Source organism: Xenopus laevis, chromosome 9_10L, assembly GCF_017654675.1.
Source record: "Xenopus laevis strain J_2021 chromosome 9_10L, Xenopus_laevis_v10.1, whole genome shotgun sequence".
Lineage (NCBI taxonomy): Eukaryota > Metazoa > Chordata > Amphibia > Anura > Pipidae > Xenopus > Xenopus laevis.
This window is the reverse complement of record NC_054387.1, coordinates 57,267,954-57,326,976: the sequence shown is the minus strand read 5'-3', so window position 1 is coordinate 57,326,976 and position 59,023 is coordinate 57,267,954. Positions and strand designations below refer to the sequence as shown.

The 59,023-nt window shown below is 42.0% G+C and overlaps 1 protein-coding gene across 4 annotated transcripts; it reads left to right on the top strand.

The window, feature by feature from the left end:
* Positions 1-21,478: 21,478 nt before the first annotated feature.
* Positions 21,479-55,528, top strand: slc15a2.L (solute carrier family 15 member 2 L homeolog). 4 transcript variants are annotated; one of them, XM_018234094.2, is made up of 27 exons: positions 21,479-21,774; positions 26,189-26,241; positions 27,110-27,166; positions 28,264-28,385; positions 28,851-28,959; positions 35,588-35,652; positions 39,348-39,435; positions 42,578-42,719; positions 43,194-43,286; positions 44,053-44,152; positions 45,128-45,218; positions 45,419-45,496; positions 48,469-48,551; positions 48,637-48,723; positions 49,523-49,612; positions 49,776-49,820; positions 50,285-50,317; positions 50,795-50,883; positions 50,972-51,053; positions 51,489-51,623; positions 51,786-51,947; positions 52,415-52,461; positions 53,664-53,768; positions 53,978-54,071; positions 54,173-54,319; positions 54,653-54,757; positions 54,882-55,528. In XM_018234094.2, exons 5-27 carry the CDS (start codon positions 28,920-28,922, stop codon positions 55,065-55,067), a joined length of 2,187 nt encoding a protein of 728 aa, XP_018089583.1. In that variant the 5' UTR covers positions 21,479-21,774; positions 26,189-26,241; positions 27,110-27,166; positions 28,264-28,385; positions 28,851-28,919; the 3' UTR covers positions 55,068-55,528.
* Positions 55,529-59,023: the final 3,495 nt, after the last annotated feature.

Below are 59,023 nucleotides of genomic sequence, written 5' to 3'. Positions count from 1 at the left end.
TGAGTCTTTAGAGGGAGACTATAACATTCTGGATGCAGTAGTTAGAGGTGAGTGACGCAGTGATTTGTCACTGATACATCTTATCTAAATCCAGGCCATTTATTCTGCCAGAGGCCCCACTAGGGGGCAGCAGGAGCCTAAATTTGAATCCCATAGGGAGCTGCCCAGTAACTGTGTCTAATGAGAACATGAGTTTGTGCTGTTAGAAATAATGGTTTCTGTGGGTAAAGAATTAATTACATGGAAAGGTTCATGGGTTACAACGATACAGTGTTACACATGTAAATAACCACTTCCACATATACAAACTACTTCCACTTGGGGTTATACAGATACAAACTAATTCCACTCAGGGTTATACAGATACAAACAAATTCCACTCAGGGTTATACGGATACAAACTAATTCCACTCTGGGTTATACAGATACAAACTAATTCCACTCAGGGTTATACAGATACAAACAAATTCCACTCAGGGTTATACAGATAAAATATAACCACTTCCCCAAGCCGTACAAGGAAATTATTCCATAATATCACACAGTGAGCAATATATTTATATAATACACAAAAGCCATGATTATCCTGTAAATTATATCCTTATAAACGGTGAGTTCTGATGTCATCAGTTATAAACGGTGAGTTCTGATGTCATTTCTGTCACAGAACTCACTGAGGCCTTCGGCCTCGTGTTTTTATATGGTCATAAAACCTCTCGGTAACTTATAATATCCTTATATTTTACAAGAGGTGGTACTTTATTCACTATATAATACACAAGAGCCATGAATATCCTGTAAATTATATCCTTATAAATGGTGCTTAGTGATGTCATTGGTTATAATCAGAACTTAGTGATGTCATTTCTGTCATACAACTCACTGAAACTTGTGTATTATAATAAATAAAGTTCCCCCTGTTGGAAAATATGAGGATATTAGAAGTCACCTTGGAGTTCCATGACCTGTATAAAAACACTCAGCCTTTGTCCTCGTGTTTTTAAATGGTCATGGGACTCCTTGTGAACTTATAATATCCTTATATTTTACAAGAGGAGGTAATTTATTCACTATATTTATTACCCTATTATTTATTCTATTCTGGCACTGACTGCCCAACAGCAGGAAAAGGAACCTTAAAGTTCCCTCCCCTGAATCTAATACAAAATTACGTTTTGTTTCAACTGGAAGGAAAATGCAGCTGTGGTTAAACTGGGGTAAATGCCTCTCCTAAGGTCCATATCCAGCTGGTATAATGCTCAGGTTGGTTATTGTAGAATTTATAGCAATGTTTCAAACAGTCTCAGGCTGTGGCCCATTTATTCAGGTCAGAACTGCAGGAGATTTGTTCTGTCAGATCCATAATCACAAATTGCAACTTGTCATGATGAATATTGTGGCACTTTGTCATTATCCCCTCGCAGAGCCACCTACATATCATAAGGGACAATGTCGCTCTCTGCACTGTATTCCTGTTCTCTTCTGAGCCCCCGATCTCTGTGAACTGAACTAATCTCCCAAGTGCCTTCTAATTCCTCGTTATGTACAGCCCATTATCCTGTGTCATTTAGGGGAGTCGGCGCGTGGGGGTAGAACTGTAACCAGCCGCTTGGAAAGGTGACTCTGAAATGTTCTTGGCTATTACAGGGGATTTATTTTACACAGCCCTATAATAAAACATTAAGTCTCACGACTCAAGCTAAAGGAACACCATGACCCAATAAACGCTGATATTTGTTGATAAAAACCTAGTGTTCTATTGGCAAGGAAGTGGAATGATACAGAAAATATTCTTTTTTTTTTAAAGTTGCAAGAGCAACTTTGTTTGCTTTCATGTGTCTTGTCATGGGACGTTTTCCTTCTTGTACCAGCACAACAGTTCAGTCTCACTTTATGTGAGACAAATTGTAATAGTAAAACAGAAATCTCTAGACAATCACAGAAATATCCAGTGATTAAAAAATAACAGTAAATTATTGGGATGCAAAGGTCCGTTTTACTCTGTGTACTGCTTGGCTCAGTAATGGCTATAAGCATAAATTGTACTGTATATTGTTTTTTTTATATAAAAAACCCCACAGGATTTATTGTTTGCAGCGCTGAAACAAGGTGAGGTCTGAAATGAGAAGCAGCTATGTGTTTATATAAGGAAGGAAGCATAATATTCAGATAAAGCTTTGTAACCCTATGGGCCTATTTCAGGTTTCATTAAAGTTTTGTTAATTTTTAACAGCTCAAAATATAAAAAGGATATACAAAATAATAAGGTTAAGTACAAAGAGTATATATCAGATAGTTACAATGTACATTACAAAATGATGTACACATGCTTTATTATAGCAAATCTGAAAGCATACAAAAAATAAAAAAATAGAGAGAGAGAGCACTAAGATAAAAAAGGTAATAAAAGAGTGGTCTTTATTTGCATATTAAGATATAGTGATTATATTTCTTCTGAACCCCTTCCTTGTCAGTAGTACACAGAGGCCCAAACAGCCCCCTACCAGCCCAAACAGCCTCCTACCAGCCCACTATATGGTAACTTTCTATGGAACCATACAGCATCCCCTCAGAACCCACAGATTGCCAGTCCGGGCCTGCTCCAAATGCATTAAAGTCAATTAGCATTTTTTCTTATAGCGGCTTTTTTGTCCCAGCGACATTTTTGTCTCCATGACTTTTTTGCTCATCGATAATTGCCAGATTATGGTGTGCTCTTCTGGTGGTTGCTAGGGCTGTTAGACTAGTGAGTTGGTACTGATAAGTCAGGACTAGAAGAAGTGGAATTTATAATATGACGTAAGTGAAATGCTCCTTTTACCCCTTTATAAAATTGCATTTATGGAACAGTCGTTTCCTAATGCAATTGCTTTAATTCGATTTCTGCAACAGAATCTTATCAAACACAAGTTAAGTAGGTCCCTTGTGTTACACATCATATAACTACCATGTTATTTATCACTTTACAGGGCCCAATAGAGGGAGCTTCTACTGAATTACTGTCCCAATAAACAGGGGGAAGCAGGACAGTGACCTGGATATCAGTAAACATCACAGGCAGAGTCTCTCCCCTTAACTATTTGACTGATGGCACACAGGGCACTTTAGCAAAAAAGCATTTTAAATCGCCCCCTCCTGACTTTAATGGGAAATATCCAACGTCCATTCCTTCAGTGCGTCAGTGCCAGATAGGGCCACTGTCAGGTGTATCCTGTCTAGCGACTGCTTTTCCCTATACTGTGCAGTGTAATGCACAAGTCTGCTATTAGGACTGGTAAAAAAAAGAACAGGCAGTTGCAGGTCATTTTAATGCACTTTAATGACATCTTAATGTCACAATGTGAACCAATTGCGGTTTCAGGTCATTGACGTGGTGGAACCAAAATGTAGAGGGGATGATAGACTTTATGATAGAGGGGATGTAGAGGGGATGATAGAGGGGATTTTTCTACATATTTATGTAGAGGGGATGATAGACTTCTTTAGAACTATTATTTAAAGAAGCTTCCTGGATCAGGAAACAGGAAACCTTAGCCCCTTTAGGTTTAAACAAAGAATATGACCTGAAACCAATTTTTAGATAAAACAATTACAATTTTAATAGTCTTTTACATACTGTTTCCATTTTGTATCTTTTACAGATTTGCTACACTTGAATTGTATTGACTTTTTTCACTATTGGAAACATTATTGGACACTTCTAAAAAGTTATTATGTTACCTATCACATGACGTGCATTAACCACTAGATGGAGAGGAGGGGATTTAAAAAGGGTGATGTAAACTGTCAGTTAAGCTTGACAAAGGGTCAGGTGTGACCCGAAAAGTTGCTGTAATGCCCTAAAGCAGGGGTCTTCAACCTTTTTAACCTGTGAGCCACGTTCAAGTGTAAAATAATGTTGGAGAACAACATAAGCATGCAAAAAGTTCCTGGGGCTTTCAAATAATGGCTGTAATTGGGCATTGGTAGCTTCTATGTTGACTTGCAGCCAACAGGAAGCTCAGATTGGCAGTACACATGTTTTTATACAACTAATTCTTGCATTTAAGTCAAGAATTCAAAAATAAGCACCTGCTTGGAGGCCACTGGGAGCAACATCCAAGGGGGTTGGAGGGCAACATGTTGCTCATGAGCCACTGGTTAGGGACCACTGCCCTCAAGGATTCCAATAAAGGCATTTTTATTTTATAAAGGAGTGGTGCTGTTTCATCTTGTTACCGGAAAGTCTATACCTGTGGAAAAGTGGCCACTGGGAAAACTTGCACTAGAAGTAAGAAAAAGCCAGGAGGCAGTGCTGACTACCCTGTACACTTCAGTGTAATGCAGATTAAACAAAGACACAGGGCGGGTCATTTATAAACACTGGACAAATGTGCACCTGGACAGCAACCCATGGTGACCAGTCAGATGTTGCCTTTCATTGTTTTACCTGTAGCTGGCTGAAAAAACTAATCACTGATTGGTTACTATGAATTATGGCCTAGATGCACATTTTTCCATTATTTAGAAATGAACCCCAGTCCTTTTAATTGGCATCATTATATGCAGATGGATTCCTTGCATTACAGAAAAGGGCACTAATTAGGCAGTATGTCCTGTCAGGGGGTGCTGAGACCTATTTCATTTAAATAATGGGGACTATTTCACCTCCTTTGCTACAAAAGACTGGTCTGACCCAAGCCCTGTTGCTGTTAAACAGCAGTCGGGCATGGCGTCGCTCGGGGATCCTGACTTTCTTTATTGGTGTGAGCGGAATGCAGACTTTTAGAGATGAAGGTAATTATCTCTGACACTGGTACTGATCCGTGACCAGACTCCAGAATAGCAGCTAGAGAGATATTTCCATTCCTGCTGCCCTGAGAGGAAAGGAACAGGTGTTTGGCAGTCAGAGATGTGCCCGTCTGTCCCTGGGCACCCAGCAATCGTTTAACACGTGAAAGGAGTAGACTAAACCACTGGAAGGGAATATTCACTAGTTGAGGGCCAGGGAGAATAACAATTGGCTCAGGATATCTCTATACGACAGGCTGGGAGATGCAGCTTAAAATAGTGCCCTTTATCTGCTTTGTAGCTACATTAAAGGGTAAGTGCACTTGAAATCAAAGGGCCGGTTCACCTTTAAGTTAACTTTTAGTATGCTATAGAATGGCTAATTCTAAGCAACTTTTCAATTGGTCTTCATTATTTATAGTTTTAAAATTATTTACCTTCTTCTTTTAACTCTTCCCATCTTTCAAATCGGGGTCACTGACCCCATCTAAAAACAAATACTCTGTAAGGCTACACATTTACTGTTATTGCTACTTTTTATTACTCATCTTTATATTCAGGCCCTCTCCTTTTCATATTCCAGTCTCTTATTCAATGCATGGTTGCTAGGGTAATTTGGACCCTAGCAACCCGATTGAACTGGAAAGCTGCTGATTAAAAGCTTAATTAAAAACCACATATAATAAAAAATTAAGAATACAGAGGTCAGTTCTGATCTTTACTGTCAGCTATTGCTTCTGGAAGTTCAGCTCACTCCTCGTGTTGGACGCCAGTAGATGTAACGCTAGATACGCGTTTGGTATCTAAAAATACTTCCTCAATTGCCCCTGAGGAAGTATTTTTAGATACGAAAGGTGTTGGGCTAAGTTCAGTCCGTTCTTATTAATAAAAATCTAACTTTATTCATTGAACCATTGTACTTTGGACTTAATTCCCAAAATTGCCTAAAAAGAGTATAGAATATCGCTACACCTACCGTCGTCCAACACGAGGAGTGAGCTGAACTTCTGGAAGCAATAGCTGACAGTAAAGATCAGAACCAACAACCGTGACTGAGCCCCCCTCCTTGGACAAAGAACCTGGATCGGAGGTTTTTCTACCAGCCTGACCAGTTCAATCCCAAAGGCGGAATTCATCACTAAGCCGTAACCAGCCTGCTTCAAGGCGTACTTGAACAGAACCTTCTGGTAACCTTAACCAATCACCCGCCGACAATTCTGCACTATTCATATTTCTCCCGTTAGGTACACCACTACGGAGGCACATCAGATCAGGAGGAGATCGCAACCACTGTTTGCAGTGTGAAAAAACTCGACTAATACCCATGAGTAGTTCTGATGCGCATATTACCCTTATAACAAGGATAATACACTATTGGGATCTTTCTTTATTTTAGGCATTTGGCAGTAGACCTAAGTACCAATGCACCGACCTCTGTATTCTTATTTGTCTATACGTGGGTATGTGGATCCACAAGTTTTTCCGGTGCAGCTCAATACCCAGTTACCTAACAGCGTGGCTCTACAACTTCCCCTTTTAATAGTAATAAAAACCCAATTCCAAATTGACTCAGAATATCACTCTCTACATCATTCTAAAAGTTAACTCAAAGGTGAACTACCCCTTTAATATTTCTATTTGCCCCACTATGAACCATCCACTAGGCAAGGGACCACAAATAATTCAGTAATAAAATATGGCATCTCTGTACTGTCCTGAGCTGCTCTATTTTAAATGGTCAGACAGGGGTGGGGCGTACTCCCAATACAAGTTTGTATTGCATCCATCTCTATGACAGGGAACATGGGGAAAAAATCAGTCAAGGAGCAGGAAGTTCAGAGACTCTGATGTAAGAAGAAGGATGAGAATGAATTTACATACCATGGGAAAGAGAGCAATCCAGAAGCAGGAAGTACAGAGAATTAGGGGCAGATTTATCAAAGGTCGTAGCGAAAATTCAAAGTTCGAGCTAATTTTTGTGTACTTCGACTAGGGAATAGTCCAAATTTGATTCTAATTTGAAAAAAAATTTGAAAATTTGAAATTTATCATGTACTGTACTGTTTAAAAATTCAACATTCGACCATTCGCCTTCTAAAACCTGCTGAATTGCTGTTTTAGCCTATGGGGAACCTCCTAGAACCTATTTGGAGTCAATTGGTGGACTTTGTAAGATCTAATTTTTTGGGGGGGGAAACTTTAAATCGAACGATTCAAATCCGCTATTACTTTGATTCGTACGATTCAAATTTGATCGAAAACTGACCTATTCGATCTAAAAGCTGCCGTATTCGGCCGAAAAAAACCTTCAATTTAATTTCGGTTGGTCTTTTTGAATTCGAATTTCGAAGTTTTTCAAATTCGAAATTCCACCCTTGATAAATGTGGCCCTTAGAGTTCTGTACATTGGTAAGAATTGGGGAGATCACTTACCCAAGTGGAGGTTTCTGCCATGGGAAAAAAAAAATCTTAGGAGCAGAAATATAGAGAATCAGAGAGCTGGTAAGTACTGCAGGGAGATTAATTGTAGCTACCAAAGAAGGTTAGAGGCTTGTGACTGACCATGAGAAGAGGAACAACACAGGGCAGAAAATGTAGTAACTCAAAGCTCTGTACTGGGGAAAGTATTGGGATGAGATTGGATTCATGTTCCATGGTGGTGTTTCCTGTGTGACCATGAAAAAGAGAGCGGCCCAGAAGTAGGAAGTAATAAAATTAGAGCTCTCTATGAGGCAAATTTACTGGGCGAAGTGACTAACGTTAGCAAAAATTTGCCAGCGTGATGTCATTTCGTTACTTTGCCAATTTACTAACCTGCGCAGGCATAACTTCGCTAATGAAGGAGTTAGGCTCTAGCGGTAATTTGCTCCCTTACGCCTGGCGAAGTTTCGCTCTGGCCTTCACCACCTCATACCATGCGAAGTGCAATAGAGTAGATAGGACTTCCTCAAAAAACAGTTGAAAATGCTGGCGACTTTTCATTTTTCAGGGTGATAGGCTGCAAAAGATTGTACATTTTTTCTGGGGTACCCGGCTTCCCCCCTACATTTCCTAACATATTGCACATAAACTATACACTGGGCTCATGTGTAGGGCAATATAACAACTCTAGTTTATTTTATTTTATTAAGGTTTCCCGGGCTTGTGCAGCGTAATGTATTGGCTGCAACATATACGTCCATTCAACTTTAACTTCCCGCCGTATGCAAATTAGCCAACGCTAGCACAACTTTGCTTGCCGTAGTAACACCAGCACTACTTGGCCAGCGTTCAGCGCCCTGGACGAAACTTCGTTTTTTAGTGAATTAGCGAAGTGTTGTGATGTGAACGAAGCCATCGCTGATGAATTTTCAGAGGTTAGTAAATTTGCCCCTATATTGGTAAGTAGTGTTGAAGGCCAGGTGCAAGATGTACAGAAAATTAGAACTCTGCACTAGGGTAAATCCTGGGGCTAATGCAAATCTACCCAGGTTTAATCCAAACTGAACCCATTTGCAGGCAGCACCTTAGTTCTAACAAGTTGTGCTGGTGACATTATGACACACAGGCAGGTGTTTATATTATCTCATTGTATGACATAACAGCTAGAAGCAATGGGAGGAGATTTTTGCTGATTGATACTTCAGAGACATTTAAAGCTCTGGGCAGGAGGCGGATCCTTCCACTTGTTTGGAATGGGTGCTGGCACTGAAGTAACCGCAGTAGGTTGTTATTGGCACAATAGTAACATGGGAAATGCATCAGCACAGATAATAGTTCATGTGAATAAAAGAGTTCAAGGTTATTATCTGTGTTCCCTGATAATGAGCTTACACTGCAACCTTTACTGCACCTCAATTATGATAAGTGAAACACAGTCGTAAACAAATAAAGGACGTGGATCTCAGTGCCACGCCGCACGCAGGCAGAAGGGACCCATCACTGATGCTCTTGTGCGTCTCTCCTGCACGGTTCCTCAGGAGGAGGTGCTGGGAGGTGATTCTTGGAATTTTATTGCTCCTGCTTGTTTTGTTACTCAGGCAAGTGGCAGCAATAAACTTTTAATGTACATTAATATTTTGCAGAGTAGTTTTTTAGTGTCAGCATCACTACAGCTTTTATCTGTTGTGTAATAGAGGGGTCAGAGCACCTTGCATAGTACATGGCTGCCTTTCCATCTAGCTGCTTTCCTGGATTAAACCACTGAGATTTCTGGACAGACATAATGACAGTTGCACATAACTATAACCCCGGTGAGGATGAGAAATTAATGGATATTCAGAAGTTGCTTAGAAGAGTAAAGGACAAGCACCATAAAAGACTCCCCTATTATTACAGTATTTCTGTCCCTGTGTCCAGGTGTCCATTATATTAACCATTTCAGAAACATTCATGAAAAGCTTTTGCAGTGACACAGTTATTTCGTTTGGCCTCCGCTGGGGAATCATAAAGCCCAGTCAGTTGGATCTTGGACACTGTAACATCTGATTATGGACAGTTAGAATTTTATGAGATTCTGTTATCTGTGCAATAAAGACAACGAGGCCTTAGACAAGATAAGAAGGGACTGAGGGACCGTAAATCCCAGGAATGCAATGTCAGTGTAATGTGTGTAAGTATGCAAGGAACCTGTCAAGGTTGGGCAAAAATACCAAATGAGCACCTTGCAGTGCTAAACCATTCCAAATTCAGAAGGGAATCTCATGCCTAATGTGTGCACCCACTGTGTCACCCCAAGACCAAACATGAAATATTTTAATTCTTATTTATGGCATTATGGGGCAAATTATCATGCACATTTTTTAATTAAGCACATGGGGCCAACTTTGCACCCAGGACCACTGGTCAAATTGCACAGATGTGGCCGGTTTCCATCTTGTTAGAACATTTCAATGCAAGATACTGGAAAATGGCTGCTGAGGGGTGGGGCTTGAGAACAACCTAACAGAAAAGCCACAAGAGGAACTGGTGTTTTTTTTTGGACTTTGATTAGGAGTCTATAGTGAGAGGAGGTTGTGGAGAGCGCAAATAGATGGGCTACAGGTTCAAATTTTGTTCTTGGGTAACCCATAACTCTATCAATATCCCAGTCCCAATATATTTATTCAGGGTTGTGGATCTGGGAGCCCAGTTGGTTGCAGTTTGGGTATATGGCAGGGCACATTTGGCTGCAACTTGGGTATATGGCAGGGAACAGTTGGCTGCAGGTTGGGTATATGGCAGGGAACACTTTGCTGCACATTGGATATATGGCAGGGCATAGTTTGCAGCTGGCTGGTTATATGGCTGGGCACAGTTGGCTGCAAATTGAAAATATGTCAGGGCACAGTTAGGTGCAGGTTGGGTATATGTCAGGGCACAGGTGGCTGTGGGTTGGGTATATAGCAGGGTACAGGTGGCTGTGGGTTGGGTATATAGCAGGGTACAGCTGGATGCAAATTGGATATATGGCAGGGTATAGTTTACTGCAGGTTGGGTGTGTAGCAGGGCACATTTGGTTGTGGGTTGGGTACATTGCAAGGCACAGTTGGCTTCAGGTTTGGTGTATGACAGAGCCCGGTTGGCTGCAGTTAGGTATATGGGAGGGCACAGTTGGCTGTACATTGGATATATGGCAGGGCACATTGGTATGTGGCAGGCAAAGTTGGCTGCAGTTGGGTTTATGATAGGGCACAGTTGGCTGCAGGTTAGGTATATGGCAGGGCGCAGTTGGCTGCACATTGGGTATATGGCAGGGCACATTTTCTAGTTCTGAGAGGAAAATGTATATGTTGGAATGTTTTTTTTTTATATTTATTTTACAGAGGAATCCATATTTGATCATTTTAACCCTAACTGTACTGCTAGTTCTCTGTGACCTGTGATGGCTGCTACCAGTGTCGGACTGGCCCACGGGGATACCAGGAAAACTCCCAGTGGGCCCAGGTGTCAGTGGGCCCTCCTGCTTCTAAACATTTGGCCTATTTCATGGCCATTCCCTATTCTATGAGAATAAAGAGGCTAAATAGATGGAATAATAGATTATAGCATGTAAAGAAAAGAGAATAGAAGAATAGAGGTTGAGTAAGGAAAGGAAGAAAATAATACTTAGAGTGGGCCCCTGGTTTAAAGGTTTTTGGGTGGGCCCCTTGTCTAAGGGTTTTTGGTGGGCCCCTGGTGTCCGAGTCCGACACTGGCTGTTACCATTGACTGTATTACTTGTTCCTAAAAAACATTTTGGCTCTCTTAGAGAAAGTGTTTAAGATAAACATGTAGAATGTAAATCTCTATTTTTGTAACATGAAAATGGGGTCAAGATTTCCAAACATACTCATTACCTACAATTATCTTGCAACTTCCCTGTGCCTGATGGAGCAGTAATGTTTCTTATGGAACCTAATCTTGTGACAACCTCAGCAGTTTCTTATCAATGATGCCTTTCTCCTGTGGAGGGGCAAAAATTCTCACTACGAAATATGTAACTAGCATGTGCTGTCTCTGCACTCCTAGTTCTGACTCTTGAAACAATCCAGCCACCTTATTCCAGACCTGAAAGAGAACTGAGTTTAGCTACACTGTTTTTCTAGAAAATCCTTCCCCCGCTGTTTATGGCTGTATTTTCTGTTGGGAATAAAATGGATGCATCCACGCTCGATAGGAACCAGTAGTTTATATAACAATCGCAATGTGAGTGGGTTTTCCTGCAGAATGGATTTGCTGTACTTCTCTGTATTTGTTTCTGTTTAATGGCTTGCGCAGCGTAATGGGCTCATCCTTCATGGCAAATCGCTGTGCACGCCGCCGCCGTGACATTCGCCTGAGATTTATTTTATTATTTTCACTATAATCATTTGGAATATTCTAACAGATAAGGGATAGCTGGCTGGGATTTATGCGGCTCTGGGTATTGGGTTTGGGCAGCAGAGTTATTGACCGTTTAGGGAGAGGCCAGGGGGGCAGAGCCTGTAAATCTGAGACAAGAACAATACTGAACATCATTCCTTCTGCCCCAGGAGGAAATATTACCCTGCAGAACAAACAGAGCCGGACTGGGCAGTCACAAGGATTTAGGACTTTAATAGAGCAGGCAGTTAATACATTGCTGATAGGAAGTTACAAACAGCACCAGCACCTGCACTCCTGATCTGTGCCATTAGCCTTAAGCTCTTGTGCAAATAATTCCCTGTGCCAGGACCCTGAGCTGGGTCTAAAAGAACTGTGAGTCCATGGCAATAAAGGAGGCCCACTGGCGTAGCAACTGGGGGTACACAGGTACAACTGCACAAAGGCCTGCCCCCCCCATAGATACACATGCTCACAACATGGAGGCCGATACATAGGAGTATGTTTATGGGACATGTCCATACGTGGTGAGCACCCAGACTCATAAACTGGTAGTTATGTTCAGTGGGCTGGAAAAGGAATAGATGCCCCCCAAAAAAAAACACTATGGGCCCTGCAGATTAGTAGATGTTCCTAGAGTAGGGCAAGATAGAAGCAATAGAACAAGATGGAGTCAGTAGGGCAAGATGGAGAAATTAGGACAAGGACATTAGGGTAAGATGAATACAGCTGTAGAAGTCACAGGTCTGGGAGTCAAAATAATCCTTGGCATTTCAAATACACCGATGCCCAACCAGCCCCTCACCAGCCCATTCCACAGTGACTGTCTATGGAATCTTACAGCAGCCCCTCTGGCATTTGTCAGATTGGCAGTCCAGACCTGTAATAGGAAAGTAAGGGGTAAATGGAGTCAGTAGGGCAAGATGGAGACAGTAGGACAAGATGAAGTCAGTAGGGTAATATGTAGAGTTGGAGACAGTAAGGCAAGACATAAATATTAGGACAAGATGGAAACAATAGGGAAAGATGAAGACAGAAGTAGAAGATGGAAAAATTATGGAAGATTTAGGACAAAATTTTGATTGTATGGCAACCTGGACACAAAATGACAACAGTAGAATAAGTTAGTATCAGATGGAGACAGTAAGGGCTCTTAGAGACAGCTATGCCCAAAAGTACGTATTGTATATGCACCAGTAGACGTATAAAAGAAAGGGAACATTTGAGTCAAATTAGAAATCCACAAACAGCGGAAAAAAGCATGTGATCAGACATTTTACACAATGCAATGGAGGTGACATTTCCTGCTTCTCAGTTCAAGGGATGGCAATAGCGAGTTTAGGTGTTAGAGGAGGTAACCTAGTGAGCCTTTTAGCAAAGACTGAAGTAGTTTGGATCTTTCATTTGCCAAATGGTCCCAAGTTGGGACCATTTTTTTTGCTCAATGATTAATTCATGGTGTCCAGGGAATTGGGACTACAGTATCTGGGATATAATACAGAGAAGAACTATAACAAGCTTGTCGAACATAGATCCAATGAGCCACAACAAATAGGCTGCGCCCCAGTGAAAGTCCAATGGTTTCATTCCTTTACAGCTTTGCTACAGTCCAAGGTCAACAAATAACAATCTGGCATTCGGGGTAAGAAATATTATTTAATTTTTATGATCTTATTTGGAATAATTGACAGCTCTGAACGTCAGTAGGTAAGCTCTGGCATTCAGGGGCCACTCAGCAAGAATCTCATTGTATAATATGCTGTAACCAATCCATAACCCTTTCTCATGTCTCTGGGTTGCAGAGATGTAAAACTACAACAAGTGACACAGAGACAGGGAGAATCCCGTGACTGATAGTAGACAATATTAATTGCTGCACTTATTGAATCAATAATATAGGCAGAGACACCCCTTTTCTTCTGATTCACATGTTGCTTCTGGATTGTCACTTGGGGACCGATTACAGACAAATGGAGAAATAATGAAATAAGGCAGGGCCAGTACTTACAGGCTTTGAGTATCTCTTCTTCTCTCACTGCCCCAGTAAATTAATCATTTTATGTACAATGTATAGACTGATTTTGTTTTGCCCAAACTCAGTGTTTGCGGCTCATTGTCAGTTGCATACATACCTAAATGCCACTGTCTCAGTCAGTCTGGCCATAACCTTTGCCTTTCCCTTCCCCCCCCAGAAGGCCAGGCCTAGAAACTAACTGGAAAAGCCCAGGTGAGGAAACAACTGATGGGAACTCATCCTAACACTTCTGCTCCATGGGGGAAATTTACTAAAGGGCGAAGTGACTAACGATGGTGAAAATTTGCCAGCTTGACGTAATTTGGGAACTTCGCATATTTACTAACGGCAATGGCGTAACTTTGCTAGTGAAGGAGATAGACTCTAGCGCTACTTCGCACGTTAACACCAGGCGAAGTTGCGCTATCGTGATCGAACGTAACTGCGCTTATTCACCAAGATTGAGATTTGACTGAATGTTACCTCTTGCGCCAGACTTAACTTCGTCCAGCTCAGACCAAGCGAAGTGCAATAGAGTAGATAGGACTTGGTCAAAAATAGTTTAAATTTTTTCTAAGTCCCAAAAAACGCTGCCGTCTTTTACTTTTTACAGGGTGATAGGCTGCAAAAGATCATAATTTTTGTGGGGGTACCTGGCTTCCCCCCTACATTTCCTAACATATGGCACCTAAACTATACTGTGGGCACATGTGTAGGGCAATGACAGGCACAATGTCATCCTGTGTGCATACATGAAGTTGATTGCAGCACAAACGTGCAAATATATGAACTCATCTCTGAAATCCAATAGGTGCGGATCTGCTCCCATTGGGCGTTCCTCTGCTTGCATTTCTTGTGTGATATTAGCTTTATAACACTGTTATATGGGCAGTGGTGAATGACTAGTAGTGAAATTATAATGGTGTAACTGCACCAGGAATATCACCACTGATTTTCTCATAACCTGTACAGAGGGATACCATAAAACTATGGCAGCATAGGTATTCCTCTCAACTAAGCACAATTCAGCAGGAACAGTCCTCAAGTTTGCTCAGGTATTGCCTTGACTGTTGGTGGAAAGCTGAGAGTTGATAATTGTTGGTGACTGCAGAGGATTGCAGGTTGGGCATCCCTGATGGATATATATACCCAATGGTCACCTCAAATGCTAAAGAAGAAGCAGTTTAAATATCCTTTCTGCCCTACTCCAAAACCAGCCTTGGACAGCTGATCATAATTATCTGTAGTTACTGTCTAGATATTTAGAAGTTGCCAGCAGGCCCGGCTCTATGAACTCGCTGCTCTTGGGTCAGCTGGAGAGTTTGAACCTTGCTATGGGCCATGGAGCTTAACTTCATATCTGCATCCAGCTCCTGGGTCAGAGAGTCTGGGATTTACAGCTTTAAAACCAAAACTCCCTGAACATCACAGTCTTGAGGTTGTTTCCCCTTGATCTAGTCCTGAACCCAAAGATCCTGACGTTAATCTGCATTATTGCTCACTCTCTATTCTATCTCTATGACTTTCTTCTAACCTAATTGAACCTTATTGAACTCATTGATCTCTTTATCTGCACTCATTCCTATCCTATGTGTATTTATCATGGCAATATAACACTATATATATCTATAACTCGAGTAATGATAGCCACCCTCCTCCTCTGATTTATACTCTGCTATTGCCATGATAAGTACCTGGGAAGAGCCAGGGCAAATAAATAAACAGGATGCATTGTGGTAAAGGTTTAAAGATGACAAACATTGACATCTACTGTGGGTGCAGGTCTAGATAATTGGGAAGCTCAAGGTTATCAGAAAAAAAGGCTAAGCAGCTGCTTCCCATATACTTGAATAGGAAACACAATTAATTTATTTATTAAAAGAGATCAAAGTGCAAACATTTTTTTTACCTACAATGAAACATTCTAGAGGCATAAAGATTTATGCTTGTGCACAATATGTGCTAATTGCACTGGGGGGGAGGAGCTTGGGTAGGTTAGAGCAACACTCAGGCAGGCCCTGGGACTAACCAATCACTATAGGCAAAGGGGTGGTGGGGGTGGGTTGGAAACATTACCCTCTGTGATCATTTATTTGTCCCTAGGAGGCTAGGAGCCTGTAAAAGTTTGGTGAGCCTGGTGATTGCTTCAGGGAATGGTATGGCACTTACTAATTCAAGTGCTGCAACATTAAGTGCACACAGGCATCATGCTGTGATCTGTGTATTTGCCCTCCTGCCAATGATCTTCACTAGAAAGGTTTTTGTCTGACCAGGGGAAAGAGAGCAGCCCAGGAGCAGGAAGTGCAGAACATTATGAGCTCTGTACCAGGTTAATTACTAGGGGAGATTAGATTAATTTACCCAGTATTAGATTCCTTTCTGATCATGGGAAAGAGAACAGCCAAAGAGTGTAAAGTTGCAAACAAGCAGAGACTGACATGGTATTATTACAGCATCATTCTGCAGATATAGCCTTGCAATCAATTCACTTAGCTTAGTGGACAAGGGCCAGCCCTTCTGAGCCGGTGAGTGACTTGAGACACAGAGATAAATAAAACTCTGCAGGAGGCAATTTGCAAGTTATGTCACACAGAGAGAAGCATCGGCTCATTCTGCTGGTACAAATAATCAACATTTTAGAAAGTGTGGGCAGCGTCTTTTATATACAGAGAAACACTCTAATCTCCTATAAATATATAATTCACTGCACATTTATTTCTTTACAGAGAAGCAGTAGGATCTAGGGCCATAGGATTACTTACTTGTCAACTGCTACAGAGCTTCCTCCCCAAAATAAAATGAGTCATCCGTAGACATCAGAGAAAATGTGCCCTCCAGTGGCCAAGTGGTGTGAGAATAGCAAGTCTAGCATTGATCAAGCAGAGCAATAACTGTATCAGGGAGAGACATGAGACTATCCAGGAAAATATTTTTTTCATCTGTCCATGGGATAAAGTAGTTCCCTACATGCCCTCCGTTCTCCACACATAACAAAAGAACATACAACTTTGCAACTTCAAAGAAAAGCAAATTTCTTGCAGTAGCACTGAGGTGATGGTACTAATCCACAACTTTCAAATTTGAGTGCAACAATTTCCCCAGAATAGTTGGTACAAACTGTCTAAAGAGCAAAGATAAGGACAAGAACTAGCGATGAACAATTTTTTTCGCCAGGCATGGATTTGCAGCAAAAATTAGCCGCGGAAAAATTAGCTGCGGAAAAATAGTCGCCAAGACAAAAATGCTGCTGAGACACGTAAAAAAATTTTTTGATGCCCATTGGCGTTTTGCTAATTTTTTTTTCAGTGAAATGGGACCAATACGCTCATCAATGACAGGAACACATAGGGGCCGATTCACTAAGCTCGAGTGAAGGATTCGAATGAAAAATACTTCGAATTTCGAAGTATTTTTTGGGTACTTCGACCATCGAATTGGTTAAATTCGATCGAATTCGATCGAAATCGAATGATTCAAACGATTCGAAGTAAAAATCGTTCGACTATTCGACCATTCGATAGTCAAAGTACTTTCCCTTTAAAAAAAACTTCGACCCCCTACTTCGGCAGCTAAAAGCTACCGAAGTCAATGTTAGCCTATGGGGAAGGTCCCCATAGGCTTGCTAACCTTTTTTTGATCGAAGGATTTTCCTTCGATCGTTGGATTAAAATCGTTCGAATCGTTCGATTCGAAGGATTTAATCGTTCGATCGAACGAAAAATCCTTCAATCGATCGATCGCAGGATTAGCGCTAAATCGTTCGACTTCGATATTCGAAGTCGAACGATTTTAGTTCCCAGTCGAATATCGAGGGTTAATTAACCCTCGATATTCGACTATTGATGAATCGGCCCCTTAAAGATTTATATTCCTTCATTTTGGGGCATTTGAGGTGCAGCATATGATCTTCCTTCAGGTAACCCAAATAAGACACCAAAGACTTCACTTTCAGGTCAATAATAACATTCTCCTGGGTAAAGAATCTCCTACAGCAGGATTACCACAGGTGGTATCTCATCACTGATATTATCATGTACAATGTTCCTCTGTCAAGAGGGTGTTGGACAGACAAAATGCCATAGGCCAGGGAAATCAACTAGAAAATGTTCCTGGGTCTCATCAGTGGAACAGCCCCACAGGCACTCCCTGTCAGCAATGTTTAAGTAGCCCAGATTGCACTGAACAAAAAGTCTCCCCTAAAGAGCAAGCCAGTTGAGATCGAAATATTTGGGAAGTACCATTCTACTATTTAGCCACCGCAGGCTCTGAGAAAGAATGTCCCCCACACAGTCTCTCAATGATAAGGGAACAGCGAAATAGGTTCTCAGGTTCTTGGGGCAGAACCCAGTTCCCCAATTCCGACATCCCACTGCCTCAAATTTTTCAGGTAACCAACTCAAGATGCAGAGGGAGATGGCAACCACGCAACCCGGACTACCGCCAATCTCCCACCAGATGCACCCAATTTCTAATGCAACATTCCCACAGGGAATTGGTTACCAAAGTTGAACTTTAGGAAGATGGACCCAAAAAAGGCCACTTGACATAACATGTCCAACCCTCCCTTTTTCCTCTGTGGGGAAGTAATGCTCTTTTTTACTGGTCTCAGTCTGCTCCCCCAGATTAACTGGAAGAACAGACTGTGGATCTAAGCATAGAGAGCTTCAGGTAGTGGATACACATAGGAAACAAACAAAAAGATAGGGAGCAGGTAAGTCTTAACAAGCATCCAACTTTTCTTCCCAGCATTGCCTACCATCATCTCCCTTCCTCTCCCTTGAAAATTCCTGGAGCGGAAAGGTTGGCTTCTCAAGTAATGACCAAAAAGCTTGAGACGTATCCATGTTCACCAGAGATCTGGAGGCCTTTGAGCACTCTCACATCTTCGGGACAAGAGACTGCTACCGTGACATTATCTGCATAGGCTACCGACCTGAGGAGCTGGCAAAAGAAAACAGAGAGATCCTTTATTCCACTCATCTGCAAATGCCATAAAAAATTGATCGCCAAAATGTTCAGCAGAGGGCTAAAAGGGCACCCCTGTTTCACCCTGGCCCGAACCTCAAAGTTTTCACTATGCCATCCATTGATAAGTGGAAAGCTTACGGCACCCTTTGTACAAAGCTGAGAGCCATCTAATGAATGCTCCTGGGATGCCAAACTTTGTCAAAATGGCCCACAGATACTAATGATCCACTCGATCAAAGGCCTTAGGCTGATACACAGAAAGGGCAATTGGCCTCCAGTTCTCAACCCGCTTTGGATCCTTACCTTTTGACAACAAGATCAAGGAGGATTCTCTTATAGAGTGGGCAAGACACCCTTTCCAGGCAGGGGCGATCCTGGCCCCTCCACCGCCTGAGGCAGCAGCAGTTGCAACTGCTGCTGCCCCCTCTCCCCCGGAAATTCGCTCTTAAAGTACCAGGAGCAGCATTTTTGCCGCCCCTGGTACCTAGTGGGGCGCTGCCGCCTGATGCGACAGCCTCAACTCGCCTCATTGGTGAAGCACCCCTGTTTCCAGGCAGTCTCTAAAGACCTCTACAAGAACCAGAGCCAGCTGAGCTTTTTATAAAATTCGGATGTAAGGTCGTCTGGTCCTGGAGCCTTCTTTTGGGTGAGGCAGTCGAAAGCAGATTTGGCCTTGTCTTCCATGATCTCAGCTGTCAAAGTCTAAAAATCTGGCTTGCTGAGTTTTGACACTACACACATTTGGGAGGTTATTAACTAAACTTGAATTTTTCTGATCAAGCTTTTTTTGGCAAAAAAGTCAGAATCCTAAAATCTGCCATCTCAGACCTGTCAAGGTCCTGTATAAGTCAACCTGAGAGGCACCTATCCCAAATTGAAGTTATCGTCATCTGCACTGGGTTTAGCCAGATAATCAAATCATTTTGGGGGTTTTGAGCAAAAACTCAAAAAGATTGCGTGATTCAGGAAAAAAAATGGAAAATCCGTTAAAAAAATAACAAACCTATTAATTCGAGTTATTTTATTAATAAATAAGGTACAATTGGGCATAAGAGTTTGGTTGAATTTTTTAAAATCAATGTTATGAGATACATTTGGATTTTAGTAAATAACCCCCTTGATGTTAAAAACCTAATTAGAGACAATGCCATCATGAATATTTGTTATGGTTTGTCCCTTCCTTCCCTTTGCTAAAGAATGCACTGCATCACCATATTGCTTAACTTGGGAAACTAACTGCAGTTGCTGTTCATTGTCATCACTCACTGGGTTTGTGACCATAGTCTGGGGGCTTTTTGCAGTTTCCCTTATACCTTTTCTTACTGACTGGATCCTCACCCCTTCCCTCGTTTTTTTTCTTTGAAGCCATATCCTCCATTTCCGCTTCAACTTCCTTTCATTACTCTCACTGGCTTCTTCTCTCCCCATCCTCTCCAGCTCCTCATGCTCTTCTCTTTCTACCCTATCTCAGAAATGTTATCTAGCACTGAGAATGTATTTCCATTACTAACAGAGAACAAATTTATTCCTGAGGTACCTTCCTCTGGATCTAACTGATGGGCATACTTTTTTAGATTTTTTTTTAAACTTTTTCCAGTCATCTCCTACCTTACCATCTGTTGCCACCTTAAAGGAGAACTAAACCCTAAAGTAAAAAAAGCTAACCCCCTAAACTACAGAGACCCCCCTCCCTCCTCCTTCCAGCCTAGCTGCTACCCTAGTCTTTAATTACCCAGTGTCGGACTGGCCCACCGGAATACCAGGAAAACTCCCGGTGGGCCCTGCTAAAGATTTTGCCTATTTCTTGGCCATTTCCTATTTCTTTGAGAACAAAGAGGCTAAATAGATGGAATAATAGATTATAGTATGTAAAGAATAGAGACTAGAAGAATAGAGGTTGAGTGAGGAGAAGATTAATAGTAATGAGAGTGGGCCCTTGGGCTATGGTTCTTTGGTGGGCCCTGGTCTAATGTTTTTAGGTGGGCCCCTGGTGTCCCAGTCCAACACTCTACTTACCCCTCGGTGCAGATTCTGTCCAGTGGAGTTCATGGGCGCCATCTTAAGTCGCTTTGGTAATCTTCTGAATGAGACCGGTGTGGTGGTGCATGCGCAGTTGGAGCAATCTCCTATTTCTCAACAACTGCGCCGTCAATTGCCAAAGTGCCAGTCTCATTCCAAAGATTACCGAAGAGGCTGAAGATGGCGCCCAAGAACTGCGCTGGACAGAATCTGCAAGGGGTAAGTAAAGACTTAGGGGCATTTGCTCAGGGTAGCAGCTAGGCTGGGGGGGGGGGGAGGAGCAGGGCCGCCATCAGAAATCGCAGGGTCCCATACGAAAAAAATGTCCTGGGCTGCGCCCACCACAAGCCCCACCTACAGGTCCGCCCTCCCCACCCCACAGTCCACCCCGCACCACACACTAAAAAAAAAAACCATTGATGGCTATGGTTCCCACATGTTAATAAAAACTTATTGGTGGTCAGGGCCCCCCCATTGAAAAAAACATTTGTGGTCAGGGCCCCCCATTTAAAAATATTGGTGGCTAGGACACCACATGGGGAAAAAATTGAACTGCATCATTTTTCATTATTATAGTAATGAGTTTTGGCACGGACTTGTTCATTGGTATGACTAGTAAGTTCTCCCAGTTTTGTTGTCCTGCTCTTTACTGCAAGTTATAAATCTGCCAGAAATGGTCTAAAACCTCAAGCAACTTAAAGGTACTGTCATATTCGATTTGTTTGTGCAATTACGGCTTTTGTAAAGTAGCTTATTCTTTGAGTGCCTCAGCTACTCTTTCTGCAGTGAGTGTTTAATTTCCCCTTTAAATCTTACTTGTTTCTGAACAGCACCATTACATGTAGCTCCTTTACTGGGTTTATTAATAATGCTGGTTCCAGGGCTCACACCAGGGCTGCTGCCCTCTGAGATCAGGAGAACTGGTGCAATAGTGGAAACTCTACTTCTGTCTTCTCTCCACTGCTACAGGTGCCAGCTGCTCCATGGTGTGAAGATGTAGGTGCATCAGTCCGGCAGCTGCACCCATAGCCCCACTCTCCTAGCAAGCTTGCTGATTTGGTAACACACAAACCGGAAAGTTGATTTCTGCACCTGATTCCTCCCCCAATAGATTCCAGCTCAGACAATGTAGAAGCTGCTTGTTTGTCAGCACTGCCCTGGATTCTCTTCTGCTCCTCGCAGTCCACAGTCACACACTGCTGGTGGGTATTCTGAGTATTTAAGTTAATATGCACACTTGTTTTATGTTTTGCAGTAGTATCAGTCTGTGTTACAGAACAATGTTTCTTTCCAGGCACATTCACACTGTTTGCAGTAACATAGTACCTAAGTAACATAGTAAGTTAGGTTGAAAAAAGACACACGTCCATCAAGTTCAACCTTTGAACTCTATTTTAACCTGCTTAACTGCTAGTTGATCCAGAGTAAGGCAAAAAACCCCATCTGAAGCTTCTCCAATTTGCCACAGAGGGGGAAATTAGGGACAGTACATTATTAGCTTCAGTGAAAATTAAAGGCACAGTATGTATTTCCATAGCTTTGGTTTCCTGTCTATTTATTCCTTTTTTCTCTTGCATATTTTAAAGCTGGCCATAAATGCAAAGATTAAGTCGCACAAAAATTTGTTTTCAGACAGTGTGTGGATTGTCCCGACATTTTTGTACCATGGTGATCGGTCATTGGTTAGTTGCAGAGCGGAAGGTATGATCGTTCGTAGGATATGAGGCTAGAATCTGTATGTCTATGGCCAGCTTTACTTAACCTGCCATCCTCCTTCCCCTTTACCATAGGGTTAACACGAGCTGTTATCACAAAGAATGTCCCATGATTCAAAATATATAAAATTCCATTTTTATTAAAAAACAAAACAAAATTAAAAATATTTTAATACTGACCCCATGATCGTCATTATGAAAATATTTGTAATATGGATTAATATATTAAAAAACCTCCATCTTACTCTTACTTCTGGTTTTCCCCCAAGGTGTTTTTGGGATCCCAGCAGATGAAGATCTCAGTCTTAAGGTGGCCATAGACTCAAAGATCCGCTCGTTTGGCGACATCGCCAAACGAGCGGATCTTTCCCCGATATGCCACTAAACTGCGTGGCTATATCGGGGGTAATTCGAGCGTTCGGCCGTATGGCCGAACGATTGAATTACGATGCGCCAATTGGCTCCGACGCGTCGGTCGGGTAAAAATCCAACCTTCCCGATCGATATCGTGGCCAGATATCGATCGGGAAGACCCGTCGGAAGCCCCCATACACGGGCAGATAAGCTGTCAAATCAGTCCAAACGACCGATATCGGCAGCTTTATCTGCCCGTGTATGGCCACCTTTAGTCTTGAAATTTCAGCCACAGGGCTAGGCCCCAAAGCCTGGGCCTCAGTTTTCCGGTAGCCCAACCAGCCTAGAAAGCTTTCTGATACACCACTGCTCGCAAGCTAAAATCTCAGCCATAAAGCAGGGCAGTGCTATAATGGGTAGGAAATGTGCCACTGTGACAGAATGCTTTGTTCTACAGATAGCTAGAATTTCAGCCATAAAGCAGGGCAGGACTGTCTTAACAGTTTGTTTTAACTTAAGACAAACATCCCTTTAAATTATGTACCACTAAAATATTATATTATATTGACACATGAAGCAAAATTAATAGGAAACATTGGAATGTGGGGAATTTTCTGGTTAAGGATCCGTTAGCTGTACTCTCAGGCCAATTGGGAAACTTTGAGAGAGGATGAAGATAAACTGAGGTTGTTTTCCTTTCCTCTAAGATCTGTGCCTAAAGGGAAGGGTGGAACATTAACTTCTCTATAAATGTTCAGTAAGACATATTAGTGCAGGTTATTCTGTGCAAGATACCTTCATAATCTGCATTTCCATATCAGATGGAGCGGCCATAGTGTCCCAAACATGTGACACCATTTAAGCAGTATTTATGTGTCATTGGTACAAAGAGTAATATCTTGTGCATTGCAATTTACCCACAATCCCAGGAGTGAATCCTGGTGGCGCCCCTAACGTGGGTTATCCTGTAACTGTGAATAGAAACACAGTCCCGTAACAACACAACTTGTATGCAGCAACCAGAGAATGATTACAAGCAAGTATCTCCTGCTCATAAAACTCATTCTCCCTTCATATCTATAAAGATACTGAATATTGTTATTAACCACTGATAATTCTGCATTATCTTCCCCTGATGATAAAATTAATGTAATCAGGGAAGTACTTAATTCTTATGCCAGCGTGCACCTCCCACTCATATAACTACACATATAACTACACATATACAGATAATGAATGTTCTGGACGCACAATAAGTTATATTCTCATACTGTACTGTCTAAGTGAAACAATATGGCACTTTTTACCCATATGTGTAATTACAAAATATACAGATAATGAATGTTCAGGGCACACAATAAGCTATATAATCATACTGTACTGTCTAAGGGAAACAATATGGCACCTCTCACCCATATGTATAATTAGAAATATACAGAGAATGAATATTCTGGGCACACAATATGCTATATACTCATACTGTACAATATGAAACAATATGGCACCTCCTTACAATATATAGAAATAGAAATATACAAAGCAGTAGCGGAACTTGATGTTACTGGGCCCCACAGCAAATTAATTTTAGGGCCCCCAGCATATCCAGAGTTTGTCCTGTTTTACTGTTTTACTAATATATATATTGAAATAGCTTATTTATTAAGGCATCATGGGGCCCCCCTATACCTCCTGGGCCCCACAGCAGGTTTTATTCCTTTGTAGTTACACCCCTGATACAAAGATTACATTCTCTGGACACACAGTGAGCTATACTATACTGTACTGGAAACAATTAGGGGCAGATTTAGTAAGGATGGAGTTGTGTTTTCCACGAAAATTCAAGTTTTCAAGGTTATTTTTTTGGTCAAAATAAATTTTTCGGGTTAAAAAGATTTTTTATATCATGACCCTGGAAATAGCTCAAATCTGAAAATACACAATCTAAAACCTGTCAAGGTCACGTAGGAGTCAAGGGCAGAGGTCCCTTGAACCATTTGAAGAATTTATGTTTGGAGTTTTTTTCTAAGGATTTTGATTTTTTTTTTTTTTTCTTTTCAATTCAAGTTGTTAACTCCAAACTCTCTCTTTTAGTTTTCTCTATTCAAGTTATTTCTTTAAGTAGAAACCATTCAAGTTTTGAATTCATTCGAGGTATAAAAAGAACTAAAATTTGAACTTTGCTAAATAACCCCCTTAATGTCATAGAGGATGAGGTTGAAAAAATACATATGTCCATTAGGTTCAACCTTTAGCCTTAAACTGGAAAAGACAGCAATCTTATGAAAGTTATGTCCGGCAAATATTAGTGACAGTCCCCCAGCCATGGTGCAAAAAGTGGGGAAAATCGTACAAAATGAAGATTTATGAAACCTGTGTAACGTCTAGTTGATCCAAAGGTGAGTGAAAACCCCATCCAGTGTCGGATTGGGCTGGGAACTGGAAAAAAACCCAGTGGGCCCCTGGCTCTTGTGGGCCCCGCCTGCCCGGACCCGCTGCCTGCACTAATTTTCCTGCGATACCTCCCTTCTTCGGGCCGGCACAATGCAGGTAGGTACGCCCGGTGGAGGAACTACAGTTGTGGCGTGGGGCCCTGAGACAGCACCCCTAATCTGACCCTGCCCCCATCTATAGTGTCTTCAATTGGCCTTTAAGAGTCCATGAAAAGTCTTTCCTGATTCTAAGGGCAATTGTAACAATCCCTAATAACCTTATACTTTCTTGCTTACTTGCTAAAAAGGCATCCAACCATTTCTTAAAGCTATCTAATGTATCTACCAATTCAGCCACTTCAGAGAGAGAATCCCGCAACGTTTCAGCTCTCACTGTAACAATTTTTCCCTTCTTAACATGGAACCTTCTTTCCTCTAATCTGGTTGGATCCATTGTGTCTGCTGGAAAAACCTACTGGTAAATAAAGCATCAGAGAGATTATTTAGATTATTATAGAGATTTTATATTTTTATATAGTGATTGTTTCTCCACCTCAACTGCCTCTTCTCCAGGTTAACCAGTTCCAACTTGGCCAGCCTTTCCTCATAACTGAGCCCTTCCATTCCCTTTATCAATTTAGCTGCTTTTCTTTGTACTTAATTTAGTTACTGTCCCTAATATATTTATATATAGTGATTATATTCCCCTTAACTGCCTCTTCTCCAGTGTGACCAATCCCAATCTAGATAGCCTTTCCCCATAACTGAGCCCTTCCATTCCCTTTATCAGCTGAATTGATTTTCTCTGTACTTTATTTCATTACTTTCCCAAATATATTTAAATATATATAATGATTATATTCCCCCTTAACTGCCTCTTCTCCATTGTATCCAAGCCTAGCTTTGCCAACCTTTCCCCATAACTGAGCCCGTCTATTCCCTTCTATTCTATTTATTTGATCCATGCCCCTTTTGAGCACTGTAGTCCAGAACTGAACTGCATAAAGGGGAAGAATACCATCTCCTTCTGCAAATCTATACCAGATAAAAGTGAGTCTGAAAAAAAATCAGAAAAAGTGGATTGGCTAAAACTAAACTAAGTTCTCTATGTACCCTAGGGTGAATTCCATCAGGCCTGTGACCCTTGTTCCCATTGATTTTGTTTAAAAATGTAAGTACCATATTCTGTGTCAGCCACTGGCAAATTGTTTGAGCTGAGCCATGCACATCTTTATAGATTTGCTGCTGTCAATCTGACTTCTATATGTCTACATTAAGGTACAAACTGATTATTCTTATTTACTTTTTCAGAGTCTCTCTTGTAACCAAAATATCTTTTTTTTTTAATATAGCCCCCCTCAACCCACATCTTTTTACTACTGATATACTTAAATCACTTTTAGGAATAAGTCTGTGTTTGTGAAGCAATTAGTTCTTCATTTTCTATTTTCTATTTGCTCTGGGCAAACAATATTCTGTGTGTTCATACTGTACCATTTAAAATCGATGCCCATGCACAAATCCTATTTTTGTAATAGCTGAACAGATAATTGTCTCCTCTATTCTCCCAGAAAAAATACTCTTAATGACATGTCTTGCCCTTTGAACTTGATAGAAGTCGAGAAATGAACTTGACACACTAACTTGGTGCAGGTGAATGAAAAGGCCACTCGGTGTTCATCTCCTGGCTGGGCGAGTAACAGACATTGGACTCTGTTGGATCTTTGTCCTGTCATTGAGAGATTAATTGATTGATTAGTGTCATTAGCCTCCCTTATCTTATTGGCTCATTCACTGTCGCACTTCTCTCATTATCTCAAATATTTAAAGTGCCTTGATTATTATATGGACAAGCGGCTCGCTTGGGGAATGCCATGTAATTGCCACGGGCAACGCCAGCACTAGTGGGGCTGCTGAATTTCCCCCTTCATTCTAATCACTGGTGTTGTTATTGTTGGTGGGAAAGCATTTTCGGGAGATTTGTGGTCTGCAATAATGCATTTTTACTGAAGGCGACTAATTTCCTCACGTTCCCTTAGATATCTGAGCTGATTCATAAGGACATGATATCAGAAAACCATCCTGCATCCCTCTAGGTATAGTTGGACTTCAACTCCTTGCACCCTGTGATACTCAGTGTTGGAAATATTATTATTATTATTATTATTATTATTATTAACACGTGTTTATGGAGCACCAACATATTCTGTGGTGCTGTATTAGATGGGTGCATACTTCATAAATAAAGCATCTCTTTAGTTAGGGCCAGGAAGCCAAGCACCCTACTCTCTACAGAGGAGGAATAGTAGAGTAAGTGCTCTGATGGGTGACATACTGCATTCCCACTACAACAGAGTCTCCAAATGGCAGAAATAAGTGTAATAATTACAGATTGATGGCACATGGGGACTTTCCTCTACTTCCATTTTCAGAAATGCTTAAAAAGCCCCCCACTGATTATTAAGGAAATCACCCCCAGAAATCATTCCCTGGGAATAGGGAGGTAGCAGTGGGAGGTGCACTAGTCTTCTCTGAAATACATCACTGGGGGTAAAATTACCTCCTTGTGCCTCCACAGTAAAATATATTTCTGGGCCCAACCATCACTCCAAACATGGCTGCACAGTTGATGGAAAGGGGCCCATGGGGAGAGTTGTGCACAGGGTGGGGGACTTTACAGGGCTGTATCTCTCCATGGGCCAGTATCTGCAGCCACAGGGTCTGCCACCATACCACTGATTAAGTTGCATCAGTAGACAACATTGCAAAAATTATAGGGTGGAATGAAGTTGCCCTTTTTGCCCTGACCAATAAGGTTCACTTATCATTGGTATCCCCTCTATAAGATGTCCTCATTACACAGGCGGATATACTGGTTGGTGACTTTGCCTTTCTTTACTCAGTTCCGCGTGGCCCATGCGTTAACCCATGTGTGCTGCTCATCACTGGCATGCACCTTTGTGGTTCATTGGATGGATCAGCCTAGATTGGCCACATAGGTAGCTGAACAGGGCAAATATCTGCATTGCTTGCCATTTGGCTAAGTCAGTGTATCTGATTCAGGTTTGGATTCATTCCAGCAGGTTGAGTTTCCCTTTGCCAAACCAGTTGTGCAGGGAATTGTGTTACAGGAAAGGTTTGTTCTTTATCAAGCTCCGTCAGAAAACACACACACCTGTTATTTTTCCTACAGCGTAAGGAGCCCAGGGGCCACTGGGATAAACAGAAGACTCAAACACATACAACATATCTTACAGTCACCTTCCTGATGGGCACGCCCAGAGCTGGGGATACACAGTTCCAGGGAAATACAAGGTAACTTTTAACCCAATAAAGGTAAAGTTATAGCAGTTTATGATGTAGAAAGAAATGTTGAAAACATTGAAGCACTTTCTGTGCACAACAACATGTATAATAAGGAATCAATTGCCAACCAAAGTAAGACCAACCCCAAAAATCAGTAGTTCCACTTAATGCATTGGGAAATGTGCATAATGACATAAATGGACAGGCGTGATTGTGATCATCTCTTTAATAATGGACATATATGAAATTTGCATAGAAACAAGTGCAGTCTGTAGCATGCAGCTCCACCCAAAAATAGTTTTTGAATACTGAAAATATATGTAACTTTCAAATATACATTATTGCACTGCTGGTTCTGCTTATTTCAAGAGACAGAACAAGTCGTTTCCAGAAGGGGACAGATATACATATTGCATGTGTCTATTAGTATTTCTCTACTTTCTTGATGCAAGGTCTCCTTCTGTATCTGTGCAGTGGGACGTTGAAAATTCTACCTATAATTATCTTTTGGCCTGTCTGCAAAATCTAAACTTGTGAAGTGTCATGGAAAAGCAGGTGCTAATCTCGCCTGCATCACGAGAAGGTAAGTACACTGTTTAGCAATAAGGAAAATGTACAAAGAGAGACACCTGTATTAATAAAGGGGTGGAATTGCCTCACATAAAGCCTCCCTCTCTTTTTATTAAATGCATTAACAGGTGTTTTCCCACCTATTTGCCTTTGCTAGGAGGGAATCCTACGTGTCCTCTAAGTGGGCGAGAAGCAAGGCATGTTGCTAGTAATTAATCATAATAAAAGGGAAACCAATAAATGCTACCTGTTTATATACCCAGTGCAATGAGTTTCATTCCATTTAAAGGGATACTGTCATGGGACAAAATTTTTTTTCCAAAATGAATTAGTTAATAGTACTACTCCAGCAGAATTCTGCACTGAAATCCATTTCTCAAAAGAGCAAACAGATTTTTTTATTTTCAATTTTGAAATCTGACATGGGGCTAGACATATTGTCAATTTCCCAGCTGCCCCAAGTCATGTGACTTGTGCTTTGATAAACTTCAATCACTCTTTACTGCTGTACTGCAAGTTGGAGGGATATCACCCCCTCCCTTTTTCCCCCAGCAGCCAAACAAAAGAACAATGGGAAGGTAACCAGATAACAGCTCCCTAACACAAGATAACAGCTGCCTGGTAGATCTAAGAACAACACTCAATAGTAAAAACCCATGTCCCACTGAGACACATTCAGTTACATTGAGAAGGAAAAACAGCAGCCTGCCAAAAAGCATTTCTCTTCTAAAGTGCAGGCACAAGTCACATGACCAGGGGCAGCTGGGAAATTGACAAAATGTCTAGCCCCATGTAAGATTTCAAAATTGAATATAAAAAAATCTGTTTGCTCTTTTGAGAAATGGATTTCAGTGCAGAATTCTGCTGGAGCAGCACTATTAACTGATTCATTTTGAAAAATTTTTTTTTTCCCATGACAGTATCCCTTTAACAACCACAAAGCAAAATCCCACCTGTATATGACAGTTATTTGTTGATTTATATTTAGCACTTTCCCAGCCACAGAATCAATCAGCTGCCAGTGCTACACTGACAGTTACCCAAAGAACTGATGTTACTGTAAGTGTTGCACCAACTACTTCCAGCGCTATTATGTGTAATGCCAAATATGACATACAGAACAGATTAGCAAGTGCACTGTGCTGTACAAGAATAGAGGGGTCACAGTATTAGGGGGCAAGTAGTGCGTTATAGTCACGCTATGCTGTGCAGGAATGGAGGGGACACGGTTTGGAGGAATGTAGTGCAATACAGGGACACTATGCTGTGCAGGAATAGAGCCGATACAGGGTTGGGGGGAATGTAGTGCAATACAGGTAAATTATGTTGATCAGGAATAGAGGGGACACAGAGTTGGGGGGGATCCCATCTGTATATCTCTATATCTGTACAGCTATTTGTTGATTTATAGTTAGCACTTTCTCAGCCACAGAATTAATCAGCTGCCCAGTGCTACACTGACAGTTACCCAAAGAACTGACTGTTACTGTAAGTGTTGCACCAACTACTTCCAGCGCTATTATGTGTAATGCCAAATATTACATACAGAACAGATTAGCAAGCACACTGTGATGTACAAGAATAGAGGGGGCACGGTTTTAGGGGGCAAGTAGTGCAATATAGTCACACTATACTGTACAGGAATAGAGGGGACACAGGGTTAGGGGGAATGCATACCTTCTATCATTCTGGAAACAGAAAGAGAGACAAAAAAAGTTGCCGCACAGAGCTTGGTGAATTTTGATCACACCCACTTTGTGGCCACACCTCCTACTTACCATGTCCATTTTACAAAATTTGGCAGGGTATGAAAGTTTGAACACATTTCTGTGGTTTTTATGTGTTATTACAGTTTTGAAGGTGAATTGTTAAGATGTCAGTCTTGGTTCTCCCAAGAGACCTCCGTATGTAAAACTGTTACAAAAGTATCTAACTAACTATTCTTGGCTTTCTGCCAAATAGAAGTTAGAAACTTTGTATCTTTTTCTGGCTGTTCAGTGCAGAAGATCAAAATCTGGACATTTCAATACAAATGCAGGACTGCGGGTTGAGCTGTCAAAAGCTGGACTGTCCCACTCAAAACTGGACAGTTGGAAGGTATGCAGTGCAATACAGGGACACTATAATGTGCAGGAATAGAGGGGACACAGGGTTGGGGGGATGTAGCGCAATACAGGGACACTATTCTGTGCAGGAATAGAGGGGGACACAGGCCAGGTTAGGGGGAATGTGGTGCAATACAGGGACACTATGTTGTGCAGTAATAAAGAGGACACAGAGTTAGGGGGAATGTAGTGCAATACAGGGACACTATGCTGTGCACGAGGCACAATTTGGTTTATTTGGCAAACAACAGGTTAAATCTCCCCATGTAGAGAGATTTATTTGAGCGTTGGAAGTGCGTCCCAATCCCGTATCACATGACCACATATGATCACAGAGTCTTACAAACACAAACTTGACGGAGCAACCATAGAATTTTGCTGGATGCAACAAGAAGACTCCTGGCTCTATTCAGCAGGGGCCCCATCTGTGCCTCGGGCCAAAGGTTAACAGCAAGTAACTAAGTCTCCTCTCATCTTGATAAGTGGAAAGGGGCCAATCTCATTGGCTGGAAGGGGGGTTGAACTCCACTGTCAATCATTGACAGAAAAGATAGAGAGGATGGAATAATGAGATGTCCTCTGAGCAGAGCCCTCAGTCTGAGTAAGACTTGGCAGTGCTACTTTTACCATGGAGAAGAAACAGATGGAAGAGGAGATGGACAAAGGTACCTAAATCTGCCCTTTGAGTGTTTCCTTCTGCAATGTATATCTCTCTATGTTACCCTCCCTGTCTTTGAGTGCTACTCACCCTTAATGTGCCCAGTACTAGTCTTTAAGTATTACCCCCCCTGTATGTGCCCTGTACTAGTCTTTTAATATTACCCACCCTGTATGAGCCCAGATATAGTATTTAAGTATTACCCACCCTGTATGTGCTCTGTACTAGTCTTTAAGTATTACCCATCCTGTGTGTACCCTGTACTTCACCCACCCATATGTGCCCAGTATAAGTCTGTCAGTGTTACCTGCTCTGTATACCAGTGTAAACATTTTCCTCACATGAGTTGCAAAGTTTCTTCCAATGGTTTCATGCTGTACATTTGTTGGATTCACGTTTGAATCCTAGTGGGACAGTCTAGTAGAACCCCAGTACGGAAATGCGCCAGTCAGAATCCGATAAACTAAATCAAGTTTTCTAACTCCAATGCAGTATTTGCATGCTGGGTCAGGTGACTTTAATAAACAACTTTCTTTATTGGCCTGACTTGGCCCCAGGGCCCAAACTGTCAGCTTCCAAGAAATGTATAAATGGTTCTACTGTTATTAGTGAATCCTGGGTCCCCCCCCCATCCCTCATCATTAGTTACTCTCCCCCAGGTATGATGCAGTGAGGTCACTTAGGTGTGGGGAGAACTGAACCCTCTACATAAATTAACAACTTGAGTTCCAAAGAAATCCCTGGGTTTGTAACAGAACCAAAGGGTGCTGAGAGTTACAACTGCAACCACTGCTTTTTATTTTGATATAATTATGGTATTTCAAGGGGAAAGAAATTCTGAGTATAAAATATTTTCCTTTTTAAAGTATCTTTAGTATTTTAAGTAGAACAGCAGCTGGCAAACTATGTGACTGGTTCCCCTTTGGGAAGCTCAGGGTTAGATTATATTAGGATGCATGTTATTTGCTGTTCTGAATATAACTGATGTAGCAGAGAATATTTGCAAACATATTTTAAAAGAGTGGTTCACTGTTTAGTTAACCTTAAGTATGTTATAGAATGGCTAATTCAGAGCAACTGGTCTTAATTTTTCTTTCTTTTTTTTTTTTTTTTATAGTTTTTTAATTATTTCTAACTCTTCCCAACTTTAAAATGGGACTTACTCACCTCACCTCAAAACATATGGTCTGTGAGGCTACAAATTTAATGTTATTGCTACTTTTTTTATAACTAATATTTCTATTCAGGACTCTCCTATTCAGGTCTTTTACTCAAATCATTGCATGGTTGCTAGGGTAATTTGGACACTAGCAACCAGATTCCTAAAATTGAAAACTGCTGAATAAAAAGCTAAATAACTCAACAATCACAAATAATATAAAAATGAAAACCAATTGGTCTTAGAATGTCACTCTCTACAACATACTAAAAAGTTAATTTAAAGGTGAACAACCTCTTTAAATAAAATTCTTTAGACATATTTATATACATTTTTATATATATTTGGCAGTGTGACACTAATCCAACAGAGCTGGGGGGGGATTGTGGGTCCAACAATTGCCTTGAGGGACAATATCCACGCCATACAGTGTGAATTTAACCTCCAAATCAGTTGGCACTGGCATTGCAAGAGAAAGTGCCATAATAAGAGAACATTTTGGGGTGTAATCACCCCCCCCCCCCCAAGGTAAATCTGCTCAGATTACTCCTCTGTATTAAAACCAACCGTTTATCTGGAGGCAAAACTCATAGTTGTTTGCCAAGCTGTGTAACAATAGGAAAGCACGGTGCCAAGGATCATATTGTGCCATGAGTTATGAAACATAAAAGGTCAAAGAATCCGTAAACTAATTAATGGTTTTGTTTGTCTGAATGCAGCTGATTGAGTGCAGCTCAGAGAGAGAATAGTGGTAATTACTGCAGAATTGGGGGAGTGTTGCTCAGAGCAGCAGGTACACATGGAGTTAAATTAAAGAAAAGCTTCCTAGAGTATGTTTTACCCCAAAGTGAACTGCACAAATATTTTGCATTCAGAGAGGTCTCACCAACAGCCTTGCAGGTCTGAAATGAGATTCAAAATAGACCCTGGCATTTCAAGTAAGCAGAGGGCAAAACAGCCCCCACTAGCCAAATAAATAGTTTTTCCCCATAACTGAGCCCTTCCATTCCCTTTATTATCTTAAGTGCTCTTCTCTGTACTTTCTCTATATATAAGGGCAGAGACACACGCTCAGATTCGGGGAGATTAGTCGTCCGGCGACAAATCTCCTCTTCTTCGGGGTGACTAATCTCCCTGAACTGCCTCCCGCTGGCTAGAATCTAAATCGCCGGCGGGATGGCAATTGGAGCACTTCGTTTTCCGAAGTTACCTCACGAGGAAACTTCGGGCAACTTCAGAAAATAAAGCACTATGAGTGCCATACCACCGGCCGTTTTAGATTCTAGCCGGCCGGAGGCAGTTCAGGGAGAATAGACGCCCTGAAGAAGAGCCGATTTATCGCCGGGCGACCAAATCTCCCAGAATCTAAACATGTGTCTCTGGCCTTTGTATCCAGTTTGAAAACTGGCGAATAAACTGCACGGCATATTCTAAATGGGGTATTACCAGTGCTGTGCAAAGGGGAAGAATGACCCTCTCCTCCTGTGAATCTCTATACAGGACAATGCCTTGCTGGCCCTTCCTGCTTAGGGTTGCCACCTTTTTTGGAAAAAAACTCCGGCCTTCCTATATATTTAGATTTTTTTCCCTATTAATAATATTGGGGTCAAGCATCATTTTTACCGGTCAGGCCGGTAAAATACTGGCCAGGTGGCAACCCTATTCCTGCTGCTGATTGCCATTGCTTACTACAGCTAAGTTTATTACCCACAAATACTCAGTAAAGTGAGACATATTTCATGGCACTGTCCATTCCCACCCATTGTACAGATCACATATTATGTGTGAGATAAAATTGCAAATTGAAAGACTGATGTTGATGAGACTGACTCTCACATCATGTCATTGCGGCAGTTCTTGCGCCCAAAAGAACAGTCCTTTATTAGAGCAGAAGTTTTTGTACATAAATTCTGATTAAACTTTTATAAATCAATTCTCATCAGTATGTCCATGTAATTCCATAGTGTTTAGTGAGGGCTGGTTGGGGGAGATTGGACTCCTTCACTTGGCCTCGGATCTCATGATATGCATGAACTCATGTGACCCTTCCTTAGGAATGCACCGAAATTCCATGACCCACATCTCCGTGGTTTACAGATTACAGAACTGAGCCAAACTCTTCCTTTCACTGTTTGATAGATAGGCCCCCAAGTCTCATGGCGGGATGAAGTAACATCTATCATACATCTACAATAGTTTCAATTTAGATGTGTTCTGCATGGCTGCTCTGAAGTCAGTGCGGTGTGCAGCGCACAGGTAAATGAACAGTCACTCAAAAAAAGTTCATATCATATTGTATCTGGTTTAAAGAGGCAACAAGCTAACTCAGCAATGGGCCTGTTAGCAAGGTATCCCTGGGGATTTTGGGAGCCTTTGTGTCCTGTCTTGTGGCTAGCTGGAAGTAGAACCCCCCCTCTGGTGTTAAGCAAATAGAAAGGAGTCTCGACTGCGTATACAGAAGGGAGTGGGCAGTCACAGTAGCTGAGAGTCCCACAATGATCCTAAGCACAAAGCCACCCTGTCCTTAAACCCCTTCTTGTCTGTGAATGAATGAGCAGGACCCTGTGAGCTGTTGTAGGCAGGGGATAAGTGGGAGAGTCCAAAGCCCTCCTTTACCCCTGGGAGGGGTGAGAAATGGGAAGTAAGACAAAGTGTAGCCCCCCACTCCCTCACACCATGTCTGGCTCACATACCTACCCCTCTGTGTTCTCTCTCCCAGGACAGAAGAGTGGAATAAGCAAGTATTTCTCAACAACAGCTTCGTCCCCGACCAAGAAAGTGCCGGTAAGTTCCATTCTTACCTCTTTCTAGGCCCCTCAGTTCACTAAGAGAATTCTGAGAAATCAATGAATCAATCTGAATACAAATCGACCTTGCTATGACTTTCCTACCCACTTTATTGTCCTGCTAGAGCCAGGGAAGGGTTGATGGAGAATCTTTGTGGTAAATGCATCCCTTTTTGCACTCCTCTAAACACAACTGAAATTATTCATTGCAAACACGGAATACATTATGTATGATTTACAGTACATACAGTTCTGTGGTTTTGTTTGTTCTGCTTCTGCTAAGTTGTCTTGTCTATTCAAGTCTTCTAATATAATCTATCAGGCAGTCAATACAGTACATGAGACTTTCAGCCAGTTCATCACTGATCGTGAAATCTCTTATGTGAATCTACTGTATGTGCCTGATTCACATTGTTATTGGTGTTAAACTGCATATCTCTGCTTTCATTTTCTATCTTGTTGTAGACTGAAAATTGTGCAGCAGTTAGTAAATGTACAAGACAATGGCACCATCGGGCAGTCCATGCGCATATACATTAATGCTTCTCATAGGGTACAATGGTGGGAGAAAGAATGCAGAGGCTGTAGATGGGATGCATAAAGGATGTTCTTTACCCCATGTACCTGGATCAGGGGAGAAACTGGCATATAGCATGCATCTACACATATTCATATATAGTGATATGCTTATGTCCTCTATCCTAATGCAGATCTTTTAACCAAAAAAACTTACTTTTTCCCCTTCTAACCTATTTTTTGCTGGCAAAGATCAGAATCTTTATATTTTGCTGGTGGTTCCCCTTTAAGCAGAACTTGGCACAGGGCAGGAGGTTTGTGCAAGTTGGCAGAACAGACTGGTGGCTTCAGCCAAACCTCTGTGTCTACGTGTTTCCCCTTTACAGCTGTAACTGCGCTTAGAGTTAATAAAACGCAAACGAGCCGTGCGTTGCTCCCCCCTGTCCCTCCCCTGCGGCTGCTGAAATGTACATGTTGCTCAAGTGACTTGGCTACAAGAGACAATAAAAGCCATTTCCAGTCTTGCGGCCAAGCTCTTTAACTCTCTCCTGTGGCCCGGATGTGTTAATGCAAATCACACAGCCAATAGGAATGCAGATCACACTCCCCTCTTGGAGATGGCACACACTGCTGGCCCCCTTGTTGTGCAATATAAACACTCAGTCCTGTGGCCCCTTCGCCGGTTACTCCAAGATATGTCACCTGAACTCCAGCTTTCTCCAGCAGATACTTGGTTAAAGGGAAAGTTTATGAAAAAGAAGAAAAACCGGCTCTAATCTTCTCTGGACAAATATGGACACATACATTAAAGCAAAACTAATTTTAGATTACTTTTAAATTTCACAGGTTAAATCCCTTGTAAATGAAAATAGTATGTTATTAAGTGAGACGCTTGGCAATTCTTACCAAGCGGAAAGGTTTGACCTGGGTGTCCAGACCCCAGGCCCTTCACTAGGGGCGCTCCGCCAATGAGGCGAGCTGAGCCGCTCGCCTCAGGCGGCAGCGCCAGACAGGATTCCAGGGGCGGCAAAAAGCCGCCCCTTCACTTTTAACAGCCGAATTTCCGGTTTTTAAACCGGAAATTCGGCTGCGCTATTGCGAGAGAGCGCAATTGCGCTCTCCGCAATCGTGTTCCTGCCTCCCCTTGCCGACAGGTAAGTCGGTGCGGGGGGCGGCATTGCAGGAGCCGCCTCAGGCGGCTCCTTCCCCAGAAACGGCGCTGCCCTTCACTTGAATTGGTTAATGAACGGAAAACAGCCGAAGGGCTATAACTCACCGGATTAGCCAAATGGTCCGGGTGCCGCGCCCCGAACCCGTAGCTTAGGCAAATTCAATCTTCAAAATAAAACAGCACGCACTCCTGCGACCATAGCCATGAGGATAAAAATTGTAACTTTATTCCATGTAGTTAAAAAGTAAGCGTCCTAACGCGTTTCGTATCAACAGATACGTAATCATAGGCACATGTGCCTATGATTACGTATCTGTTGATACGAAACGCGTTAGGACGCTTACTTTTTAACTACATGGAATAAAGTTACAATTTTTATCCTCATGGCTATGGTCGCAGGAGTGCGTGCTGTTTTATTTTAAAGGGAAAGTTTACCTTCCAATGAATCTTTGTGCAATGTAGTCAATAACATTCTTATTGCAGACGCTGCAACTAATTAAATGCAGTCTATATAATAATAACACTGGGAGATACATTGCATTCCAATAAGTTACTGAAAAAAAACATTTGGCACAGAGAGGAGAAGAAGTTATGTCAGGACATGGGAGACTCTGTTTACTGTATCCTGACGTGCCTGATGTGACCCTGCCTGTCGGAGGAACCAGCTGTATGGATGGCACGGGAGCGGGCGTTAGAGTGAAGTTGTAATGCAGAATATTAGAGTGGGGTCAAAGCCAGTTGTCGATACATGGCCACCATCCATAATCATAGGACCTCACATTGCTTAGTTAGCCCACCTGAAACTCTGGGCAGTGGCCTCTGCCAACAAATTAAATTGGAGTCCCAAGATAAAAATAAAAAGTAATGTCCCATGCCTGGGACAAGTAGAATTTGCACCCAAGGTAATACTGTTTGACCCAGCACCCTGCCAGTCTGCTCCCCAACCCACTTACCCACCACTGAATTCCTCCACTGGATCTGTAACCCCCCGAACAGTGTGCACCTTACTTCCACTGCAGTTTTGCGCACTCCTCAGGCTCCCTTTATGTTAGTCTGTTATTTTATTAAATGTCTGAAAATGTAAAAGCAGAAACAGTAACATCAAAAAATAAAAGCAGTGTCGGACTGGGACACGAGGGGCCCACCAAAAAAACCTTAGACCAGGGGCCCACCACGAAAATTAAGACCAGGGGCCCACTCTCCATACTATTATTCTTCCACTCCTCACTCAACCTCCATTCTCCTACTCTATTTTAGTTAAACATTCTATAACCGATTATTCCATCTATTTAGTCTCTTTGTTCTCATAGAAACAGGGAATGGCCATGAAATAGGCCAAATGTTAAACAGCACAAGGGCCCACTGACACTTGGACCCATCGTTTTTTCTGGTATCCTGGTGGGCCAGTCCGACATTGAATAAAAGTGTTTTAAAGTAATACAAATATAATGTACTGTTGCCCTGCACTGGTAAAACTGCTGTGTTTGCTTCAGAAACACTACTATTGTTTATGTAAATTAGATGCTGTGTAGCAATGGGCTCAGGTAACACAGCAGATAGCAGATAAACTCTGTAGAACATAATGGTGTTATCTGTTATCCACTATTTAACCTGTGCAATACAGCCTTTTTTTGAATTTCCACCATTGCTACACAGCAGCTTGTTTATATAAACTTTAGTAGTGTTTCTGAAGCACACAGATGAGTTTTACCAGTGCAGGGCAACAGTACATGATATTTTCATTAGTTTAAAAACTTTTATTTTTTGGTGTTACTGTTCCTTTTGTGTTCTCACTTGATACCACTAGGGTTGCCACCTGGCCGGTAAAAATGTTGCTTGATGCCATTGTTATTTATAGGGAAAAATCCATAAAAATATAGAAAGGCCGGTATTTTTTTTCAGAAAAGGTGGCAACCCTAGATACCATTGGTCAATTTAACCCCACATTGGAACATTGTATATGGGTTTTAGTGCAGAGCTCATACCCTTCTCATTTTATCCTGCAGAAACTATGTGGAACCAACTACCCCCTGAGTATAATGTTCATTGTCGTCAACGAGTTCTGCGAACGATTCTCCTACTATGGAATGAAAGGTACGAGCCAAACGGCTTCCCAATTTCCCATCGTCACTGCCACAGGAGTTAATTGGGTGAGGCTGTAGGAAGGTGATACTGCACTGCTGCGCTCATACTGACTGCCTCATTTACTAACCTGATTCTGAACTGTGCTCACAGTCCGTGATATTGATATAAATGGCGCTCTATCTGCCAAACTAATGGGCTGATGGGGACATTATGTCTGCTGGAGATTTGCATTTGCCCCTTCCAACCCGATCACGAAATACAATCTGTAGCTTGTGAGTTTCACCAATGAACAGAGACTGAATCCCAGAAGTAGAGTTTGCCTTTAAAGGGAAAGTTCAGCTTTCAGTTAATGTTTCAGAACATTTCTGCAGCTTTTGCTCTTGGAATGTTAATGGTTAGTTGGTTACTAGGACCAATGACCGAATCAAGCCGAAATCTGCAGGGGCATTGCAAGTAGACATTTATGCAGAATGCAGAGGCTCAATGAGAATCAATGAGGCTGGGTGTTCAGTGACTGATCCTGTTTGGAAGATTTTTTTAAAGAAATATTTTAGCTCACCCAGGGATACTGGGCATCTGCGCAGTGCTTCCAATATAGTGGCACCCAGGAAAGCCCATTTGTCTTATTGCCTCCCCAGCTCAGAAATGAGATGGTTCCAAGACTCAGATAAACTGATAATCCCAATAAAACCTGCAACTATCTACCCTGCGCGCTATCGCCCATCAGCTCTGGCTTTTTATGGCCAATAAAATACAAGGACAAGCGATAGGGGCACTTACAGGGTTGCAATAAATGAGAGATAATCACAGCTGGGTTAATAACTGCAGAGTTATAAATTCCAGATATTAGAGCGTCCTGGAACTCACAAAGGAATTTACGAGATTTCTGTTGCTGTATAACCTGGCGCCTCCCTCCTGTCCTACAGGAACCCGGCCGCCATTCCCGCACACTTAAAGGGACACTGCAGACTTGAAATGTTTTGCTAAAGGCATCACTTTTAGGAAGGACGTTATCTGATATTGGGATTATATTACTGTGTATGCAACTCTGACACAGTATCTAGTAGAAAGAAGTCAAAGGCAACTGGACATTTGGGGCTTATTTACTAAAATCCAAATTTATCTCATAATTTAAATAAAAAAAGCTTGACCAAGCTCCTATCCCACATTTTGCCTTATTTATGAATAAAATAACTCGATAAAAAATCTGATAAAATCTAGCAAAAACCCGATTCATATGATTTTTTTTTTAGACTTTTATGCCAAATCATTTGCTTTTATAGGGTTTTTGCCCAAAACCCCTGAATTTATGTATTATTGGTCTAATCCCAACTCAGACCACGATAGCTTACTTGGGATAGGGACATCTCCTATTGATTTATACATGACCTCAACAGGTCTGAGATTGTGGATTTTCGGATTATGGCTTTTTGCAGCATCGGGATATAAAAAAATCTCGAAAAATTTTAGTTTTTCTTTCCACAAAAAATTGAGTTTTTGCCCCAAAAAGTCAACAAGATAAATTCGAGGTTTAGTAACTAACCCCCTCATCTGAGTGGTGAAACATTTGCAAGGAAAAATACTCTTAAATGTTCAGTATATCATGACCTGGATAAATGGGAATCTTCATAGACATAACTCTGACACAGCTAAAATAGAATTGCTATTGCCTAGTCTCATTTATAGCCAGTCATAACATGAGAAACCAGTGACCAGACCCATCGTCCATTATCTAATAAATTCATTAGAATATTTACAGGACTAAACTAAACCTAACCAATCAGAGCACAGCGGAACATTCACAGGGCCACAGAAACCTGTAGCCAATCAGAGCATGAACCTGCACAGGGCTACAGGGCCCCGGTAGTTGGAACTGCACCAATGTTAGTTTTCATTTAAAGAATTACAAAATATTAAAGCAGAAATTCTTAACACAAAAGTGGGCCCTCTGTGCTGTTTTGGTTGGGTCCTCTTGATCCCCATAAATACAATGCTATCACTTCCAACAATAGAAAATAGTTATTATTATTAGCTTATTCCACAACTGTATCTGTAAAATAGGTAAGGAAACTCAGTACTAAAGGGGAAGTTAACCTTTTAATGAAGATTCAGTGTACTTGCAATTGTCTTTTTTGGTGTTTCTATTTTAAATTTTAGTTTCTGTCCTGTATTTTTCCAACCTGAAATTAAAATGATCTTTGGTTGCAGAAAAAAACAGCATTCATAAAGCTGATTTTTAACATCTAATCGGTTCAGCCCCCCTCCTATTCCTCATCTGTTTTTTCATTCCAGCCACCGCGAGGTGAAATATAAATAAAGACAGGCCATTATCTAATTGCCATAAATAACAAACTAATGGTCAATGAGAAGGTTAACTTGCCCTTTAAATATTGTACATAAGTCTGTGCCAGTTTCCAGCTCTTTTCAATACTGTTTTTTCACTTACAAAGCCAGCTTTGGAGGTGCTCATTACACCTGCTTCTCTGTCTAATGATTTCCTATCAGACAAGAGCGGCTACAAGAGAGTGCGGTAGTATCCCAGACATGAAATCCATACAACTCCTTAGATCTATACACTGCCAGGATGCCAGCCAGCTCCATGCCTCAGTAATTTACTCCAAGGCTGGATACAAAGTAGTTCATGTCTCTGTCACTGTTTACTATCCCTGTTACTTTTTCAGGAATTCTAACTCTCTGGTATCTGGCACCTCTCCTGGCAGAGAATCAGATGTAATGTATTAACCCTGTCTTTGTTTGGTACAAAGCTTTAGCCTCTTTCTGCTTGCACATTACCAATGGGCTTGTCTGCTTTCTTCCAGTCATGTGACTCTAGCTCAGCCATACCCTTAAATATTCCCATGACATTTATCATGTTTGCAAATAAATCCCAAGGCTGCAGATATGTGATACAATAGGAATACCTTTTTTTTAAGGGTGTGACTGAGCTAGAATCATATGACAAAAACAACGTAGATAGGTCCTTGTGTACCAATACAAGAATGGTTTTGGACCATGGTAAGAAGCCCCATACAATCACGGGGAGTGCATACAAACTCCCTGCAGAGTCCTGGTTGGAACTGAACCTAAGGACTAATATTACTCACAGCTGTGCTGCATTGGCTTTCAATGCACCTCATGTGTTTTCTTCCAGCTGTCCTCACCCTGTATTTCCTCAATTATCTGCACTGGGATGAAAACCTGTCAACAACCGTGTATCATGCCTTCAGCGGCCTCTGCTACTTCACCCCTCTTATTGGTGCCCCTATAGCTGACGCCTGGCTGGGGAAATTCAAGTAAGTCTCTGCACCCCATAATTGTATATTGGGGAGACAGTTCAACTAGGGAAAATAACTGGTTTTGAAATTGGGCAATCTTGTAAGTTTGGCACCCACGGTGACCCAGTCTGGGGATACAGAACAATGAGTATTATTTGTGTTTGGTCTAATGTGGTTCTGAGATTCCAGGAGATTCACCGAAGGGTTGAACTGATGTGCGGGTGTCTTTTTTTTTATTCAACCTAAATTAGATGTAACTATGTATGGGCCTGTAATGAGAGGTTTTCACCCAACTAAACTGCAGCAATTAAACCACAGAGTGTCAGAACCAGCACCAGCACATATACCCACTCTATTGACCCATAACTGCAGTTGCCCTTTCCCTTCCCAATGGGTCAAAAGAGTAACCCAGAAGGTCATAATAACTGTGTATTTTACTTCCCCTATTTCTACTGTTCCCTGCTGATAGAACCTTTCTATTTCATATTCCAGCACCATCTTTTATCTGTCAATCTTGTATGTCATTGGCCACATCATAAAGTCAGTGGGTGCCATCCCTACCGTGGGAAGTACCGAGGTGCACGTGTAAGTAAAGGACCGCAATTTCTCTCTAAACAAGCAAATAAACTGTTGTCTCTAAAAAGTTCCAAACTGAACTTACTCTGTGTATCACTTTCTGGGTTGGGTGCACATCATAGGGCTTATCCACCACAGCTCCTCAAAATTGCACATCAATCTTGTCAAACTTATTTTCCTTTAAAATGCCTTTAATGGTCATGTGTCAGGGCAGCAAGTACAGAGATGCAACGTTTCGAGTGGCTCCCCACTCTTTATCAAGTATAAAATATAAAATAAACTATTGTGTCTTACTGAGAGAGAACAATTGAGCAAAAAAAACCTAACATTTCACTAAATTACTATTGTCTGTTCTACTTTCATTTCCACTATAGAAATAGGGATTAGTAGCACTACATTGGTACCCAAACTATAAGGACAGAGACAAGGGGACAGTGTTGAAAGGGTTACTGCCTGCTCTGCACTCATTTCTCTTACAGAAATAGGGATTAGTAGCACAAGAGAGGTAGAGGCCCGGATTTGTGGAAAGGCCACCTAGACCCGGGCCTAGGGCGGCAGGATTTTAGAGGGGCGGCATGCTGCCCAACCACACCCACATTGGTTCAAAAACACTGGGGATGCACTGGAGATACAATAATGTTTTTAATTTCCTGTGCGCCAATCCCCATTGCTCCTGTCCCCCTGGTGAGTAAAGGATCCATCCAGCTGGTATGTGGGCTGATTATGCTTAGTTATGAGTCATAACTCACTATATAACTCTGCTTGTTTATTCCAGAGCGCTGTCCGTGATTGGCTTGATTGCCATTGCATTTGGTACGGGAGGCATTAAACCCTGTGTGGCTGCGTTTGGAGGGGACCAATTTGAGGAAGAGCATGTAAGTTTGTTACTTCTATAAAAAAAAAAAAACTTTTAGTTTTTTTTGTTTATTTAAGCTCCTGTGTGCGGAGCCTAACTTTTCTCTGACTCCTGCTCTGGGCTGCTCTCTTTCCCATGGTCAAGGAGAATGCGGAGTATGGCCCCGAGCAGGCCCTTCGCAGCCCAGACCCGCTCCCTTGCGTGAAGCCTTTTCCCTGGAGAGTGGGGACGGGAGGGGGGGTTGTGGCACAGCAGGAGGGCCGAGGAGGCTTTGCGTGGGGGCCAGGGTGAGTGCTGGAACAAGGCAGTAGCCCAGGTGGCCGATGCTGGCCCCAACAGCGTGTCCAGTCCAGGGTACAAAAAAAAATCAGCTGCTGGGTGGAGGGGGAGAGCACTTACTTATATTTCTGAATCTCCTGTATAATTGTTGCTTGGCAAAATTGTAATGCTCTCTCTTAGGGCCTTTCATTTACCTGACATCAGTAAAGAGAGCAGCCCAGGAGCAGGAAGTACAGAGAATCGAGACTTTGTGATGATAGGAAAGAGAGCAGTCCAAAAGCAACATGTTCAGAAAATCAGACTTATGTAGTGTATTTGGGTAGGGAAGAGATTCGATTCACTTACTCAGGGAGGAGTTTCCTTTCTGAACATGGGAAAGAGAACAGCCCAGGGAAAGAGAATGAAATATACTTGGAAAGTGGAAAGCGGATTCATTTATAGGGGAGGGACATAATAAAATTAATATGGTAGTTTCCTTTTGGAAAGGGGAGTGCAGAACAGACGCATCCAAGCCTGCACACAGGTGGAACACATCATGTTGTGAATGAAACTATATGAGTGAAGCTGTAATTGATATGAACTAATATGGTAATAACTGGGGAGGCCATAAACAGAGGGGCGGGGGGGGGGGGGTCTGAAGACCAATGGGTGGGGTTGACTCTTACCTTTCTCCCATTTCTGATAATGTCGATATGTTTGTCTCCCCTTTTTTCAGGCACAAGAACGCAGCAAATTCTTCTCCATCTTCTACTTGTCCATCAACGCTGGGAGTCTCATCTCCACCTTTGTCACCCCTGTACTTAGAGGTCAGTACCACTATCTGTGCAGCCAGGACACTCACCCAGGGGGGCCCAAGTGGTAAATACTGAATGATTTCAGTCGGGTGCCAAGATCAAACCCCTGCCTAATATAGAAGTCTTGCCGTAAAGCAAGACAGAACTGTTGTTATTGCATAGAAGGAAAGCAATGGGCCAACCATGACTCTGACTCTTTCTCTCTCCCACAGGGGACGTTCAGTGCTTCGGAGGGGACTGCTATGCGCTGGCATTTGGGGTTCCAGCTGCACTGATGTTTGTGGCTCTAAGTGAGTAGCACTTCCTTTCCTGTTTCTTAGCACACAAAGAGCAAATTGGTTTGTCTGATATCTATTTTTAATATCTACCCAAAAAGTCTGTTTGTCAGATTTAACTTTTCAAGTGCAGGCTGAGATGGCCACAACCAGGTTACCTAGAAACGCTATCACTACAATAGTGGCACCAAACATGCCATTGGAAATGCACTGCTGGTTCTGACCATTTATCTTTGTCTGAACATACAAGCCACGGTGCTGGCATGCCAGTGACAGCTAGAGATGTCGCGAACTGTTCGCCGGCGAACTTGTTCGCGCGAACATCGGGTGTTCGCGCTCGCCGGAAGTTCGCGAACGTCGCGCGACGTTCGCCATTTTGGGTTCGCCATTGTTGGCGCTTTTTTTTGCCCTCTCACCCCAGACCAGCAGGTACATGGCAGCCAATCAGGAAGCTCTCCCCTGGACCACTCCCCTTCCCTATAAAAACCGAAGCCCTGCAGCGTTTTTTCACTCTGCCTGTGTGTGCTGAAGAGATAGTGTAGGGAGAGAGCTGCTGCCTGTTAGTGATTTCAGGGACAGTTGAAAGTTTGCTGGCTAGTAATCGTTTTGATACTGCTCTGTTATTGGAGGGACAGAAGTCTGCAGGGGTTTGAGGGACATTTAAGCTTAGGTAGCTTTGCTGGCTAGTAATCTACCTTCTACTGCAGTGCTCTGTATGTAGCTGCAGTGGGCAGCTGTCCTGCTTCTGATCTCATCTGCTGACTGCTGCAATAACAGTAGTCCTTGTAAGGACTGCTTTTATTTATTTTTTTGTTGTTTTACTACTACTACTACTACTACTACTATAAGAGCCCAGTGCTATTAGTCTAGCAGTGTTGGGGAGTGGGACTGGTGTGCTAATCTGCTGCTCCTAGTAGTTCAGCAGCACCAACTTTAATTTTTTTTTTTAATATTCTTTTTTTTTTTATTTTACTTTTTTTATTTTACTACCGCTGTAGTAGTGTATAAGTTGACCTTTTAGGCATTATTTGCCCTGTAGGCATTATTTGCACACTGTTTTCTTCAACCCGCCATCGAGCTGTGTGACCTTGTTCACATTCTGTCTAAATATCCATAATATTACCGTCTCCAGAAAAAACACCGGAGTCACTTTTTTCAAGCAGCCATAATATATTTTACGTAATCCGTATCCACCGCTGTAGTAGTGTATACGTTGGCCTTGTAGGCATTATTTGCACACTGTTTTCTTAGTAATTTAATTAGTAATAGTAATTTTTTGCCATACGTTGACTCAACGTATATGGCAAAAAATGACTATTTTCAGCATTTATATGGCATATTTTTTCTGGCAACTGTGCTTCAGTGGCTGCGACCAAAAAAATGCATATTTTCTGCATTTATATGGCATAATTTTTTCTGGCCTCTGTGCTTCAGTGGCTGCAACCAAAAAAATTTATATTTTCAGCATTTATATGGCATAATTATTCTGGCAACTGTGCTTCAGTGGCTGCGACCAAAAAAATGCATATTTTCTGCATTTATATGGCATAATTTTTCTGGCCTCTGTGCTTCAGTGGCTGCAACCAAAAAATTTATATTTTCAGCATTTATATGGCATAATTTTTCTGGCAACTGTGCTTCAGTGGCTGCGTCCAAAAAAACTGGGCAAACAATGTCTACAAGGTCAACGTATGGCGAAAAATTACTATTTTCAGCATTTATATGGCATATTTTTCTGGCAACTGTGCTTCAGTGGCTGCGTCCAAAAAAACTGGGCAAACAATGCCTACAAGGTCAACGTATGGCAGTTGTTTAAAGAGAACAGTAGATTACTAGCCAGCAAAGCTACCTAAGCTAAAATGTCCCTCAAATCCCTGCAGACTTCTGTCCCTCCAATACAGAGCAGTATCAAGCAGATTACTAGCCAGCAAGCTTACTATCATCTGTCCCTGAAATCACTAACAGCTCTCCCCCTACACTATCTCTTCCAAGCACACACAGGCAGATTTTTCAGATACATTTTTGCCCTTGATCCCCCTCTGGCATGCCACTGTCCAGGTCGTTGCACCCTTTAAACAACTTTAAAATCATTTTTCTGGCCAGAAATGTCTTTTCTAGATGTTAAAGTTCGCCTTCCCATTGAAGTCTATGGGGTTCGCGAACCGTTCGCGAACCGCTCGCATTTTTGCGCAAGTTCGCGAATATGTTCGCGAACTTTTTTTCCGACGTTCGCTACATCCCTAGTGACAGCACAGCAGATTCTGCAACCTGCAGCACTTAAGAGGTTAATTTTATGATTTTATTAAGGGGTTATTTCAGCAAGTGATAGACAGTCTCCTTTCCAAAGTGCAGGGCAGGGTACAAAATGGAAAAAATTGGTGCAAAACATCATGTTCTTTACACTTTGCCCCTGCTCAGCATTTTATTCCCGTGGATCCCACAATGCCTGCATGAAACAGTGCTAGATTCATGAGGGGCACCTGGGGGCAGTGCATAATCATCCTTTTGGATACCCCCCTAGCTTGCATGTTATTCAGATAAGCATGCTAGAGTCCAGCAATAGGTGCCAGATGCAGCACAGCCCCATGCATCCGATACTGTCAGCCTGACCCAAGTCAAGGGAATTGATAAATGCCATTCTAATACAAGAGTAAATATTACTTTAATCACATTACTTCTCACACAAACTCTTTAATATGGCCAAACCAATAAAAGGGAATATTAACTAGAGTTTAATCTCATTTTAAGCAATTTGCCAATGTCCATTTAATTCTCATTCTCACTGGGTCTATAGTTACGTGTCACTATCTGTCTGTCTTGTTATATGTCATTATACGCTGCAGGTTAATCCATTTACTGTTGCAAATAAAAGGAGCAATTATGAATTAAATAAGCATCAAATTGGTTAAACATAAGTTGTTCCGTTATCAGACGTTCTGTCCAAGATCACAGATGTCTACTCATTGGGGTATTTGTGTTTTGTTTAGTTGTGTTTGTTGCTGGCAGCGGTATGTACAAGAAATACCCACCCCAGGGCAACATCCTCGCCTCAGTGTTTGGCTGCATTGGGGTAAGTAGTCACATCCGCTCATTCAGCCCCTGCTTTGAGCCCCACTGTACAATGACTTAAATGACTTGTCCCTCTTTTCCTTTAGTTTGCACTGAAGAACCGCTGGAGACATCGATCCAAGCAGCACCCCAAGAGAGAGCACTGGTTGGACTGGGCCGATGAGAAGTATCAAGTGAGTCATTTATAGTGGTACCAAGGGGGTGGAGGCTATGAGTTAACTAAATCACATTGTTCCCTAGAGAATATTTATTATGAGTGTGACCTGCCGGTGAAGGGATAATAACTATGCTCTATAGACAAGGGCTTGGTTCACTAAGTGCATTTCTCTGACTATAAACTCCTCAAGGTCAGTATCAGACATATTGGACCTGTAGAGTTAGGATGCTACTAATCTATCACTGGGTGGAAGGACAGTATGAGGGAACAGAATGGAGAGAATGTCAGTTGTTACATTGCGCATGGGAGCACCTTTAATTCATCCCTACATCCAAGCAGCAAACAGGTTTCAATGCCTCTCGAAAGCCATGTTATACATAGGGAACTGTGGGGTACAGGTATGGGACCTATTATCCAGAATGCTCAGTACTTGAGGTGTTTTGGATAAGGGATTTTTCTGTAATTTAGATCTCTATCCATTGTCTACTTAAAATTAAATTAAACATTAAATAAACCCAATAGGATTGTTTAGCCTCTAATAAGGATTAATTATATCTTAGTTGGGATCAAGTACAGGGTACTGTTTCTTTGTTACAGAGAAAAGGGAAATTCATTTTAAAAATTGGAATTATTTGATTAATATGAAGTCTATGGGAGATGGCCTTCCCATAATTCGTAGCTTTCTGGATAATTGGTTTCTGAATAACAGACCCTATACCTTTTATATAGACATTTAATGCACAGGGAAATGTATCCTATTCAGGCCCAATACCTTCTGTTAGTAATTCACAGGGTTCCTAACTTTTCTCTTGCAGAAAAGACTCATCACAGAAGTGAAAATGGTGACCAAGGTGCTTTTCCTCTACATTCCACTGCCCATGTTTTGGGCTCTCTTTGACCAACAGGTACCTCTCCTATTTCACTTTGGGTATTTGATGGGAACAAGTATATTCTCCATTTACTGTATGTAATAAGGATAAGTAAACCTGCCTAATGTGGGTAGTGCAAATGTGTTTTATGTTGATGGAATTCTCTCTTTATGACACTTGTTTTACTTCTCCTTCACAGGGCTCCCGCTGGACTCTGCAGGCGACAAGGATGAACTCTGACTTTGTGAGTGTCTGGGGCTGCTTGTTGAGCTAAGGGCTCTCAGAGGATGCTGGGAGTTTTAGTTTAATAACTGTGGGGATACAGGAGGGAAATTAATATTCTGTTTGTTCATCTGAATTAATTCAGCTGTAATAATTCCCATCAGCCCCTGCAGCACAGCTGCCCAGAATTTACACATGAGATGCAAATATAATTAATTGCCAAATGCGTGGGGATTTCTCATTAAGTCTTATTCTGTTGCTCGGCAGCCTCTTGAAATGAGTGTCTGGTTCCTCTGACAGAATGAAATCTGTAGCCCCAACTCAGGACAGGGCTGCACTGGGATTAATGCACACCACTCAATAGGTCAGGATACCCTGTAATAGTCAAGAAATAAGCTCAGCCTCACCAGCCCATAATACCCAGCACAGGGGTGGGTTGTTGATACTATATATCCTCTCTCATATTTCAATCTGTTTGTGTTTCAGGGTGGATTTGTCCTACAGCCGGACCAGATTCAGGTAGGGGAAATTGATGTCTCCTGCACTTCCTGTTCTGCAGAACATTCAATCAAACCTTTATCTCACTTCAGGGGGAATTGAATTCAGTTTACAGCATTTCAGGCCTCTGTCCACATCACATGCCATTTGAAGCTTGACGGTGGTGATCACTTGGCCAAATAAAGGTGTATAATTCAATACAGTGCATTACTTACCTTCCTGTGCACAGGCCACTCCCTCCATGAAGCTTCCATACTGACTGCAGAAAGGCATAAACGACACATAGGGATCAATGCAATATGAGATCTCTGACCAATCAGGATCCATATCTTATCTTAGAAAAAAATAAGCCCAGGAGAAGGAAGTATAGAAATGGAAACTCTTAATTTTACTGTTTAATGTCACCTGCCCATTATTGCCTTTGTACATCCCATACAGTTTCATTCTCCTGCCCTGTAAGCCGGCAATGGTTTTAAAGTGTTCTGTTTTCATTTGCAGATCCTCAACCCTCTTCTCATCCTCATCCTCATTCCTGTCTTTGACCTTGGCATTTATCCTCTGATCAGATGTTGCAAGATCGATTTCAAGTGAGTCCTGCAGTTCTGATAAGATCAGCCCAATGGGTGGTACCAACATGGAACTACATTCATGTTCTTTTTATTATTTTCTTCCCAGGGCCATTCCGAAGATGGCCATTGGTATGATCCTGGCAGCATTGGCATTTGCAGTGGCAACTGTTGTTGAGATTAAAATCAATGTGAGTGTCCAGAACTGCTGGTATTTAACATTCCCCTTCCAATATATATTCTGTTTGCATCATCTCCTGCTCTAATTAATCCACTCACTCATATCTAACATTCATGACACAGAGATATTATAGTTAAGTATGGAATGTTCATGGGTAAGCATTAGTGTCCATTAGAAAGCACAGGTTGTTTCATGGGTAAGCATGACTATACCCACATGTTAAGCATAGATTTTACATGAGCAGTACTGATTGGCCTATGGGTAGGCATGGATGAGTTTATGGGTGGGCAAAGGTATGTGTATGAGTAGTGATATGTCTTTCATAGGCATGGGTTTGATTTTGCCAGTTGGAAATCAGCATATTCAGTATCGTACAAGGCATGTAATGTTTGTGGACAGCATGCCAATGCTCACATTTACCCAGTGTCTGTTCCTCCCCATGCAGGAAACATTGCCCCCAGTATCCGCAGCCAAGGAGAGCTACCTACAGGTTCTAAATCTTGCTAGGGGTGAACTTATTGTTGAAATTCCAGGGTTGGAGACCATCAGACAGCCCAGCCTGCATGACACAAATCCTGTGGTAAGTATCAGACCCCCTGCTGGGCAAATACTCTTTTGTCTTGCCTGACTCTTGGAGTGCAGGGGTGCATACAGCAGCCATTATTGGTTTACATAGCAACAGTTACAATGCAAGTCAGTACTGAAGAACAGAGACATAATGTTTCTTCTTGTCTCTGTGCAGGATCCGGATTATATAAAACTGGACCTTCTCAACGCACACAATGATTTTAATGTAGAACTGACACAAGGAACAGTAAAATCAGAATGCAAGCTTCATATCGAAGAGAAAAGCAGCTTCAGCCTTCTTGTGTATAGTGAAGAGAACAGCCTAAATTGCAGCCTGGTGAGTAAGGGGGATTCCACACTGTATCTACTGAAGGTCGGTGGTGCCAGTGTGCACTACTATAATTTTCCTTCCCTTTAACAGTAAAACATCATAAGCTTTTCTAAGCCCTACTCTGCTGTAAACTATATCCACCAAGCTAGACAGGCTCACTTATGTGTAACTGTTCTGTTGACATCACAATTTCAAGCTGCATTTCTTGGTTATATTCATTGTGGCTTCTCAGTGGCTTCAGGGCGCATCTGGGGAAGCTTTCTGAAACTGGTTCTTGATTAACTGCATTGTAAGGAATATGAAAGCAACAACCCTACACCATCTATGAGACTAAGGACAAGGAACAGACAGAATGAGAGTCTGTCCAAGTTTTGTGACAAAAAAGTACTGACTAATTAGTCAGTGTGTGTTGATATGACTGTCAAATCCTTTCTCTCTAGAAAAAAACCTCAGTCATTTTATTTAATTTTCAGATTGAAGAATCACAAACCAAACCAGCCAATGGATTAGCAATGGTCAGGTGAGATTCCTTTGCTAGCAAATATAGACAAGAATGGCAAGCTGTGACTTAGCTGGAGATATTAAAACAAGATGCTGACAACAGGGCAATATGGTGATAGTAGGGCAAGCTGGTGAACCATCTGGAGACAACAGGACAAGATGGTAATAAAGAACAATATGGTGATCTAGCAAGAGATAGTAGGACAAGATGGTGACATAAAAGGAGACAGCAAAACAAGATGGAGACAGTAGGGAAAGATGGTGGCCTATTTGGAGGCAGTAGTGCAACATAGTGATAGTAAGGCAAGATGGTGACTTGACTGGAGATAGCAGGACACGATTGTTACAGTAGTACAAGGTGTGACAATAAGACAAGATGGAGACAATAGGACAAGATAGGCACAGTACTGCAGGAGGTAGTGAAACAAAATGATGAGAATAGGGCAAGATGGCCTATCTGGAGACAATAGGACAAGATGGTGACATATCTGGAGACAGTAGGCAAATATGATGACAATAGGGCAAGATGGTGACCTAACAGGAGGAATTATGACAACATGGTAACTAGTGATGGGCGAATTTATTCGGCAGAAGCAAATTCGCGAAACGCCTGCGAAAATTCGCGGCAAAAATTCGCCGGCGTTGTATAAAATTTTTTCGCAAAAAACGGACGCCAGCGTAAAAAAACGGTCGCAGGAGGCAAAAACGAGACGCCTGCGTTGTTTCGCGAATTTTTCAACGTTTTGCGAAATTCGCAAATTTTTTGGCGAAGCAAAACGGCGCAAATTCGCCCATCACTAATGGTAACCTAGCTGGAGAAAGCAGGACAAGATTGTTAAGTAAAACAATATGGTGGCAGTAGGGCAAGATGGTGACCTATCTAGAGATTGGTGAATAATGCTGACAGTAGCGTGAGATGGTGGTCTATCAGGAGACAGTAGAGAGGAGATGGCGGCCGTAGAGCAAGATGATGACCTATCTTGACATAGCAGAGAAAGTTGATGACAGTAGGGTAAGATGGTAGCCTATTTGGAGCTAGTAGGACAAGATGATGACAGGTCAATGGGACATTATTTGCTCATTAGAGGGAACTGTTTAAGTGGTTTCTATTTATAAATTCAATTATTGACTTGTGGGTGCAGGTTTGTGCCTAGAGTGCTGCTTAGCTGCATTAGAATCACTGGGGGGACTGGTCACAATTTCTGTGTATTTACATTACAGGTTTATTAACATGCTCAGCGATGAGGCGAATGTAACTATTGGTGACTCCACTGTTAGTGCCAGAAGAGGAGACGTGTCCAATTATGTGACACTGAAGAGAGGAAAGTATGTTGTCTCCCTTAACTTGGGTTATCTAGGGACCTGAATGTTAAGGTCCAACACTTCTCTTGCCACTGCCCCCTCCCCATACACACAACACTTCCTTCCCTTCCTTTCAACCTGTCGGAACTCCCCATTTCCTTTACACTGATGGCCCCGTGATTTTGCCTCTATTTGTTGCTGGGCTCACTATGTCTCTTTCACTTGGTGACCAGGATAACTGCAAGCTGCTTGACTGAATTGAATACATATGAACTTGACCTTGGGTTACTCAACTTCGGTGCTACTTATACAGTCATACTACTAATGGTAAGTACCAAACTGCAGAGTCATTCCCCAGGTCCCACACTGCAGGGAGACCCCATAGTCCCACAGTGGTATTAATGAAGGCTCCTCTCTTGCCTCATCAGGGAAATGACGGCAACATTGAACTGAAGAAGACAGAAGATGTCACTGCCAACAGTTTCCATGTGGCATGGCAGGTCCCTCAGTATGTGCTCCTTAGTGCCGGGGAAGTCATGTTCTCCGTCACTGGCCTGGAATTCTCTTACTCTCAGGTAATGGCTAAGCTCCATCACAGGGGGTAGGATATTGTGACCTTACTTTCCACTGGAAATGTAATCCAAACTCCCCTCCTCCGCTATTTAGAAATATGTAATGGGAAATATCACTTCTCAGTCAAGACCAAGCTCTGCCCATACCTAGCCATGAGGAAGAAGGGTACAAACTGTTTAAGTATTGGGGGTGCACTTGGGCCCCTTGGGTTGTAATTGATCCCTTATGTGTTATGCCAAATACATTTGGAGAGTTTTCTATACTATTCAGTGACTGGTTGCTTTGCAGGTGAAATAATATGCAAAATACTGTTGTTTTCCATTGTTTGTTCATAGGCTCCTACCAGTATGAAGTCAGTGTTACAGGCGGGGTGGCTGTTCACCATCGCCATTGGAAATGTCATTGTGCTGATCGTTGCACAGGCCGGAACCCTTGAGCAGGTAAGAACTTCACTAGGGAAATATGATGGCAGAGCTGAGTATTGGGCCCTTGGGCCTAGCAATACTGCTGATTGGTTTCCACCACACTTGTCACAAATTTCACCTTATATTTCTCACCTTGCAGTGGGCGGAGTTCATTCTGTTTGCTGCTCTACTGGTTGCCGTGTGCATCATCTTCTCCATAATGGGTTATTTCTATGTCCCTGCTAATCCCGATGACCTGAAGGATGATGAAGAATTGGAGAAGAAGCAGCTGCCGGACGACAACCTGAACGCAATCCCAATGGAGGAGAAGAAAACCAAAATGTAGCCACAAACACAAGGAACAATATTTTATTCCTATCTCATTTCTCTTTGGAAACACAGTTTCTTTATTTCCTGTTCTCCTCCTGGGGATTTGAACCCAAACATTTCTGTGCTGATGGAGGAGTTAATGCTTCATACTGGGACCAAACATGTTCCTCCTCAGCCAGAGTCTAGAATAAAAACTGTGATGGTGTCCTCATGCACAGCTAATGAATTTCCTGCAGGCATGCTGCTCTGATGCTAATGTTGCTCAACTACAAGTCCCACAAACTCCCTTTCAGAGGATCCTGGGAGCTGTAGTACAGCAACATCAGCAAGGGCCAAAGGAGTCTAAATATTCTTTCACCAGTATTTTTATTCCACATGGACATTCTGATTTGTGTTTGTACAGATTTGTGATACATGATATTATTTCTGTAAATTTCCATGCACTTTAAAAATAAAACTCTACAGTCTTTTCCTGGAGATTTGCATCTGGCTACCCAATAGGAATGGGCCCCCTCAAAGCTCCTGGAGTGAGGGAAAGAGGGAGGGACCAATCAACAAGAGGCAGAACATGAGGGGCTTCTGGTTAAATTCTTGTTACATTCTTGTTACATTCACACCAAACCTGAAGCAGAAAAGCTGGTAAAGAAGAATGTTTCTGAGTAAAGGCCTAGGTCAATGTGCACCAGTTCAATAGAAAGCTCATTCTAGGAAAAGCAACCCAACTTTTAGGGTTCTGATTCTCTCCTGGATGATGGGCTTTGTATAGACAGGAGTAAAACTTGGTCCCTTCAGGTGCCATTGATGTTTACAGGTTGTTTCATTGAGCAGAAAGCGGTGTTAATACTAACTATTAATAGTGGCAATACTAACAATGGAAGGAGTGTCTTCCATTGGTCCCATAAGCAGCTTCATCCAGGCAACAAACATGGCAGCTTCATGGTTGTGGGATAGGCAAGTACTCCATTGTGCTTTATGGATGCCCTCTTCCACTGAAATGTACATCGTGCTACTGGAGCCACCCAAGGGAATCATGGGGCCCCTTATTACTAAGTTAGAATGGTCCTGCCAGAGGGCCCCAATTATAAGCCGATTGGTCACTTGAGCCTCCTGGTGGAGGGCCACATCACAAGTAGTGTTGCCACCTTTTTCTATAAGCTATACTAGCCAGGCAGAGGGGTCAACAAGGATGAGTATTGTGACATAATTGGCGAGGCCATGACATCACATGGGCTGAGTCTAATCATCAAGGCGACCGAGCCACATCATCAAGAAGATTTGGTTAGTATGGAGGGGAGAAAACGGCTGGCTGGGGCAGTTGGGAGGCAGGCTGAATCCAAATGGGAGCTGAAACCGAATAGAGCCGAAGCTGCCGGCGGCTCTGCATGTAATGGTGTAACAACCAGGGGAGGAGCAGGTGCCAGCTAAAGATCAAGAGGGGGTAAATAATGTGAAATAAAGAGAAAAGGGGTTGGGGAGAAGTGGAACCAGGGCACGAGGTGATAGGGAAAAGCCAACAGAAAAAGAGCAGAACGAAAATCTGAAAATCTAAGAAAACCAGAAAGTGTAAAACATGACAAGAAAAAATGTAAAAGAATATTGACAAATGAGCCAATCTGCACCAGAATTCAGCAACTCATTATATAACTCTCGTATGGAACTGGGGGTCTGGATTTATTTGCAGAACTGGACACGAGATGTTGGAAAGAGGGAAAATACATTTGTTCCACCTTTAATAAAAGGCAATTATAGGATATTTGAAGGTCCCCAGCACGTCCCCCCATTCATCACTCCGCCCAACGGCTAATTCTATTCATCTGGTGCCTGCTAATAAATAATAACAAACGTCCCATCATTCATTTGGGCAGCGCTGCCCTATAATTGGATTTTCGGAACTCAACCAAATGTAATAAAACCCTTTAAATGACTAAAACTCCTGCTCTCTTAACCCCTCCCCTCAACTCGATGCTGTATATAGATGATGTTAAGGGCAGAGTTGGGGGGTTAATGTTCCATAATTAGTGACATTTTGAGGCATGAGAAGTTTGTCTGCGATAAGGTAAGGGGAAATGACAAAGGGCTGCCTCCTACCATGTGGGGGCCATGGTAGGAGTCATATGCCAATGCCAAGTTGTGCCAATGTAAATGTAGATTCTTTCTGCTTTCCCTACAATCTACTCAGATCATTTTCACTACAGAGTCACTGCTGCTTTATCTGAAGATCCATAATAATTACAGTAATGGGGGCAGTTTTCCACCCAGTTTTAGATATTACTCAAAAGGTCAAATCCTGCTTCCACTTTAAATCAAAGTGGGGACATATCATACCCATACAAAGCCACCATCAGGAATCATACTACTAAGTTAGAAGGGCCCTCCTCCCATGGGGTCCCTATTTGGCTCTACTGGGTTGGAGGGCTCTATGAAGGGCAAGTAGAAAAGGGTCCCAATGAAAATGGACTGTGGAAGCATGACCACGAACAGTCATCCACTAAATCACAACCACTATTAAAACTCCACCCACAATCCAAGCAAATCTTACCAACTCTTCCACAGGCCCTTGCCCCTTTTACAATCTGCTAAACGCATCTATGTCCCTTGGGCCCCCCTGCCATGGGGCCCCTGCCTGACTACAGTGCTCCATGTACCCCCCCCCCCCCATGGCAGTCATGTACCAAGGAAGAGCTTAATGTAAGTCCCTGGCCCTTCAAGATGAAGAAATCATCAGCTCAAATGCCTGCAGCAATGAAAGAGTAAAATTGATGCAGCTATACATGCACCAGCATCAATGCAGCTCACAGAAATGTGTTGCAATTCAGAGGCACGCAGTAAGAAAATGGTTAAATTCCTAAAGCTACAGTAGCAGGTCCATTGCCCCCTCAAAGGAAAGAGTTAAATTACTATGTCCAGGCAATGTAGTGACTTTGCAGCAAATTACACCCAGTAACGAAAGAGTTAAATCTCTATTTCCATATAATGAAGCAACACTGCGGCAGCTGATACCCCTGGTAAGGAAAGAGTTAAATCCCTATGCCTATATAACACTGCAGCAACTCCCTGTGTCCTACACATTGCGTCCTCCAGCCTGATGGATTCCTTCCTAAAGATGATTCATGGATGTTTTAATCTGATTTATTGCGAGCAGAGGAGTCGATCTATAAATTACCCCCCACCCCATACAGGCACTACTGGCATGAAAAACTTTGTGTACATTCTGTGTAATTGAAGGAATTGGCATAGCCTGTAAATCAGCAAAATATGTAGGTTCTGATTTAACCAAATCAATGCCGGTGGAGTATCCCATCACTGTCCCTAGAGAACGCCAAGGGGACAGATGTGGATAAAATTAACCCCCAGTTATTCTAATTTCCCTACTTATTGTGCAACAAATAATCCCCCCCCTCCATAAACATGCCCTAAAGCTTCTGCCCTTAAGCTTCTGCCGTAGACACAAGCGCCCAATCAGCTCTGTCTCTATATTTATTAAATGGCCGCAGCGCCTCAAAAATAAATGTATATATGATGGAGACAGTGACATACCCATGTGGCATTTAATCAGCTTGTTGGTTTCTATGTCCCAACTCACCCTAGCAACTAAATTGTGGTTTAAATAAATAAAATGCAATATCTGCATTAAGGATCCATAAATTATAGAGCTCAGATTTTTTTTCAAAATCCTTATAATTTACAGTAGGGGGTACATTATCACTTATAATACATGAGTGATACTCAGAGTTCCCTGTATAACTCAGCCTGCAGCCTTGTGCCTTCATATAGTCACGGAACCCCTCAGTGACTTGAAATATCCTTATAATTTAAAGTAGGGGTACATTATCCCTATCAAATATCCCTACAATTTACAGTAGGGGTAAATTATCCCTTATAATACATGAGTGATTCTCCGAGTTCCCTGTATTACTCAGCCTGCAGTCTTGTGCTTTTATATGGTCACAGAACCCTTTAGTTACTTGTAAT

Bases quoted from the DNA above. Each gene is read 5' to 3' on its own strand.
- slc15a2.L (XM_018234094.2), top strand. From the start codon at position 28,920: ATGGAAAAGCAGGTGCTAATCTCGCCTGCATCACGAGAAG. The intron at 51,948-52,414 runs GTGAGTAAGGGG...TTTAATTTTCAG, and splicing joins ACAGCCTAAATTGCAGCCTG to ATTGAAGAATCACAAACCAA. The intron at 52,462-53,663 runs GTGAGATTCCTT...TTTACATTACAG, and splicing joins AATGGATTAGCAATGGTCAG to GTTTATTAACATGCTCAGCG.